General features: G+C 50.6%; 1 long non-coding RNA gene across 1 annotated transcript; it reads left to right on the top strand.

Annotated features, from left to right (window-relative positions):
• Window positions 1-22311: 22311 nt before the first annotated feature.
• LOC140397972 (uncharacterized) lies at window positions 22312-67987 on the top strand. The gene is made up of 3 exons (XR_011937363.1): window positions 22312-22445; window positions 22604-22795; window positions 66485-67987. It is a non-coding gene; the product is annotated as an uncharacterized lncRNA (long non-coding RNA).
• The last annotated feature ends 4102 nt before the right edge of the window (window positions 67988-72089 follow it).

Genomic DNA, 72089 nt, shown 5'->3' with positions numbered 1-72089 from the left:
TGCGGCTTAGCTCCGCATAGCCGCAACCGGAAGTCCCTGTCCTGCCCAGTTGACTGGAATCCCCGCCAATGCCAAATATCACTAACTAAAGGCGTTTAAGGAAAATAATAAACATTCTTTAATGTCTCTGTGGATTTTAATTCCAGGGTTTAGTCTTGGTGATTAATCCTTAATTCCTGGACACTCCAGGGCAATCCTGAAGGGTTGGTAAAATTCCCCGTTGAGGAGGAAGCTGTGAGTCAGTACGATCCCATTCCTAGCTGCAGCGTTCAGTACTAACCAGGGAGCAAAGCTTTCAAACAATAGTTGAACAATCAAGAGTATGTCTTGGGGAGTGAGGGGGGCCCCTCCACACGTGACAGTGTGAGGGAGCTGGATTAACATCAGCGGAGATACAGTCAGTATCACAGGGTGTTGGGACAGGGGTTACTGAGTGACAGTGTGAGGGAGCTGGATTAACATCAGTAGAGATACAGTCAGTAACACAAGATGCTGGGGGAGGGGTTACTGAGTGACATTGTGAGGGAGCTGGATTAAATTCAATTGAGATACAGTCAGTAACATGCTGTTGGGGGAAAATAATTACCGAGGGCAGTATTTTAACCATGACATGCCACTTGTGCTCTCTTGCGTTTTGCAGCTCCCATGCAAATCCAATGAAAACATAAAAGGCGGGATTATCCGTTGCCCGACGCCAATATCGTAAACGGCGATCGGGCGGAGAATCCCTGTTGCCCCCTCCAAAACGGCATCATCGAGTGTGGTGATGTGCATCAATGTAAATACATGTAGGCTAGTTAGACACTAGAGGGAGCACCGGAAACATCACACACACACACTCAACCAATAGATCAAGTAGATAGGACATGACCAATAGACATTCACGATACACAAGGAGGTTACACGCCCACAGGGGGGCATTACGCCAACCCATATATAAAGGACACCACACACATGATCTGCCTCTTTCCAGTGGAGACAGTCAGTGAGAACAGATACAGGGTTGATTCAATATTACACCCACCACGTGGATTGCAGCAACTGGTTAGTCAGTCTGGGTAGCTATAGTAGGATTAGCAGTAGTGTCGAACCTGAGTAATAGAAGTGTAAATAGTTTAATAAACGTGTTGAAGTTATCTCCACGTCTGAACCTTCCTTTGTCAAATGCACCACAAGGAGGCCGCTTATGTTACACCTACAACATAAATCATCGGGGAGTACGCTGCACGCCGTTGGGACCGCCTCAGAATGTTACCTGAAGGCCTTCCCCCGATGCTCGCGCCTGATGGGCCGAGGTCTTGAAGGTGCGGGACACGTTTGCTCTCAGTTTTCGTGAACTCGGCATGGCAGCTGCGGACTGTGTCCAGCGCCTCCACACTCGGGATGGGGGGGGTGGGGGGAGCCGTGCTGCTGGCCGGGGGAGCTTCGGAGAGGGCTGGGAAGACTGGGAGGGGGTGGCCTGGTGGTGTTCAGAGAGCATTATCTGGCAGGTAGGGTCCACCTGTGGCCGGCGCCATGTTGTACGCTGCGACCGCTGCAGGTCGTCGCCATGCGCATGCACTGCCACGGACTCGGCAATTCCCAGCCCATTTATTTTGTGAAGGCCGTGTGTTTTACCTGGCGCGGCTGCTAGCCCCTCACTGGTTGGAGAGTCGGTGCTGGGGGCTCGCCAATTTTTTCATTGTAAAACTAGACACTTCTTCCGGACATAGCCTCAAAATCGGAGAATCTAGCCCAAAGTGTTTTGGTGCCATGCATGGGAGACAATGCAGCAAGTACGATAGGGCAATGAAAGGGCCTCCTGGAAATACAGGATGGCTCTACATCGCAGCAGTATCTTTGCTGGCCAACCCCATTACCATTAATACAAGTCTGATTTAGAAGATGGAACACGGGTTTTTGAAATTTAGATTTCACTTCCAAATATTTCACATTTCATTAGTTTCACTTCATACATTTGTGCATCATCGTTATTTGTTGAGGGTAGCTCAGTCAGGAAGCTAAATGTACAGGCATGCCTCATGGTTGCCATGCATTGGTGGTTAAAGAGAGTTAGGGACATTTCTTTATTGTGAAAGAAACAATGCGTTTGCGTCCAATGTTGTACTGACCACTCTGTGGGACATGGCTGAACTTGCAGACTCTGTTGGCCCTCCCTTCTATGCATTGTAAAGGAGATTGTTAATTGAAAGAATTAACTCACAAAATTTAATGTTGGAAACAAAAACCTTTACTGCAGAAACGTTCACCAAAAACAATTGCTCCTAACTTAATATATTTCGTAAGCACAAATATTTTAAAGTGGAAATTTCAACAGGACACTCCCCATTCTACTTTTATTTTTTACCTCAGAGTTCCTCTATACTTTACAGGTTCTTGAGGGGTTCCTGAGTGACAGTGTGAGGGGAACTGGATTAACATCGGTAGAGATACAGTCAGCTCACTTGTCCTGGGACCAAACCAAGGTATGCCACAACTCTCCAGAATTCACTTTGATTATCCCCAGTGTTCCGTTATTCCCTGAGATATGAAATTTATTGGGGGTCTTCCCCGCTGCAGTCGGCTAGATCAGTGTTTTCTAAACTTATTTGCCCGGGACCCATTTTTACAAACCGGCCGACCTGCACGACCCACACCGTTCCACTTTTGTGACCCACCATTTTCTTTTTTTTTAAATAAATTTAGAGTGCCCAATTATTTATTTTTTCCAATTAAGGGGCCATTTAGCGTGGCCAATCCACCTAACCTGCACATCCTTTGGGTTGTGAAACCCACGCAGACACGGGGAGAATGTGCAAACTCCACATGGACAGTGACCCAGGGCCGGGATTCGAACCCGGGTCCTAGGCGCCGCAGTCCCAGTGCTAACCACTGCGCCACCGTGCTGCCCTCTCGGCCCAACATTTTCACTTACCTTTAATGTGACAGGTGAGCCTGCTTGGTCCTCATGATCTCACTTGCTTTGTTATTCAATGTTACATTTCTGATAATGACTTCAGCTGATGATTTAAGATCTCAGTGCATCTGTTGAAAAGAATAAAGAAGTTTGTCCTCGAACATGTCATGTTTAGCCTTCAAATGTCTTTGACGTTTTGATGGTTTTAAACATTATTTTGCCAGTGCTTCCCTGCATATAACACACATGCAGTGGCACAATTAATAACGCATATCTCAAGTAATCATCTTTAAGCTGCTTTGTTCCTGTTTTCAGCTTCTTCTTCAGGGGTTGTTCACCAGAGACCCTGGAGCTCACACCAGCACTGCTGACAATGACAAAGTGGGGGAATGTCTCTCGTGCACAGAATACGTGACATCAGTGTGACCTGCTCTCAGACGCCACTTCCAGTGGCAGGACTCTGTTGTTTCCTGAACAAAACTGGCCCTGGACAGCGTGCTGATGTTATGAGGAGGCTGTCTACCTTGCTTGGCTCTGGGCCTGTGCACTCTTTGGTCCGTAACGCATGCGCGGAATATCCAGCAATCTCAAAAGTCCGTCGCGGCCGACATTTTTAGAAGTTGGTCATGGCCATTGGCCGTTCCTCCCGCGATCGGAAATGCCGAAACCAGCCTGCGACCCACCTGCGGATCATAGTCCTGAGTTTGAAAACCCCTGGGCTAGATATCTTTCAAACTCCCTTTCAATACCTCACAACTTGTGGTCTCCCTCCGCTCAAGCATGGGTGTCACTTGCAATCCCTGTGCAGTGGCTTTAAATCAGAAAACACCTTTGATTTCGGATAGCCCTCTGCTACTGGTCCCAGTTCCTTTAACCTCTTAGCAGATCCCCTTTCTGCCTGTCACAAAACCTCTCCCAAATTAACTCAGGTTAAAACTAACCCGTTCTGTGAGAAATCACAAAGGTAGACCCCTCAAAAAATACCTCCCTGCAACCTTACCCCACGGCAACATGGCATCCCTGGAATGTCTCAGATAGAGATTTAAGGGGTGGGATTCTCCGTCCTGCTAGCCCCGATTTCCGGCGCTGGTTTGGGATTTCCCATTGTGGGCCACCCTGTGCCGTCAGGAAACGCACAGGCGTAGATGCGCTGCCGGTGGAGCAGAGGATGCCGCCAACGGAGAATCCCGCAGCAGGGCATTGACTTCAAAACACCCACATAAATAATTTAAAAGCCTTATGGAGAGAGCTTTAGACATCCAACAAGACTCAGAAAGGGGTCACCCATTGTTTAATGTTTTCCCTCTTCCAAGTCTGACCTTGTTAAATAAACATAGGCCACGCTTCGAATTGAATTATTTAGCTCTGTTTACCAGCTTCTGAAACCAGGTGCTATCATTCCTCCAACATTCATGCAATCCACAAACTAAAAATTATACCTGAAAAACAAACAAATCCAGATGTGAGCGGCTGGATTCTCTGTGCCTGAGACTAAGTGTTGACATCTGCACAGGATTCGTGGAGTTCCACGAGAGCAAAACTGGCGCCGCACCTGGACCGGTTCAGCGTTCGTTGAGGGGCTAGCAACCGGCGCCACGTGGAACACAATCGATTCCAATGAGAAACGGTGCAGGATTCGCTGGATTCACGATTGACTCTCAGGAGGCTGACAAGCTGCAGCCACATGTACACACTACACTCCCCACACACACCATCCCAGCCAACAAGGTGGCAGCAAGACACCCGACCCGACGTTTCACGGGTGCCGAGCTGGAGACCCTTCTGGATGCGGTGGAGGAGAGGCAGTTGACCCTGTACTCCGGCTCGGGAAGGAGGCTGCCAGCAGCTGCCATTCACCGTGCCTGGGCACAGGTGGCAAGGCGATGAGCGTCACGAGTAACACCATCCGGTGCGGCCAGCAGTGCCGGAGAAAACTGGACTCGGGGCCACCTTCACCCCCAGCCCTCGGACATTACGTCCGTGAACCCCTGCCAGAACCCCCTCAATTTTGGACACGCCCAGAACATGTGGACGTGATTCACGGGCCTCCTCGTGCACCGCACACCTATCCTGAGGCGGGGAGAAGGCCAAGAGAGGTGGCCATTTTGTCGCGGGGTGGCCCGTACCAGCCTCCCTGAACAGGCGCCGGAATGTGGCGACAAGGGGCTTTTCACAGTAACTTCATTTGAAGCCTACTTGTGACAATAAGCGATTTTCATTTCATTTCATTCATTTTGATGAGTAAAAAAGTAGGGTTTGTGAGTGCGAAGGAAGTGAGCGACCTGGGTGGCAGCTATATGATTATGAGTGGGGTGTTAGAAGGGATGCCGATTGTGTTTGTGAATGTATATGCACCGAATTGTGACAATGTAGATTTTATGAGGGGGTTGTTGGCAGCAATCCCGGACTTTGCCACACGCCAGTTGATTATGGGAGTAGATTTTAATTGTCTCCTAGAGCCGAGGGTGGATATATCGAGCCCCAGGTCGATGGGTAGGATACTAATGGCAAAGGAGCTGAGCGGGTTTGTGGAAAAAATGGGTCAGCTGGACTCGTGTTGCTTCAAGAACCCAGGGGTAAGGGAGTATTCCTTTTTCTCACATGTTTACAGGATGTATTCAAGAATGGACCTTCTTGTGGTGAGCCGGGAGATTTTGGTCGGGGTGGAGGGGGCAGAGTACGCGGGGAGATTCGGCTTAGATTGGGACGGGAGCAGAGGCTTGGGTGGAGGCTCGACTTGGGGATGTTGGCAGATAGAGGGTTTTGCGATAAAGTGCGGGCTGCGATTAAAGATTGTGTAGAATTGAACCAAAACGGGGAGGTGTCAGCGGCCACATATTGGGAAACACGAAAAGCGATGGTCCAGGGGGAGATGATCTCGTTCAAGGCACATGCGGATAGGGAAAGGAGGGAGGAATATGGACGGCTAATGAACGAGATAGTGGAGGTAGATAGGGAGTGCTCGAGAGCGTCCATCACAAAGGGTTTGGTGAAGAGGAAACAATTACAGGGGCAATTTGATAGGCTGATGACAGGGAGGGCGGTAGGACAGCTGCCTAGGACAAGAGGGGTGCAGTACGCATACGGGAAGAAGACGAGTCAAATTTTAGTGCATCAGCTACGAATACAGGCCGCGTCCAGGGAAATATTGAAGATACGGACTGAGGCAGGGGATGTGATGTCGGAGCCAGGGAAGATAAATGAGGCGTTTAGGGATTATTACAATGAGCTGTACAGGGCAGACCCGGGGTGGGGGGGGGGGGGGGGGAACATGGGATGATACTTAGATGAACTGGAGTTTCTACAGTTGGAGGAAGAGAAGAGGCAGGCACTAGAGGAGCCCTTGGGGCTTAGGGAGGTATTGGACAGTATAAGGGGTATGAAGTTGAGGAAGGCCCCGGGGCCTGATGGTTACCCGACGGAATTCTAGAAGGAGTCCATGACGGACCTAGTGCCACATCTCTTGGGGGCATTTAATGAGGCATTGGGGAAGAGGGAGGTGGGACACGCTGCACTTGACTTTGGCAGGGAGGATCCAAGTGGTGAAGAAGAACATTCTGCCAAGGTTCCTGTTCAGATTCCAGACACTCCCGATCTTTGTACAGAAGGCCTTCTTTCAAAAATTGGATATGATTATTTCGACTTTGTATGGGCAGGGAAGGTGCCAAGGGTTAAGAGGACCCTGTTACAGAGACAGAGGCAGAAGGGATGGTTGGCGTTGCTGAGCCTGCTACACTATTACTGGGCGGAGAACGTGGAGAAGGTGAGGCGGTGGTGGGAAGGAGAGGCAACAGAATGGGTTAGGACGGAGGAAGAATTCTGTGGGGGGTCCAACTTGAGGGCTATGGGGATGGCAGCATTGTCAATGGCGCCAAGGAATCACTCGGAGGGCCCGGTGGTGCAGTCCACGGTGAAGGTCTGGAACCAGCTGAGGAGACATTTCAGGATTGAAGGGATGTCAGCGTGGCCCGCTGTGCGAAAACCAGGGTTTCAAGCCGGGGGCGATAGATAGGATGTATAGGAAGTGGAGAGAAGTGGGGCTGGTTAAGGTGAGGGATCTGTACCTGGAAGAGGGCGTTACCAGTATAGAGGAACTGTAGGAGAGAGTAGAGCTCCCGAGAGGAAGTGAGTTTAGGGACCTGCAGGTAAGGGACTTCATATGGAAGGTTTGGAAAGTGGGGGAGGAGGTTGAGCCGGACCCATTGTGGCAATAGTCGGGATATCTGAGAAGCCAGAGCTGATGGGTGGAAGTGTCAATTACAAGGGGCACAGGTTCAAGGTGAGAGGGGGAAGTTTAAGGGCGATGTGCAGGGTAAGTTTTCCACACAGAGTGGTGGGTGCCTGGAACGCGCTGCCAGATGATGTAATGGAAGCAGGCACATTAGCAACATTTAAGGGGCATCTGGATGGATACATGAATAGGGAGGAAATGGAGGGATGCGGACCGAGTAAGGGCAGAAGGTTTTTTATAAGTTAGGGCATGATCGACACAGGCTTGGCAGGCCAAACTTCCTAATCCGTACTGTACTTTTCTTTGTTCTTTGACACCCACTCCTGGTCGCCCTGAACCTTTAATCCACGAGGTCCTTCCAGGTGCCGACTGGGGACCTGTCCGGGATTTCACAGAGCTCGGTGCACAGGTGCATCCATGTCATTATGGAGGTCCTGTATGCCCAGTCGGCACAATACTTCCTTTTCAATGTGTTCGGAGCCCACCATGATGCCTGGGCAGCAAGGTTCGCTGACACGCCCCGGGTCCAGGGGGCAATCGACAGATGTATGTAGCCTACGAGCGCTTGCAGATGACAGGCCTCTCTACACCAACCAAAAGGGATTCCACTCTATGAACATACAGATATGTGACCATCAGCTGCGCGTCATACACGTCTATGCCCAATACCAGGCAGTGTGCACAACGCCTTCATCCTGGCACACTCAATGATTTCCCGTCTCTTTGAGATGCTCCCCTCGCTGGGGGGATTGGTTCCTGGGTGACAGGGGTTATCCACTGTGGTCATGGCTGATGACGCCTATCCGGAGGCCATAGACAGGTGCAGGAACCCGCTACAACAAAACCCATGCAGTGACTGGAACATGATCGAGCGGTGCTTTGGCATCCTGAAGATTTTCTTTTATGAATTTAGAGTATCCAATTATTTTTTTCCAATTAAGAGGCAATTTAGCGTGGCCAATCCACCTACCCTGCACATCTTTGTGTTGTGGGAGTGAAACCCACGCAGACAGAGGGAGAACGTGTAAACTCCACACGGACAGTGACCCGGGACTGGGATTGAACCCGGGTCCTCAGCGCCATAGGCAGCAGTGCTAACCACTGTGCCGCTGTGCCGCCCGGCATCCTGAAGATGCGGTTCAAGTGCTGTGATTGCTCTGGGGGGGGGGGGGCCTCCAGTATGATGCTTGTCATGATATGCACTCAAGCACATAATGAGATACAGACAGGCAGTGACAGACACCCAGTACAGCCAATCAACACACAGGACAGAACACAACCAATCACCAGACAGAACACTAGAGGGGGGTTTCCCACTATAAAACACACGAGGCATCAACACTCTGCCTCTTTCCACTGCTGACAACTGTAGTGACAGTCAGGGTGTATATATCAGTTAGCACATTCTACACGTGGCTCAGAGCTAGTCTGGTCTAGTTAGTTATAGTTAGTACACTTAGAGTAGTAGAGTGTCAACCCACAGCAAGCTGTGTGCACTGCTACAGAAGTTCAATAAATCGTATTAAACCAACGTCTAAGTTTGGTGTCTGCTTTCCAGTACAACTGCATCCAGTTGCAGTCCGTGTTACCCCAGGGTGAATAACACGACATGGTACCAGTAGTCTACTTCATCTAAGTAATTTACCTTGCGTGATTCAGTGACAACCAGCAAGTGCCTTCCAGCTGCATGGAGAAGACCCAGGCCCCTCCACAGCTACGGATCTCCGGCAATCTTGGTGCCAACTGGTGGGTCTTCAAGCAGAGGTTCCTTCTCTACATTAAGGACTCGGGCCTCGAGGATGCGTCCGATGCCAGAAAAATCGCGTTGCTCCTATCGACTGCGGGGGACCAAGCCATCCAAATTTTCAACTCGCTCACTTTTGCCGACGGTGAGGACAAGGCCAAATTCAAGACCGTTTTAGCCAAATTCGACAGTCACTGTGAAGTCGAAACGAACGAGAGCTTTGAGCGCTATGTCTTCCAGCAACGCCTTCAGGGTGAGGATGAACCTTTCCAATCCTTTATAACTCATCTCCGTATATTAGCGCAGTCCTGCAGCTATGGTGACACTGCTGATTCCATCATCAGGGATCAGATCGTGTTTGGGGTCCACTCCGATGCCTTGCGGGAGCAGCTCCTTAAAATATAAAACATGACCCTGCCAGTCGCAATCGAGACGTGTAAAGTGCATGAACAGGCGAGAAATCGGTACTCCCGTCTTAAATCGGCAGAACAGGACCAGCTTGCCTCCCACGAGGCAGAGAGTGTACAGGCCATCGGCCAGATGCGGCGCCTCAGTATCGATGAAGGCGGCCATTTCGCGCGCTTTTCCCGGAGTCCCACGCATGCGCACCACGGACGGGAGAACCAAGCAGCCGAAGACCAAACTGTGCAGGTGCGAAAGGCAGCTGACCGCACTGCGCATGACGACACACGGAGCGTAACGATGTCAACGTCATGACGTGCCCGAACTGCGGCACCGCCCACTTAAAGTGGCAATGCCCTGCAAGAGTCAGGCGATGTTTAAATTGTGGGAAGCCTGGACATTATGCAGCCTTGTGCAGGTCTGCACCACCGGTCATGGGCCAGCGATCCCAGTTCCAACGCAAGCGCGTTCGATGTGTGCAGTAAGGGCTACTGGATTCTGATCCTGGTAGCACCATGGATCCAGAGGACGACTGCCTGGAGTCCCCATATTGTATGGGCATCATCACTACATGTGAACAGGCCTCCTCAAATTCAGCAAGACGCCTATCTCTCCTCAACGTGGATTCTGCGGATGAATGGAGTGCTGTCGTACACGTAAATCAATGCAGCATCCAGTTCAAGCTGGACACTGGTGCTTCAGCCAATCTCATCTCTCAGGCAGATTTTGACCGCATCAAAAGGCGACACAAACTTCTTCCGCCGGCCTGCCAGCTCCTCGATTATAATGGCAATGCCATAACTGCACTAGGATCTTGTCACCTATCCGTCTCCAACAAGACCATCAATGTCACACTGCGATTCGAAATCGTCAAGCCTGATAAGGCATCCCTGCTTGGTGCCCATGCATGCAAGCTACTCAACCTCGTACAGCGAGTCCATGCCATGTCCTCTGCCAATGTGGATCTTCAGGCTGACATTGATGACATCCTGACACAATATCCAGATGTGTTTGATGGAATGGGTACTCAGCCATACTGCTACAAGATCTCACTCAGGCCTGATGCCACGCCTGTAACCCATGCACCACGCCGGATGCCGGCTCCTCTGAAGGAAAGTTTAAAGGCGCAGCTACAGGAGCTTCAAGACCAGGGCATCATCTCCAAAGTGACGGAACCGACTGACTGGGTCAGCTCGATGGTCTGTGTGAAGAAGCCCTCAGGAGAGTTGCGGGTATGTATAGATCCCAAAGATCTTAACCGGAACATAATGCGGGAACACTACCCGATCCCGAAGCGGGAGGAACTAACCAGTGAGATGGCACATGCCAAATTCTTCACGAAGCTAGATGCATCGCGTGGTTTCTGGCAGATACAACTGGACGAGTCCAGCAGGAAGCTCTGCACGTTCAACACACCATTTGTCAGGTACTGTTATAACCGCATGCCGTTCGGCGTTGTCTCAGCCTCTGAAATCGTCCACAGGATCATGGAGCAGATGATGGAGGGCATTGAGGGTGTGCTTGTCTACGTAGATGATGTAATCGTATGGTCCACGACCCCCGAGGAACACATATCTCGGGCGGGATTCTCCGACCCCCCGCCGGGTCGGAGAATCGCCGGGGGCTGGCGTGAATCCCGTCCCCGCCGGTTGCCGAATTCTCCGGCACCGGATATTCGTCGGGGGTGGGAATCGCGCCGCGCCGGTTGGCAGCTCCCCCCCCGGCGATTCTCCGGCCCGGATGGGCCGAAGTCCCGCTGCTGGAATGCCTGTCCCGCCGGCGTGGATTAATCCACCTCTCTTACCGGCGGGACAAGGCGGCGTGGGGGGGCTCCGGGGTCCAGGGGGGGGCGCGGGGCGCTCTGGCCCCGGGGGGTGCCCTCCAGAAGGTCTCCACCATGGCGGAGGCGGAAGAGACCTCCTCCACTGCGCATGCGCGGGGATGCCGTGAGCGGCCGCTGACGCTCCCGCGCATGCGCCGCCCGGCAAAGTCAGTTTCGCGCCAGCTGGCGGGGCACCAAAGGCCTTTCCCGCCAGCTGGCGGGGCGGAAATCAGTCCGGCGCGGGCCTAGCCCCTCAAGGTTAGGGCTCAGCCCCTCAAGATGCGGAGGATTCCGTACCGTTGCGGTGGCGCGATGCCGGACTGTTTCACGCCGTTTTGGGCGCCAGTTGGCGGACATCGCGCCGATTGCAGAGAATTCCCCCCCTCGTCTCAAACAAGTCTTTCGACGTATCCATGCAAACGGCCTTAAGTTGAACAAGGCCAAGTGCTCCTTTGGCATGTCATCCATCACGTTTTTGGGCGATCAAATATCCCAGCAGGGTGTGCAATCAGATTTGGACATAGTCAAGGCCATCAACACCATGAAGACCCCGGAAGACAAAAAGACGGTACTACGCTTACTCGGTACAGTTAACTTCTTGGGAAAGTTCATTCCCAACCTCGCATCATACACCACGGCTCTCAGGCATCTGGTGAAGGAGTCCACTGCATTCCAATGGCTACTCATACACCAAGCAGAGTGGCTCGAGTTAAAGGCAAAGCTCACCACTGTTCCGGTACTAGCGTTCTTTGACCTGTGAAGGGAGACAAAAGTCTCCACGGACGCCAGCCAGGCGGCAATGGTGCGGTGCTCCTCCAGAAGGATGACTCCTCATCCTGGGGTCCAGTGGCCTATGCGTCAAGGGCCATGACTCCTACTGAACAGAGGTATGCTCAGATAGAAAAAGAGTGCCTGGGCCTCCTAACCGGCATTGTAAAGTTCCATGACTACATCTACGGTCTACCAACCTTCACAGTGGAGACTGATCACAGACCCTTGGTCCATATCATTCATAAGGACTTGAATGACATGACACCCAGGCTTCAGCGCATTCTCCTTCAACTCCGCAGGTATGATTTTGAGTTAGTATACACACCAGGCAAGGAGCTGATAATTGCGGATGCCCTGTCCCGCCCCATCACCTCGCCCTGTGTACAGGTAGACTTCATCCGCCAAACTGAGGCACAGGTGAAAATGTGTGCCAGCAACCTCCCGGCCTCAGGTGTAAGAGTGGTCAACATTCGAGAAGAGACCGCCAAGGACCCTCTTCTGCAGCGTGTAATGCATTGCCTTGCAAATGGTTGGCAGAAAGGGCAATGCCCAAAATTCTTTAATGTGAAGGACAACCTGACAGTCATCAAGGGGATCCTCCTCAAGCTAGATCGTATCGTTATTCCTCGCAGCCTCCAGAGCTTAGTGCTCAAACAAATCCACGAAGGACACCTAGGTGTCGAAAAGTGTAGGCGCAGGGCCCGGCAGGCTGTTTATTGGCCTGGAATCAGCCAGGACATATCCAACATGGTCCTCAATTGTGCGACCTGCCAGCGTTTCCAGCCTGCTCAAACAAAAGAAACACTCCAGCAACACGAGATCGTGACCTCTCCGTGGTCCAAGGTGGGAATCGACCTTTTTCACGCCAATGGGCGTGACTATGTGCTCATCATAGATTACTTCTCAAGTTACCCGGAAGTTGTGAAGCTGTCAGACCTCACATCAAGGACAGTCATCAAGGCCTGCAAGGAGACATTTGCCAGGCATGGCATTCCGCTCACTGTCATGAGCGACAACAGTCCCTGCTTCCACAGCCAAGAGTGGTCCAATTTCGCCAAGCTGTACCAATTCAAGCACATTACCTCCAGCCCGCATTACCCGCAATCTAACGGGAAGGTTGAGAAAGGGGTCCATATCGTGAAGCAACTGCTCTGCAAGGCTGCGGACTCGGCTTCTGACTTCAACCTTGCGCTGTTGACGTACAGGGCAACCCCTCTGTCCACCAGTATGTCTCCGGCACAACGCCTTATGAATCATGACCTGCGGACGACTGTTCCGGCCATTCAATTACCAGGCCTGGATCACCTCCCAGTGCTGCAAAAGGTGCAGCAACTCCGGAACCGGCGGAAGCTGACATATGATGCTCATGCTACTGATTTGCCTGTGCTATCTCCGGAAGATGCTGTTAGCATCAAGCTACCTGATGGCGGCTGGTCAGCCCCAGCTGTTGTGGTTCGGCAGGCTGCTCCCAGGTCGTTTGTGGTTCATATGGCTGATGGATCTATTGTCAGGCGCAACAGAAGGGCACTACGCAAACTTGCCTGCCCACCACCGAATTTCGCCTTTGCAGCTGTTGTTATGCCTCCTCCGGACACCTCGCTCCACGAGGCCACCAATCTGGCTGCAATCCCGCCTGTCAAGGTGCCGTCGTCCCCATCTCCACCTCTCAGGCGGTCGACAAGGATCCGACACCAGCCCCAAAAATTGGACTTTATCTTGTACATATTGTTCTGTATCTGCATGCTAGACACCTTTCATGTACATATTCATTCACTCGCCATTTACTGTACATAGTTATTGATGCACTATCAATTACGCGAGACAAGAGTAGAGTGTAATCGAGGCTTTATTACGCAGAGATGTGTAGCCTCCCGCAGCTGCTGCTGAAATGGCTGCAGCTCGGAGAGCCCACACATTTATACTCCGCCTACTGGGCGGAGCCAGCAGGCAGGGATCTAGCCCCGTACCTGTAGTACAGGGGCCTTACCATAATACCGCACGTATGCGGTATCTACAATACAACAGTGGTGACTACCACATTCACCCCCTGTTAAAAAAGAGTTCAGCAGGGGTGGTGGAAAACTATTTACATTCAGGTGTTTAACATTTTAAGGACAAGTTTACAAATTTAGTTGATCGGGCACCTTGATCCGTCATTGCGAGCGCCGCAGTTCTGGTGGCGATTTCGGCGTCGGTTCAGTCGTCGGTGACTCCGGGAGCGTGTCAACCTCATCTTGATCCCCGGGTGGGACCAAGGAGAGGATGGATCGTCCTGGAGCGGGGGCTGTGGTGGAGTGCACTGGGGGGAGGGAGGGTGGCGCCTGGGTAGAGGGGGGGATGTGTGGGGACCCAACTGGTGCCAGATCCCTGAGGTGGACTGTGTCTTGGCGGCCATCGGGGTCTGCTACGTAGGTGTAATGCGGGTTCGCGTGGAGTAGCTGTACCCTCTCAACCAATGGGTCCACCTTGTGTAGCCGCACGTGCTTGCGGAGGAGGACGGGTCCTGGAGCTGCCAGCCACGTTGGGAGCGAAACCGCGGAGGTGGACTTCCTGGGGAAGGCAAAGAGACGTTCATGGGGGGTTTCGTTAGTCGCAGTGCAAAGGAGCGACCGAATGGAGTGAAGGGCGTCGGGAAGGATCTCCTGCCAGCAGGAGTCCTGGAGATTTCTGGACCGTAGGGCCAGCTGGATGGCCTTCCAGACCGTCCCATTCTCCCTCTCCATCTCTCTGTTTCCCCGGGGGTTGTAGCTGGTCGTCCTGCACGAGGCAGTGCCCCTGTTGAGCAGGTACTGGCGCAGCTCATCGCTCATAAATGAGGATCCCCGGTCGCTGTGGACGTAGGCGGGGAAACCGAACAGAGCGAAGATGGTGTTGAGGGCTTTGATGACGGTGGCAGACGTCATATCGGGGCATGGGACGGCGAAGGGGAATCTGGAATATTTGTCAACCACATTAAGAAAGTACGTGTTGCGGTCGGTGGATGGGAGGGGCCCTTTGAAGTCCACGCTGAGGCGTTCAAAGGGGCGGGAGGCCTTCACCAGGTGCGCTCGGTCTGGCCGGTAGAAGTGCGGTTTACACTCCGTGCAGACCTGACAGTCTCTGGTGATAGCCCTGACTTCCATGATGGAGTAGGGCAGATTGCGGGCCTTAAATGAAGTGATAAAAGCGGGTGACCCCTGAGTGACAGAGATCGTTGTGCAGGGTCCGAAGTCGGACCACTTGTGCGCTGACACAGGTACCTCGGGATAGGGCATCGGGGGGCTCGTTGAGCTTACCAGGGCGATACATAATCTCGTAATTAAAGGTGGAGAGCCCGATCCTCCACCTCAAGATCTTATCATTTTTGATCTTACCCCGCTGTGTGTTGTTAAACATGAAGGCAACCGACCGTTGGTCAATGAGGAGAGTGAATCTCCTGCCGGCCAGGTAATACCTCCAATGCCGCACAGCTTCAACAATAGCTTGGGCCTCCTTTTCGACAGAGGAGGGGGAGCATCTCGTCGACCGCGTGCATCGCGGCCTTGGTGATGTCGGCCTTGATACGATTGAAGGCCTGCTGAGCCACGGCCGTCAGGGGGAAAACGGTGGAGTGAATGAGTGGGTGGGCCTTGTCCGCATAGTTAGGGACCCACTGGGCGTAGTACGCGAAGAAACCCAGGCATCGTTTGAGGGCCTTGGGGCAGTGGGGAAGGGGGAGTTCCATGAGGGGCGCATGCGATCGGGGTCGGGCCCTAGCACTCCGTTCTGGACCACATAGCTGAGGATGGCTAATCGGTTTGTGCTGAACACTTCTCCTTGTTGTAAGTTAGGTTGAGGAGTTTGGCGGTGTGGAGAAATTTGGAAAGGTTAGCGTCGTGGTCCTGCTGGTCGTGGCTGCAGATGGTGACGTTATCCAGGTACGGAAAGGTGGCCCGCAGCCCGTACCAGTCAACCATTCGGTCCATCTCCCGTTGGAAGACCAAGACCCCGTTAGTGACGCCAAAGGGAACCCTAAGGAAGTGGTAAAGGCAGCCGTCCGCTTCAAACGTGGTGTACGGGCGGTCCGCCTTGTGAATGGGGAGCTGGTGGTATGCAGATTTTAGGTCCACTGCCGGTACTGTGCAATCTGATTGACCATATCAGATATGCGTGGGAGGGGGTACGCGTTGAGCTGCGTGTACCGATTGATGGTCTGACTGTAGTCAACGACCATCCTGTTTTTCTCCCCAGTTTTCACAACTACCACTTGGGCTCTCCAGGGGCTGTTGCTGGCTCGATAATACCTTCCCGCAGCAGCCGCTGGACCTCAGACCTGCTGAAGGTCCTGTCCTGGGGCGCTGTACCATCTGCTCCTGGTGGCGACGGGTTTGCAACCCGGGGTGAGGTTTGCAAACAGAGAAGGCGGGTCGACCTTAAGGGTCGTGAGACCGCAGACAGTAAGGGGTGGTAGGGGCCCGCCGAATTTCAGGGTTAGGCTCTGGAGGTTGCACTGGACGTCCAGGCTGAGTTGCAAGGCAGCGCAGAGGTCGGGGAGGACGTAGAGCCGGAAGCCGCTGAACTCTATGCCCTGGATGGTGAGGGCGGCGGTGCAGTACCCCCGGATTGCCATGGAGTGGGATCCGGAGGCCTGGGAGATTTTCTAGTTAATGGGGCGTACCATGAGGGAGCAGCGCCTTACCGTATCGGGGTGGATGAAGCTCTCAGTGCTCCTCAAGTCCAGAAAGCTTGTGCCCATCGACCTTCACTGTCGTCGACGCGGTCGTGAGGTTGTGCGGTCGGGACTGGTCAATCATGATGGAGGCGAGATGCGGCTGGTCGGCGGCGCTTGCAGGCAATGAACGGCCCAATGAGGTGGCCGACGATCAGGGGTCCTGAGGCGGGGAAGATGGTGGCGCCCACGGGCCGCACGTGTCCTGAGGCAGGCAAGATGGTGGCACCCACGGGCCGCACGTGTTGTGAGGCGAGCAAGATGGCGGCGCACACGGGCCGCACGTGTTGTGAGGCGAGCAAGATGGCGGTGCCCACGGGCCGCACGTGTTGTGAGGCAAGCAAGATGGCGGCGCCCACGGGCCGCACGTGGTCTGAGGCGAGGAAGGTGGCGGCGTCCACGGGTCGCACATGGGGTGTGCAGGGACAATAGCGGCGATCGAGCGGGCCTGGCACACAGCAGTGAAATGTCCTTTCTTCCCGCAGGCCTTGCAGAGCGCGCTCCGTGCCGGGCAGCGCTGCCGGGGGTGTTTTGACTGTCCGCAGAAGTAGCACTTGGGTCCCCCGGGGTTGGTTGGCTGCCCCGCGGCGCAGGCCTGGGGTTGTTGGGGCAGTCGCTGATGGGGTCGCTGATGGGGTCCACGATGGGGTGTTCACTGGCGGGGTCCACGATGCCCAGAAGTGGGGGGCCGTGCGGTTGGGGGCATACGCCTGTACATTGCGTGAGGCGACTGTGAGCGGGATCGCTAGTTTCTTGGTCGGCGAGAGGTCGAGGGTAGCCCCTTCTAAGAGGCGCTGGTGGATGTAGGCCGACCCTATGCCCGTAACGAACGTGTCTCTAACTAGCAGGTCAGAATGTTCAATGGCCGAAACGGCCTGGCAATCACAGTCTCTCACCAGGACGTGCAGGGCACGCCAGAAATCTTCCACAGACTCACCGGGGAGTTGATGCCACTTGGACAGGAGGTGCCTGGTGTAGATTTTGTTGGTCTGCTGAGTGTAGTTCTCCTTCAGTAGCTCCATGGCCTCAGCGTAGGTCGGCGCGTCCCAGATGAGGGGAAAGATATCAGAGCTCAGCCGCGTGTAATGGATCTGGAGCTTCTGTGCCTCTGAGGGTGGTTCTGTCGCAGATCCGATGTCGGCTTCAAAGCAAGCTAGCCAGTGTGCGAAGGCCAACTTGCCATTGTCTGCTTGAGGATGCAGCTGCAGGTGATCAGGCTCGATGCGGAGATCCATCTTTGTAAAATCTCTGCGTAATAAATTGATGCACTATCAAATACGACGAGACGAGAGTAGAGAGTAATCGAGGCTTTATTAAGCAGAGATGTGTAGCCTCCCGCAGCTGCTGCCGAAATGGCTGCAGCTTGGAGAGCCCACACATTTATACTCCATCTACTGGGCGGAGCCAGCAGGCAGGGATCTACCCCCGTACCTTTAGTACAGGAGCCTTACCGTAATACCCTCGTATGCGGTATATACAATACAGCAGTGGTGACTACCACAGTTATATCTGTATATACTGTCGTATATGCTCTAAGCAACCAACAACATTTTTTTAAAAAGGGGGGATATCGTGATATGCACTCATGCACATAATGAGATACAGACAGGCAGTGACAGAAACCCAGTACAGCCAATCAACACACAGGACAGAACACAACCAATCACCAGGCAGAACACTAGAGGGGGGTTTCCCACTATAAAACACACGAGGCATCAGCACTCCGTCTCTTTCCACTGGTGGCAACTGTAGTGACAGTCAGGGTGTATATATCAGTTAGCACCTTCTACACGTGGCTCAGAGCTAGTCTGGTCTAGTTAGTTATAGTTAGTACGCTTAGTAGTAGAGTGTCAACCCACAGCAAGCTGTGTGCACTGCTACAGAAGTTCAATAAATCGTATTGAACCAACGTCTAAGTTTGATGTCTGCTTTCCAGTACAACTGCATCCAGTTGCAGTCCGTGTTACCCCAGGGTGAGTAACATGACAATGCTGAGAGGGTCACCCACATCGTGGCGGCCTGCTGGGTCCTGCACAACATCGCACAGCAGAGGGGCAACATGCTGGAGGAGGCGGATGAACGTCAGACCTTCTACAATGAAGAGGATGCGGAGGAGGGCGAGGATGGACAGGACATGGGGCCGAGGCAGGCACGGGAGGACGCAGGACATGTGCACCAGGACCAACGCGCATGGGATGCTCTGATCACCTCCAGGTCTACCAACTGGGGGGTGGGGGGGGGGGGGGGGGGGGGGACTGGCTAGGGGCTCGGACACTTCAAGACACATTGTAAACTATGCCAGAACCGGGCTTTCTTTAAGCAGCAGTTCAAAATCTTTATTTCACTTCCGCGCTAGAAAATGCATCAGACCAACATAAAATAGGTATCCTACTAAATTTGGCTGGACCACAAGCATTGGAGTTATTCAATTTGTTTGAATTCAGTGCAGATGGGGACAAAATTAAATACAGCATGGTGCTCCAGAAGTTTGACAATCACTGTAAGAAACAGGTGAATGAAACTACATGTTTTGGAAAAGACTGCAGCTTAGGGGAGAGTCAGGGGATTCCTTTGTCACAACTCTTAATCTCCAGGAGCAGTCCAGTAATTTTGCGACGCCTCCGAGTCTATGCTGCGGGACCAAGTTGTGTTCATTATTAACGATGAATGGCTCCCGGCTCTGGGTCACTGTCCGTGTGGAGTTTGCACATTCTCCCCTTGTTTCCGTGGGTTTCGGCCCCACAACCCAAATGATGTGCAGGATAGGTGGATTGGCCACGCTAAATTGCCTCTTAATTGGAAAAAATGAATTGGATACTCTAAATTTAAAAAGAAAACGATGAATGGCTGTGTGAGGAAATGTTGAGAAAACTGGTGTAGTTGATTGAAGACGCTATAAATATGTGTAAAGCCAGGGAGCAGGCATCCAGCGAATATGCTGAATTTGTGGCTAAGGAAAAGAGGGCGAAATCGATAAATGTTGCTGACGCCATTAATGCTGTGTCGCAGCAAAGGAAATTGCGTACAATGGCGGGCAGCCATTTTGATTGTGACATCGCGAGCGTGATGACGTGCACAGGCTGTGGACGCCCCCACAGTATAAAAAATTGTCCGGCGAGAGGGAAACATTGTTCCAATTGTGGTAGACTGAATCACTTTGCAGCACAGTGCCGTTTTGAACCAACTGTTCAAGTAACCAAATTTAAACAGCAATCTCGGGATGGCAGAAGGATCCAAAGTGCAATGCGTTGAGAACAAATCCCAAATCATAGAAGATACAGAGGATTGCTCACCTTATGCATTGTCATGATTGAAGCCATTACCAAGATTGATTTATTGGATCGGGAAGAAAGACCAATAAACACACTCTCAAAGATAATAAAGGAGTGGACAGCATCACTTGAAATAAATAGTGCAGTGATCCCATTCAAGATTGACACAGGAGCGCACGCAAATATTATCACATTCTGCTCTTTACATCAAGCAATCAGAAAGCCTCAGATAAAGCAGTGCAGCTGTGAGCTCAAAGATTACGAAGGTAACACGATAGCTACAAAGGGGTCATGCTGTCTTGTTGTGAAGAATGGGAAAACAGAGATACCCATCGGCTTCGAGGTCGTAGAGGGTCTGAAATTTTCATTGATTGGTGTTGCTGCTTGTGAAAGATTGCAGTGAGTGCAAAAGGATTCACTCAAAAGGTACTTCAGATAACACAGATGCAGAGTCCAGGGAAGACCTAGGTGATGTGAACGAGTTCTTAAGGCTGAAACATCAGAAAACATTGCTTCGACTGATGCTGAAAGATCAGAAAACAGGGCAACTACTGATGCTGAAACATTAGAACCTGAGTTCGTCCGAATAGAGGAATCGCAAGCTCATTTAATTTCTGAGATACTACCAGTAATTGATCGCAAACTACAGACCATAAAAGCTGAAATTGAAAAGGACTTTATGCTCCAGAAAGTAAAACAATACATCAGAGAAGCATGGCCTGCTGGTTGCAAATTACCCTTTAAAGACATAAGAGATGATAAGACTATAATTGATGGTGTCCTGCTAAAAGGAGACAGGATAGTGATACCTGTCAGTTTACGTCTAGGAATCCTGCAGCAGATTCACAGGGTCATCGAGGCGTCGAGGAGTGTCGTAGGTAACCAGACAATCGGTGTATTGGCCAGGAATAAACAAAGAGATCGATCAGTATGTGCAAGCGTGTCCTACTTGTCAGATGCATCAGCAGAGCCAGGAAACCATGCAACAAAGGGAAATTGGGACCAGTCCGGGTCTGTCACCACCACAAATGCAGCTGGGGAGAAGACTACAAAACCACATTACAGACCACATTCCCACATGGTTACCAGCCATGGAAATCTTTAAATAGCAAGGTACCACAGATCATCAGTCCAGAAACTGAAAACAAGAAGATAATTGAAAAACTGACTAAGGCAAAGAAGATGCAACAAGAGGTGTACAACAGACATACCAGGCCTTTACCTGAGCTTGACGAAGAGGACTTTGTGAGGATTCAAGATCCAGATGATGGTTGGCCAAATCTTGCCACAGTTCTGAAACAGGTAGCACCCAGATGCTACCTGGTGCGAACAGAACGAGGAGCACTGTTCAGAGGAACAGATGAGCATTACTTTGTGTCAAGCACAAGGTTCAAGCTCAACGGGAAAAGATTGTCCCACGAGACAACATATTTAAGGACATTGCCTTACCAGATCCAAGTTTAGCACTAACACAACCCGAGGATGGACTAGAGCAATCTCATGCCTTGAATATTTCACTGAGATATTCGACCAGAAGAAGGCGACCTCCAGAGAGACTGAACTTGTGATTGTAATTTAACCTATTCTCATCTAAGTGTTGTAACTGTAATAATGCAAACAAATACTGTATTGTATGAGAAGAAAGATAGTGATAATTACGAGTAATTTAGATAGCAATACTGTTAGGTTAGTTATAAAAGAAAATATCACAACCACTGTAATAATATTTTATTTCACAAAGGGAGGGGATGTGGTATTATCATAACTATCAGCATTACAAGAGTTAATGTAGTACCATGAATAGCCATGAGAGGGAGCTGCAGCTACTACTCTATAAAGCAGTGATGCTAGACCTTGGGGAATCAGTAAGCAGGAGATAGCTAGGGTAAGGTCATCAGAGCAGTTAATGTGAGAAGGTTAGATTAAAGTTATACCAGTGAGCGAGATTAGCAGTAGGTGAGTGTCGTTAGATGTTATTGATCAATTCTGTATTCTAATAAGGACTAAGTGTCGAAACCCAGTTTCGTAGTGGAAATAAAATCATAGCTTTGTTTCAGTAAAAGCTATAATGTGGTCTTTGTGGAACACTACGCCAACCATCCTGAATAAGCAACACAAAGAACACCACACGGGGGAGGGTCCAATGTCCCTACACCTGACTAGAAAATAAAGCTCATGAAACCAGTAACTACTCAATCCATCAAATCAAAATCTGCCTTTATGTCATTTCATCCTTGCACTCAAAGTGATCAGATGAGTGCACATCCAGTTTGAATTATAACAATCCCTCTTTACTTTAAGCCTAATTCCTTCTCACATTGGGCGTATTCAGCGCTGTTTTTATTATGTTCGGGATTTATTTTAGAGGCCGTAGGAGTTGGGCAGCATTCGCTAGCTTTCCAAGTTTTATGTATTTTTATATCAGGATGAAAAGTCAGCAGACCTTCTGACTGGAAGGGTTTTAACTCTGTGTTTGAAAACAATATGAAGGAGTGCCAAATGTTGCTTTGAAATGAAAGGAGAGCCTGTATGTAATACATGCATCTCATTGACCTTTGCCTAACCTCCACCTCAGGAATGTTTCCAGAAGACTGCTGGAACTGGATCCACTCTGCCATACGTGAGTCAAAATGTGAATTTCATTTTTCAAACAGATTTGCCAACAGTTAAAAAATACAAGGAGACGCAGACCATTATAAAATCTCAAACTAAGTGGTTGATCCACAGCAGTGGGAGGTTGCTCTGTTAACATTGTTTACTCTCTTTCCTGATTTGCAGAATATTATATGTAGCAGCCGGCTATTCAGCCTGCAGAGCGTTCTCTGCCATTCACTTCGATCATGGCTGACATGCATCTCAACTCCATTTACTCGCTTTTGCTCGATACTCTCGCCTAACAAAAAGTCAGCGGATGGGTTTTAGAAATTGTGGGTGATCAGCAGTTGAATCAATCAACATGTTTTCGTCCAGGTAATTAAGTAAACATCCCGAGTCCAGACATTTCAGTGCACATATTTCAGTTAAGGTACAATGGTACTGTTATTTAATAACATGTATTTCAGTTCAAATATCTTAGTCCAGGTATTCTAGTTCAGGTATTCTCATTCAGGTATTCTAGTTCAGGTATTCTCAAAAAGGTACTGTAGTTCTGGTATTCTTGTTCATGTGTTCCACATTAAGATATTCTAATTGCAGTACACTAATAATAATAAGAATCTTCATTAGTGTCACAAGTAGGCTTACATTAACACCGCAATGAAGTTTCTGTGAAAATACCCTAGTCGCCACATTCCGGCGCCTGTCCGGGTACACAGAGGGAGAATTCAGAATGTCCAATTCACCGAACCAGCACGTCTTTTGGGACTTGTGGGAGGAAACCGGAGCATCCGGAGGAAACCCACGCAGACACGGGGAGACGTGCAGACTTCGCACCGACAGTGATCAAAGCCGGCAATCGAACCTGGGACCCTGCGCTGTGAAGCAACAGTGCTAATCACTGTGCTACTCTATTTCAGATGTGCGAGTTCAGGTATTGTAATTCAGGTATTCCAGCTCAGGTATTCTAGTATATGTATACTAATCCTGGTATTCTAATTCAGTTATTCTCATGCAGGCATTCTAGTTCAGGTATTCTGGTTCACGTAGTCTAGTACATGTAGACATGTATTCTAATTCAGGAATTCTCATTCAGATGCACTAGTTTAGGTATTCTACTTGAGATATTCTAGTGCCGTTATTCTAGTTGAGCTATTGTAATGCAGGTATTCTAATTCAAGTATTCTAATACAAGTATGCAAATCCAGGTATTCTCTTCAGATGTGCTAGTTGAGATATTCTACTTGTAATAGCATAGTGTAGCTATTCTAGCCCAGGTATTCTGGGCAGGATTCTCCGATCCTGAGGCTGTGTTGACGCCGTCGTAAACGCCGTCGTGTTTTACGACGGTGTCAACAGGCCCCCAGGATCAGCGACCTTGAGCCCTATGAAAATGAAAAATGAAAAGAAAATCGCTTATTGTCACAAGTAGGCTTCAAATGAAGTTACTGTGAAAAGCCCCTAGTCGCCACATTCCGGCACCTGTTCGGGGAGGCTGTTACAGGAGGCCAGCACAGCACTGGAGCGACTCATGCTGCTCCAGCAGCCGATACTGGCGTCAAACGGGTGCCACGGGTCTGCGCATGCGCGCTGCGACCGGTGCGAACTCGCGCATGCGCGGTAGCTTCCTTCACCGCGCCGGCCCCCACGCAGCATGGCAGAGAGCTACAGGGGCTGGAGCGGAGTAAAAGAGGCCCCACCAGGAGAAGCCGGCCCGCCGATCGGTAGGCCCCGGACGCGGGTCAGGCTACAGTGGAGGCCCCCCACCCCCGGGGTCGGATCCCTCCTCCCCCCCCACCAGGCCGACCCCTGCAGGATGGACGCCGAGGTCCCGTCGGGTAAGACCACATGTGAACAGAGCCGGTGGGACTCGGGCTATCTCGGCGGCCTCTCGGAACGGTGTCGGGGCGTCATCGCGTGAATCGCGCCCGGCCCAGCGATGCTTAGACCCAGCCCCGCGGTCAGAGAATCCCGCCCTCTATCTCCGATATTCTACGTTAGATATTCAAGTTGAGATATTCTTGTGCAGGTATTCTAATTCAGGTATTCTGGTTGAGATATTCCAGTGAATACTTCAGGTATTCTAATTCAGGTATTCTAATTAAGGTATTCCAATTCAGATAATCTGGTTGAGATATTCCTGTTCAGGAATTCTAATTCAGGTATTCTAGTTGAGATATTCAAGTTCCTGTATTCTCATCCAGATATTCTAGTTCAGGTATTCCACTTCAAATGTTCTAGTTGACATATCCTAGTGCAGGTATTCTAAATCAGATATTCTAATCCAGGTATACTAATTAATTAATTTTAGTTCAAGTATGCTAATTCAGGTATTCTGTTGGAAGTATTCTAATTCAGAAATTCTCATTCTAATTCGGGTATTCTTATCGGGATTTTCGAATTCTGGTGTTCTAATTCAGGTATTCTCGTTGAGATATTCTAGGGCACATATTCAAGTTCTGGTATTCTAATTGAGGTATTCTAGATGAAGTATTCTAGTGCAGTTATTCTAATTCATGTATTCTAATGAAGTATTCTAGTTCAAGAATTCAAATTCAGGTACACTATTTCAGGTATTCTAATGCCGTTCTTCTAGTTGATGCACTGTAGTTCAGGTATTCTAGCTCAGGTATTCTAATTCAGATACTCTAGTTCAGTGTTCTTCAAACTTTTTTTCCAGGGACCCATTTTTTGAGAAAATCAAGATCTGACATTCTAGTGCAGGTATTCTGCCTGAAATATTCCAGTGCAGGTATTCTAGTTCAGGAATTCTAATTCAGCTATCCTAATTGAGATATTCAAGATCTGGGGCGAAATTCTCCGGAAACGGCGCGATGTCCGCCGACTGGCGCCCAAAACGGCGCCAATCAGACGGGCATCGCGCCACCCCAAAGGTGCGGAATGCTCCGCATCTTTGGGGGCCGAGCCCCAACATTGAGGGGCTAGGCCGACGCCGGAGGAATTTCCGCCCCGCCAGCTGGCGGAAACGGCCTTTGTTGCCCCGCCAGCTGGCGCGGAAATGACATCCCCGGGCGGCGCATGCGTGGGAGCGTCAGCGGCCGCTGACAGTTTCCCACGCATGCGCAGTGGAGGGAGTCTCTTCCACCTCCGCCATGGTGGAGACCGTGGCGGAGGTGGAAGGGAAAGAGTGCCCCCACGGCACAGGCCCGCCCGCGGATCGGTGGGCCCCGATCGCGGGCCAGGCCACCGTGGGGGCACCCCCCCGGAGTCAGATCGCCCCGCGCCCCTCTGGGTCTGTGCCACATCAACCAGTGACTGGACCACCTCCACTGGGTCTGGGCCACCTCCCTCTGGGTCTGGGACACCTCCCTCTGGGTCTGGGCCACCTCCCTCTGGGTCTGGGCCATCCCGTCCAGTGTCTGCGCTGCGCCACGCCAGCCAGTGCCTGGTGCTGCTCCATTTATTTATCTTGGTGAACCACAAGCCTTCCCTTATATCGATCAAATGACCACACAACCAGTTAGTTAGTTCAAAAGATGGTTTATTTACATACACAAGAGTTATCTCAACATGCAAACACAATATCGACTACAAGTTAAACTACACCTATCAGCTACAATAACCTATATTTAACTTCAGGGCGACCGGCACTGTGCAAATGGATAAGGCCTTTATCTGGATTTCACTTGGCTGATTTGAAGAAAGTGGCTCTGTCTCTGCTGGGCTCATCCGTCAGGTAGCAATCGTTGGTCTTGAACTTGGCTGGCTGTTCCTGCTGCAATTGGGTGGCACAGGCCGGATCCACAAGAGATAGAACCCATGGCTGTGTTCTCTTTTATCCCTCTGGGATTTCACGCTCTTTGGGGCGGTCCTTAACCTTGGACCCAGTAGTTCGACAGGGCTCTGATCACTGTCTACAATTTCGGCTAATAAAGGGGCTTGTGCCTTGGTGGCTGGGTGGGTCCTTAGCGGTCATTGACCTTGGCAGTTGTGCTTTCTGCGTAAAGGGAGTGGCGCCGATCAGTCTGTGGCTGTACCGGTTGCTTGATTGGAGTTCTATTGTCCTGGGAAAATGGGCCATTGAAATGTAAACGAGCGGGGGTTTTGGTCAGGTCTCGTTACCTGTGTTTTAGATACACATAGGCTATGTATCTGTCTGAGTCCTGGGTTGGCCATAATTCCCATGGTCCTTTGCAGGTGGCCATCATAGATGGCTACATTGGACGTTCCCAGTCATGGCCTGCTGTGACTGGGCCATGCTGAGGAGCGCCGCTGCAATGTCCAGGTGGCTCTGGCACATGGCTGCCTGTGAGAGGGCAGCCCTGTCCTGGGCCTCGGCCACCACCTGCACAGAATGCCCCAGGCTTTGGACGCGCTGATCCATAGTCAAAACCGTCGCCCCAAATGCCTCTACCACGGATGACACCCGTGCGTTGTCGGCCTGGGTGGCACGCATGAGCAGCATCACACCCTGCTCCTGCACGTGGTCATCATCCACCCTTGTGGTCCCTGGGTCTCTGGCTGCATCTGCACTGTGGCTAGGACTGGATGTTCCAGGAGCCCAGGACCCATCTGGATGGCAGCTGGTTGCTGGGGCCGGCCTGCCCTCCGACTGTCTGGCCCTCGGCTGCTCCTACCTCCACCTGCTGTACCGGACTGCAATGAGTGGTGTGCACCAGATACTGTCCCAGGAATCCTTTCACTAATGTGCCCATCCAAGGTGATAGTCTCTAGGATGGTGCAGGGTGTAGGGGTCAGTTGTTACAGAAAGTCCGCATCCTCCTCCGATCCAAGGTCTGGGGTGTCCTGAGTCTCGGGCAGAGGGCGGGTATTCAGGCTGCTCTCCCCGTCAGTGCTCGACTGTCTGGGGGGGCACCGGATCTGGCACAGGCTGGGGGCGGGGGGCACCGGATGGACCGGCCCCCATCTCTGGCAGGTCCTGCAGGACACAAGACGACATGTCGTATTTGGATTTGGATTTTGTTTATTGTCACGTGTACCGAGGTACAGTGAAAAATATTTTTCTGCGAGCAGCTCATCAGATCATTAAGTACATGAGAAGAAAAGGAAATAAAAGAAAATACATAATAGGGCAACACAAGGTACACAATGTAACTGCATAACACTGTCATCGGGTGAAACATACAGGGGTGTAGTGTTAATGAGGCTAGTACATAAGAGGGTCATTTAGGAGTCTGGTAACAGTGGGGAAGAAGCTGTTTTTGAGTCTGTTTCTGCGTGTTCTCAGACTTCTGTATCTCCTGCCCGATGGAAGAAGTTGGAAGAGTGAGTAAGTAGGTGGGAGGGGTCTTTGATTATGCTGCCCGCTTTCCCCAGGTAGCGGGAGGTGTAGATTGATTGATTGATTTGATTTATTGTCACATGTACCGAAGTACAGTGAAAAGTATTTTTCTGCAGCCGAGGGAACGTACACAGTACGTACATAGTAGACAAAAGAATAATCAACAGAGAACATTGACAATGGTACATCGACAAAACAGTGATTGGTTACAGTGCGGAACAAGGGGCCAAACAAAGCAAATACATGTGCAAGAGCAGCATAGGGCGTCGTGAACAGTGTTCTTACAGGGAACAGATCAGATGGAGTCAATGGATAGGAGGCAAGTTTGTGTGATGGACTGGGCGGTGTTCACGACTCTCTGAAGTTTTTTGCGGTCCTGGGCCGAGCAGTTGCCATACCAGGCTGTGATGCAGCCAGATAGGATGTTTTCTATGGTGCATCTGTAAAAGTTGCTAAGGGTTAATGTGGACATGCCGAATTTCCTTAGTTCCTGAGGAAGTATAGGCGCTGTTGTGCTTTCTTGGTGGTAGCATCGACGTGGGTGGACCTGGACAGAGTTTTGGAGATGTGCACCCCTAGGAATTTGAAACTGCTAACCATCTCCACCTCGGCCCCATTGATGCTGACAGGGGTGTGTACAGTACTTTGCTTCCTGAAGTCAATTTCCAGCTCTTTAGTTTTGCTGGCATTGAGATAGAGATTGTTGTCGCTGCACCACTCCACTAGTTTCTCTATCTCCCTCCTGTATTCTGACTCATCGTTATTTGAGATCTGGCCCACTATGGTCGTATTGTCAGCAAACTTGTCGATGGAGTTGGAACCAAATTTTGCCACACAGTCGTGTGTGTACAGGGAGTAGAGTAGGGGGCTAAGTACGCAGCCTTGCGGGGCGCCGGTGTTGAGGACTATTGTGGAGGAGGTGTTGTTGTTTATTCTCACTGATTGTGATCTGTGGGTCAGAAAGTCCAGTTACAGAGTGAGGAGCCAAGTCCTCGGTTTTGAAGCTTTGATATGAGCTTTGCTGGGATTATGGTGTTGAAGGCGGAGCTGTAGTCAATATATAGGAGTCTGATGTAGGAGTCCTTGTTGTCGAGATGTATGTTGTCGAGATGTATGATGAGACAGCGGGCCGGGGAGGCGGAGTTGAGGGGACGGGCTTGAGGGGGTGGGGGGGGTGGTGAAGGGGTGGAGGTGTGAGAGGGCACACATATGTCACGGGGATCCGCAACTAAGCAGGGTCTCACTTCCTCGCCCGCCGCCTAACTCCGCCTCGACGACTTCCCTTTCCTCCGGGCAGCCGACCACGTCCTGTTGTCTCTGCTCGGGCATGGTGAGGGGCCACAGTTCCGGTGGTCCCCCTCCAGTTTTCCCCCGCTCCCGGCGATTGTGCGCGGCCTTGTCCTCTGTCCTCGGTGGGGGGGGGGCACAAATAGCACAACCATTAGAGGTTCTGATGCATGCAGTCCAGGGGTTGGGTAGATGGTGGCTTCAGAGTCCAGGGTACCCGGCCAAGGCAGATGGCATGGGTGCTGGCATGTGGGGTTCAGCTGTTCCCTGAGGGGGGGAGGGGCCGTGTTGCGGGTGTTTGGGAAGAGGGCAGGGTTAGTTGCAGGGACACGGCAATGCCTACTCACCCTGGCCGCCCTGAGGAGGTCGTGGAGTTTCTTCCAGCACTGCATGCGCGGCGTTGCACATGGCCACCTGCCCCAAGCAAGGCAAACAGCGGCGCCTGGTGGCCTTCCTCCCGGGCCGGGGTACATGGTCATCCCTCTCTCCTCCATGGCGTCCATGAGGGTGTCGAGCTCAGCGTCCCTGAACCGTTTCGCTGCTCCCCTTCCAGCCACCTTGTTGGCTGGGACGGTGTGTGTGGAGGCATGGATTGTTTAAGTGCGGCTGCGGCGTGTGAGCCTCGTGCGCAAATCACGGACCCAGCGAATCTGCCGCCGTTTTGCATGGAATTGATTGTGTTCCACGTATTGATGGTGCTAGCTCATTTAAAGTAGCTTAATCGGTGCAGCTGTTGAGCCTTTTTTTCTGTCGTAAAACGCCATGGTTCCCCTGCTGATGTCGGCACTTAGTCTGAAGATCGGAGAATCCAGCCCTCTAATCTGGATATTTTAGTTCAAGTATTCCAATCCAAATGTTTTTGTTCAGTTATTCCAGTTCAGCTATTCTAACTCCAGTGTTCTAGTTTGGGTTTTCTAATTCAGGTATTCCAGTTCAACTGTTCATTTCAGGTTTGCTACTTCAACTGCTCAGTTCGAATACTCCAGTTCATGTCTCTGCAGATTTGAAGTTTGCAAATCTAACATTGCTTTTCTAGAAATGAGGGCTAGAGAAAACAGGAAACTAGAGGCCAGTCATCAGAAAATGTTGCAATTCATAATTGGGGAAATCTCAACAATCCACTTTGAAAATCACAGCATGACCAAAGTCAACCTGGTTTTACAAAATAGAATTCCAGGTTTGACAAATCTATTAGAGAATTTTTTAAAGATGTAACTGGTAGTATAAATAAAGGGGAACCGGTAAAAGTAGCATATTTGGATTTTCAAAAGACATTTGACAAGGTGACCATGTAAAAGGTTCATATGCGAGAGAAGGATTCATGGAATTGGGGATACTATATTGACATGGATAGAGCATTGATTAACGGACTGGAAGCAGATGGAATTTTCGGAGGTGGGACGTGCTCCCGTTGTCACTAGCTGGGAGGTTACAGACAATGAAAATGACGGTTCTCCCGAGATTCTCCGCCGGTGGAATGCTCAATTTTGCTGGCAGCCCGGAGGTTACCCGATGGCATGGGGGTGCCCCACAATGGGCTAACCATTTTTTAAAGAAACATTTTATTGAGATATTTATGGTTTTATAACTGTGGCAAAAAAAAACAATGTACATACAAATATAAACATAGTGCAAAAGCCGTTTTCCTCTCTCACCGTCCCACCTTTTCTAGCCTCCTAAACTACCCCCATGCCCCCCCCCCCCTCCCCCCCTTCTGCTGACGGGACGGTTAATTCTCCCTAAAGAAGTCGACGAACGGTTGCCACCTCCGGGCGAACCCTAACATTGACCCTCTCAGGGCGAACTTGATTTTCTCCAGACAGAGAAAGCTAGCCATGTCAGATCACCAGGTCTCCTACTTCAGAGGCTTTGAGTCCCTCCAAGCTAATAATATCCGTCTCCAGGCTACCAGGGAAGCAAAGGCCAGAACGTCTGCCTGTTTTTCCTCCTGGATTCCCGGGTCTTCGACTTCGATGGACCAGGACAGATTTTTGGTGATGTGCACCCCCTGGAATTTGATACTGCTAACCACCTCAGCCCCGTTGATGCTGACAGGGGGGTGTACAGTACTTTGCTTCCTGAAGTCAGTGACCAGCTCTTTAGTTTTGCTGGCATTAAGGGATAGATTGTTGTCGCTGCACCACTCCACTAGGGTCTCTATCTCCCTCCTGTATTCTGACTCGTCGTTATTCGAGTCATGTGAGCCCAGTGAACGATCTTGAATTGTATCAGGCTGAGCCTGGCACATGTTGCGGATGCATTGATCCTACTCAACGCATCCGCCCAGAGACTATCCTCTAACTCTCCACCTAACTCCTCTTCCAATTTGTGTTTCAGCTCCTCAGTCTGCGTTTCCTCTGACCCCATTAGCTCCTTCTAAATGTCCGAAACGCTCCCTTCTCCCACCCACGCTCTGGAAACTACCCTGTCCTGTATCCCCCTTGGTGGTATGAGCGGGAATGTTGAGACTTGCCTGCGTAGGAGGTTTCGCGTCTGCAGGTACCTAAATTCATTCCCTCCCGTCAGTTCAAATTTCAACTCTAGCTCCCTCAAGCTGAGAAAGCTCCCCTCTATAAACATATCACCCATCCTCTCGATCTCTGCTCTCTGCCACCTCCGGAACCCTCCATCTAACCTCCCCGGGGCAAATTGCAAATTGGGGACCAGACCGATGCTCCCTCTGCTCCCACATGTCTCCTCCATTGCCCCCAGACTCTCAGGACCGCCACCACCACGGGGCTGGTGGAGTAGCGTGCTGGCGGGAACGGCAGAGGCGCCGTTACCAATGCCCCCAGACAAGTGCCCTTACAAGATGTTGCCTTGACTCGCTCCCACATCGAACCCCCCCCCCCTCCCCCTCCCATCCACTTCCTAATCATGGCTATATTTGCCGCCCAGTAATAATTACTAAAGTTCGGAAGTGCCACCCCGCCAAAATCCCCTTTTTAACTCGCGGGGTCTTACCCGCCCATACAAATCCCTAGATCACCTTGTAGGAATAAAGATGGGAGACACTGAAACACAAACAGAAATCTCGGGAGAACCGTCATTTTCATTGTCTGTAACCTCCCAGCCAGTGACAATGGGAGCACGTCCCACCTCCGAAAATCCTCCTTCGTTTGGTCTACTAGTCGGGCCAGATTAAGTTTGTGCAGCCGTTCCCATTTCCGTGCCACCTGGATGCCTAGGTACCGGAAGCTTCCCCCTACCACTCTAAACGCCAGCTCCCCCAATCGCCTCTCCTGCCCCCTTGCCTGGATCGCAAACATCTCGCTTTTCCCCATGTTCAATTTATACCCCGAAAACCTGCCAAAATCCCCCAGAATCCCCATAATTTCTTCCATCCCTTCCAATGGGTCCGACACATATAAGAGCAGATCGTCCGCGTGTAGCGAGACTCTGTGTTCCACCCTCCCCCCCACCCCCCCTCAGACCAGTCCCTTCCAGCCTCTTGAGGCTCTCAACGTAATCGCCAGCGGTTCTATGGCCAGTGCGAACAACAGCGGGGAGAGGGAGCATCCCTGCCTTGTCCCCCGGTGCAGCCCAAAATAGCCCGAAGTGAGACTGTTCATCCGAACACTTGCCACGGGCGCCTGATACAGCAGCCTGGCCCAGTCAATGAAGCCCCGCCCAAATCCAAACCGCCCCAGTAACGCCCACAGATAATCCCATTACACCTGGTCAAATGCCTTCTCTGTGTCCATTTCGACCACTACCTCTAGGTCCCTACCCTCAGGGGGCATTATAATTACATTCAACCGCCTTTTTACATTGGCCGCCAACTGCCTCCCCTTAACAATTCCCGTCTGGTCCTCCTCAATCACGTCCAGAACGCAGTCTTCAAACCTTGAGGACAAGATCTTAGCCAACAGTTTGGCGTCTACATTTAGTAGGGAGATCGGTCTGTAGGACCCGCATAGCTCCGGGTCCTTATTCCGCTTCAGGATCAATGAGATCGTGGCCTATGACATCGTCGGGAGAAGCCCCCCTCTCTCCCTTGCCTCATTGAATGTCCTCATCGGCAGTGGCCCCAGTATCCCAGAGAACTTTTTGTAAAACTCCACGGGGTACCCATCCGGTCCCGAGGCTTTACCTGATTACATGGCCTTCAGCCTGTCTGCTATCTCTCCCAACTCAATCGGGGCCCCCAGCCCTTCTACCAAGTCTTCATCAACCTTCGGGAACTTCAGCCTCCCTAAGAATTGCCTCATCCCCTCCGGCCCAGCTAGGGGTTCCGACTCGTACAGTCTGCTGTAGAATTCCTTGAACGCCTTATTGACCCCAGCTAAATCTACGACCAGGGGCGAAATTCTCCGGAAACGGCACGATGTCCGCCGACTGGCGCCCAAAACAGCGCAAATCAGACGGGCATGGCGCCGCCCCAAAGGGCGCAATTTTCCCAAAAGAGAACAAAGTCCCCGAGCGAGTGTGTTTAGCCGTGTGTTTCCCGGCACTCGCAGTGACTCGCTTTGAGTAAGGGGCCGAAACGGGGAACACGCGGCCGAGGCCGCACAGAGCTCCGTTATTTACACTGGGGAGCTCCACTTGCTGGAACTCCCCATTGTAGCAAGAGATTGGGATTCCGTTTTTAAATGGCATCCTGGGGCGAAATTCTCCGGTATCGGCGCGATGTCCGCTGACTGGCGCCCAAAACGGAGCAAATCAGTCGGGCATCACGCCGCCCCAAAGGTGCGGAATGCTCCGCATCTTGGGGGGCCGAGCCCCAACCTTGAGGGGCTAGGCCCTCGCCGGACGAATTTCCGCACCCCCAGCTGGCAGAAAAGGCCTTTGGTGCCCCGCCAGCTGGCGCGGAAATGACATCTCCGGGCGGCGCATGCGTGGGAGCGTTAGCGGCCGCTGACGGCATTCCCGCGCATGCGCAGTGGAGGGAGTCTCTTCCGCTTCCGCCATGGTGGAGACCGGCTGAAGGAAAAGAGTGCCCCCACAGCACAGGCCCGCCCGTGGATCGGTGGGCCCCGATCGCAGGCCAGGCCACCGTGGGGGAACTCCCCAAGGCCAGATCGCCCCGCGCCCTCCCCCCCAGGACCCTGGAGCCCACCCGCGCCGCCTTGTCCCGCCGGTAAGGTAGGTGGTTTAATCTACACCGGCAGGACAGGCATTTTAGCAGTGGGACTTCGGCACATCCGGGCCGGAGAATCACGCGGGGGGGCCCGCCAACCGGCGCGACGCGATTCCCTCCGAATATCTGGTGCCGGAGAATTCGGCAACAGGTGGGGGCAGGATTCACGCCAGCCCCCGGCGATTCTCCGACCCGGCAGGGGGTCGGAGAATCTCACCCCTGATCTCCAAGTCCCGTAAAAAATCCCCAACCTCCCCCCAGCCTCCCCCAATACCCACACCAGGCAACCCATGCCTGATCACACAGGCACAAAAAATGCCAGCTGGGCATCTTAGCAGTGCCAGGGCACCACCCTGCCCAAAGGGTATGCAGCTGGAGGACTCTGACACCTTCGAGACCCTCCCAACGAGTGCCATTCAGCTGGTCCTCATTTGTGGGGACCAGCAGCAAACAGCGCTCACCCGAGGCCCCCAAGGCGAAGGGATTGAATCCCAAAACCTCAGGTACCTCGGGAATCTGCACATTAGAGTGAGGCTTACTGCCTCGCTCTAATATGCAGATTTCCCAAACCTGATCCCGCCCATTGTGGGTCGGGTTCGCAATGTCTCGCAAGATTGCGTTGAATCTCATGAGGTGGTAGATCCCAGGGAGTGGGGTCTCTCGTCTTTCACCGGCCACGCTGCGCCATGGAGAGCTGCTTTTCCAGTGCAGTGTGGCCGGAAGATCGCGACCATTGAATGATATAGTTGGAAAGCAGGCGGAGGAGGTGGGGCAGAATAGAAGGACAGGGATAGATTGAAGCAAAGGAGAGATTGACAAAGGTGTCATGGACATAAGACAAAGAAGGTGTTCATGGTGCCATTAGGATTGAAGAAGTGCTAATTGTGGCAAAAAGGTAGGATAGCAGAAAGTGTTAACAGGAAAACAAAGGTTCCTGCTCAATAGAAGTAAGACTGAAAACCAAGGGACACGTTGCCTCGTGGGAGAGAAGTGGGATTGTATTGGGTCAAACTAAGGAAACAAAAAAACAAAACAAAAAGGGGGTCAAGATGGAAGGGAAAGTTCCCAGTCTAAAGTTGTTGAACCCATTATTGAGGCTGTAACATCAGCATTGGAAGTTGAGGTGTTCCAGTGTGTGTTGGGCATCACTAGGACATTACAGCAGACCCAGGATGGACACGTGGGAATGAGAGCAAGATTTTGAGCTAAATGGCAAGTGACTGGAAGGTTGGAGTCATGCTTGCAGATGGACCTGATGCTGACTGAATAAATATCCCAGGGATATCACCCCTCCTCTTCATAGAATCTTAGAAGCATAGAATCTCTACAATGCACAAGGAGGTCACTGGGCTGTTTGAATCCATGCCAACCCTATGAAAGAGCACCTTACCTAGAGTCACGCCCGCATTCCCATAACCCCACCTAACCTGCACATCTTTGGACACTAAGGGACAATTTTAGCATAGCCAATCCATCTAACCCGCACATCTTTGGACTGTAGGAGGAAATCGGAGCACCCGGAGGAAACCTACGCAGACACGGGACGATTGTACAAACTCCACACAGTCACCCAAGGCCTGTGTCCCTGGCTCTGTGACGCAACAGTGCTAACCACTGTGTCACTGTGCTATCCTCTTCTTCAATATAATATCATGGGATCTTTTATGTTCACCAAAATGGGCAGACTGGATCTTGATTAATACTTATTCAAAAGTTGGCACATCCAAAAGTGTAGTACTTATTCAGTACTGCACTGGAGTGTCAGCCTTGATTTTTGTACGAAGGCTCTGGAGTGGGACTGGATTTTCTGACTGAGTCAGGGGCGCTATCTTCTAAGCCACAGTGGGAGAAACACTGGATCTATTAAGGACGATGGGACTGAAAAAAATAATTATCTACATCATCAAATTGGGGAGAACCTTCTGAAGACGACCCTTTGCTCCAGGGCCATTTGGAGGCCTATTAACTCCAAGTGTTATGGGAGTGTTGATTAGAGAAGTAGGCCTGGTATGGCATATTGGTGACCCACGATGTAGATTCAGTACACTGCATTTTATGGCCGGGAGATGGGAGAAGACCGCATTGGAGTTTGGCACTAAGCCAAAATTGTTCCATTTTGGAAGCCCAGGCCCCTGAATGGAAGAAATGCGGCCGGTTTTATTCTGACAGGATGGCATTCCTCCACATCATCAATAAAGGCTGCCTAACCTCTTCTGGTAAAACATGGAGCACTTGTGGGACTGGGGCCTGATCCTCGGAGAGATTGCATCTTTCCTCCAGCAACCAGGCAGAACTGTGAGCAAAGTCTTCAGTGGCTGTTTCCCTGACAACCACAGCTGCAGGCCATAAATTAAATTACATTTCTGTGTAGGACCAACACAGGAGCTGGCATTGCAGAATTGCACTCTCTTATGTTTTGTATTGCTTGTGCCCAGCTGTAGATTTTTGCCTGTTTTAAATAGTTCCTTTGTTCCAGTTTCTCATTGCCCTCTCCCACCCTACTCAAACAAACGATAAAACATCAGGCTACAACTTGGAGGCATCATTCATATTGACAAACAACGTCTTGCCTTGTTCATTCTGAGCAATGCATGGATAATGAGGATGGGTGTGTTTATGGCGCTTAGCGCATCAGTGTTAAAGAACTTCTGATTAAGCCCCTCTGCCCTTCACAATTCATTATCTTTTACTTTGCTGTCAGCCTCTGGGCCCTGCTACAGATTTGTGATTGATTCTTTTCACAGAGAGCTTATTGAAGCCTTGATTCAAAGACTGCCAGTAATCACAGTTCTGCAAGGCACACATGGCCAGAGACAGAAACATGTGAGATGCTTGCAGTTGGAATGATGTGGTGTTTTCCAGGCTTCCAGTTGAGGAATGTTTCCTGTTCGGATCCATTGGAATCCTGCACATATCTCTCGGGAGTGAAACAGGCAGATAGAACCCAATAGAAGTAGAGAAATGCTCAGTGCATCAGATCCACTGCCAAGTGCGTACCCCAAGACAGCTTGGGGCGCAATTCCCTCATAAAAGTGTCATTTTGGGCGGGTTTGGCAGGGTGTATTGGGCCGGCTGTAATGGCGGGATTGCGACCTGTATTCACCCACACTTAGTGAAAAAAACAAACCCCCACGTGAATCTAGGCCAGGACTGACTCCCTTGCCGTCTGATTCGCCCAACTCACGCCTCAGCTGCTCTTCGCTAGCAAGGGGGAGCTGCTTTTAAACTCTCCCTCAGCACTCACTCCCAGTCAAGACACAAGGTTGGCTCCTCACTTTGGGGATGCCAACCTGGCCAGGCTTCTCAACACAGTGGATGAGAGGTGGGGCACCCTGTTCCCCTGAGGGGGTTGGAGAACCAGCAGCAGGGTCAGCAATGCCTGGGAAGCAGAGGCAGCTACAGTGAGTGCGGGCAGCATGACCAGGAGGACCACCGCCCAATGTAGGAGGAAGATGAATGACCTCCTACGAGCTGCAAGGTAAGGTTACCACCTCCTGGCATCAGTCCCGACCCATAATAAGAGGGAAAGGGTGAACACATGGGGTGGGATACCAATGATCAGGGTCCTCAACCCCTATGAGGAACAGGCCCTGGAAACCACCGGGTTGCCGAGGAGAGCAGTGACCAACAGTAACGTCAGCCTGTACCAGTGAGATGAGGATCCACTGTCCCTTCATCCAGATAATCTGTCTCAAGAGTTGTTGATGTCCCACAAAATATCCTTCCCTTTCACTTACCGCATGTCCATTGTCTTGCAAGATCACCATCTGATGAGGCCAGGCCATCCGGAGTTGTACCCCACTGCCACCTAAGAGAACATCTTGGAGGAGAGCTCCGCGGAGAACAACGGCGATGCATCACAGCTATCACTCGCACCTTCCACCAATGCAGAAACACACATCTTGGGACAGGCCAACATTAGAGGATAGGCTTCGGGGCAATATCTGGTGAGCATCACACAGCCGCTGATGCACATGAGGTGGAGGCAGGAACATCCAAGGGAGCAGCAGTTGGAGGTCTGCTGGATCAAAGGACCCAGCTGGGTCCCAGCCCGATGTGGAGCCTAAGGACAAGGTTCTCCCAGAGCTGATGCAGATGATAGAAAAGAGCCGTGACATTCAGGAGGAGGTGTCAGCGACATTCCAGTGACTGTATGACCGATTGGAGGAGTCCCAAAGCCTTCGGGCGCATGAGGTGGTGCTAGCAATGCGTGGCACCGAGGTCAACACTGATAGGGTGGCGATCAAAGTGGAAAACCTGGAGCATGGCTTCCGTGCCTTGAATGGTGGTGTCTGTAGTGATCTTTACATGGGTATGTACATAAGGGGTTAATGGGAAATTGAAAGATCACTAGGGGGCAGCACAGGCTCAAGCGGCTCTCTGCCTCTCTTGGTGATTAGACTGTGACGAGAGCAGGAGCATAGATCTAGCTCAGGGCTACTAGTGTGGTCAGACATAGCTACTGTATATAAACGTTATAACCTTTCTACTGGTATTGATCTTAAAGTAAGAACTCACGCAGTTGCTAAATTCTGTTACTCAATAAACCTTTCAATACCTCTGGACGACTTCGAGCCTTCTTCATCAAGCTGCAGAAAGCCTCTGCCGCAACTGGATTGAGTAATGCATGTTACATACAGTAGTGCTACCAAACACACTACAGTAAGATAACAAAAGATGGTACCAGGCTGGCTTTAAACGAACAATCCTAGCTAGATTAGGTTGGAGAAAAGAAAGAAAAAGAACAGAAATTAAAGTACCGACCGCTCGACTGTGGAAGACTTCGCAGCATTTGGATCCTAGATGCAATGGAACACGTGCAAGCTCCACGGCAGCTGAAAACTACCGGTAACTTAAATAGTAACTGGAAAATGTTTAAACAGCAGTTCCAAATATACATGGCAGCTACTGACTTAAACACAGCCTCCGACGAGAGAAAGATTGCGCTGCTACTAGCAAGGGCAGGCCAGCAAGCTATAGACTTTTATAACTCTTTCACTTACGTTGAAAATTAAGACAAAACTAAATTTCAAGTGATACTCGCAAAATTTGAAGAACACTGTAAAACACAGTCTAATGAAATCCTGGAAAGATTTAACCTACGCAACAGGTTCCAAAGAAAATGGCGAAACAATCTCTAATTTTGTCACAGAGCTCAGATTAATAGCACAAGGCTGTAACTATGCTGATTTAACAGATTCCATCATCAGAAATCAATGAATCTATGGCATCTCCAATGAAAAGTTAAGGGAATCACTAATGCAACAAAATTATCTAACTCTAAAAACCACAATAGCAAAGTGCACAGCGCAAGAACAAAAGAAACAGCAGTACCTTGAGTTTCTTCAGAAAAAAAACGGGGAGAAATTCCTCCTCGAGGCGGAAGAAGTTAAAATGGTGTCCTCTCCTCACTGGCATCTTCTTCCGGCCACCGGCTCCAATTCAAATATGTACGCGCATGTGCACAGTCAAGAGAGACGCGACCCGACGAGATCCTGTTCTGCGTATGCGCAAGAAGCTGCGCATGTGCACTACGCAAAATACCGAACTCAGCCAGAGGAGCGATTCGCACATGCGCAATTGCTTCCTACGCATGACGTCACGAACGTCCATGACGTGCTACCGCAGTGGCAACGCCCACTTAAAAGGGAAATGTCCTGCACAAGGGAAAAGATGTTTAAAGTATCCAAACTGAATCAATTCACCTCCCAGTGTAAGACAACAGCAAAATATCACTCTCCAACACAGAAACATGCAAACTTCAAGGTTCGCAAAGTGGATACTACGGAAAACCAAACACCAAAAGAAAGTTTTTCCGACCACGAAGATTTCCACTCCTGGGAGAACATATACTTCATCGGAATAATAGATTCGGCAGAGGAACTTCAAACGCCGACCACGAATCTAAAATACGTTAATGTCATTGGCTCCAAAAGTGAATGGAACGCCATGGTGCAAGTGAACAACTTCCCAATTACGTTCAAGCTTGTCGCAAACTTGATGACAAGCAAAGATCTCGCATTCATCCCAGGGACACATGAGATGATACCTGCTGCATGCAAGTTAAAAGACTACAATGGCAACCAGATCACCTCAAGAGGAACATGCCACCTACAAGTAGTCAATAAGAGGGTCACGAAAGGCCTACGCTTCGAGATCGTGGACGACAAAAGGACATCGCTGTTCGGTGCTGAAGCCTGCAAGGACTTGCGGCTGGTCCAGAGAATATTCATGCACACGAATGACTCATCACGACTAGACGATGGCATCCAGCTGCTGCTCAGCGAGTATCCTGACGTCTTTCGTGGCATGGGTACGTTACCTTACAAATACAAAATCCTGCTCTAGGAACATGCAAAACCTGTCATTCATCCACCTAGGAGGGTACCAGCTCCCTTGTGGGACAGGCTAAAATCAGAGCTCCTGCGCCTACAATCTCAAGGTATCATATCAAAGGTCACACAGCCGACTGACTGGGTCAGCTCGCTGGTATGTGTCAGGAAGCCATCAGGTGACCTCAGAATCTGTTTACATCCCAAAGATCTAAATAACAACATTCGCAGAGAGCACTACCCTATCCCCAAGCGAGAGGAGATAACATGTGAAATGGCAAACGCTCGTATCTTCACCAAACTTGATGCTTCCCGAGGCTTCTGGCAGAAGCAGCTTGACGATTCCAGCAGACTGCTGCGTACGTTCAACACGCCGTTTGGACGATACTGCTATAATCGCATGCCTTTCGGGATCATCTCCGCATCCGAAATTTTTCACAGAGTCATGGAGCAGATGACGGAGGGCATTGAAGGTGTCAGAGTATATGTCGATGACATCATATGGTCAACGACAGAGGAAGACCACATTGCTCGATTAAGACAAGTCTTCAAAAGAATTCACCAATTTGGGTTGAAACTCAACCAATCCAAGTGCACCTTTGCACGCTCATCTCTGACCTTCCTGGGTGACAGTATATCAGCGCAAGGGTTGAGGCCAGATAATGAAAAGATCGCGGCTATCCAGAACATGCAGCAGCCAAGAAGCAAGAAAGCTGTGCTCGGGTTTCTTGGATTCATTAACTTCCTAGGCAAGTTTATACCGAACTTATCATCAGGGGCAAGATTCTCTGACCGCCCGCAGGGTCGGAGAATCGCCGGGGGCTGGCGTGAATCCCGCCCCCGCCGGTTGCCAAATTCTCCACCACCGGATATTCGGCGGGGGCGGAAATCGCGCCGCGCTGGTTGGCGGCCCCCCCCCGCGATTCTCCGGCCCGGATGGGCCGAAGTCCCGCCACTAAAATGCCTGTCCCGCCGGCGTAGATTAAACCACCAATCTTACCGGCGGGACAAGGCGGTACGGGCGGGCTCCGGGGTCCTGGGGGGGGCGCGGGGCGATTTGGCCCCGGGGGGTGCCTCCACGGTGGCCTGGCCCACGATCGGGGCCCATCGATCCGCGGGCGGGCCTGTGCCGTGGGGGCATTCTTTCCCTTCCGCCTTTGCTACGGTCTCCACCATGGCTGAGGCGGAAGTGACTCCCTCCACTGCGCATGCGCAGGAATGCCGTCAGCGGCCGCTAACGCTCCTGCGCATGCACCGCCCGGAGATGTCATTTCCGCGCCAGCTGGCGGGGCACTAAAGGCCTTTTCCGCCAGCTGGCGGGGCGGAAATTCGTCCGGCGTGGGCCTAGCCCCTTAAGGTTGGGGCTCGGCCCCCAAAGATGCGGAGCATTCCGCACCTTTGGGGCGGCGTGATGCCCGACTAATTTGCGCCATTTTGGGTGCCAGTCGGCGGACATCGCGCCAATACCGGAAAATTTCGCCCTATGTTCTTATCATTGACTATTACTCCAACTTTCCGGAAGTAATGAAACTCCCGGATCTCACGTCCGAATCAGTTATCAAAGCCTGCAAGGAAACATTCTCGAGGCATGGTATTCCACAAACAGTCATGTCCAATAATGGTCCTTGCTTTGCGAGCTGGGAGTGGATGGAATTCTCCAAGAAATACAACTTTAAACACGTGACATCGAGCCCACACTTTCCCCAATCCAACGGCAGGGTAGAGAAAGGTGTACACATTATTAAGCAACTCATAAGCAAGGCCACTGACTCGAATTCCGACATACACTTGGCTCTACTATCATATAGATCATCACCGTTGAGCTCAGGGCTATCACCAGCTCAAATGCTCTTCAATCGAGACATGAGAACAACCGAGCAGCATTACACTTTAGCAATCCGGATCACTCACAAGTGCTTGATAAGATACAACACCAATGTCACAAACAAAAGCAGCACTATGACCGGCATGCAAAATCGCTGCAACCATTAGCGGTCAATGACATGGTTCGACTGCGACACCCAGGTGGAGGATGGCCCAACGTGGCAACAGTGCTACGACAAGCAGCGCCACGATCATACATTGTAAAGTCCGACGAAGGTGTGCTGTTCAGACGCAATCGACGAGGCCTGCTAAAGGTTCCACTTCCTGAACCTGTCTTTCCGACGTTAAATCTACAGGGCTCACTCACTCAACAACACTTGACACCATCAGCCGGTGAACTGACGGACAGTAAAACCTCAGTGTCTCCATGCCCACTTAGGACATCAGCTCGAATCAGATGTACACCCAACCGTCTGAACCTGTGAACATTGGACTGATGCAATCATTGATTTCTGTAATGCACTTGCACACGATACCAACTATGTTTGTTCCATTCTAGTAACAACACTGAAACTATGTTAAAAAAAAGAAAAAAAAGGGGGGGATGTAGTGATCTTTACATTGGTATATACATAAGTGGTTAATGGGAAATCGAAAGATCACTAGGGGGCAGCACTGGTGGGTATAAAAGCAGGCGCAAGCAGCTCTCTGCCTCTCTTGGTGATTAGACTGTGACGCGAGCAGGAGCATAGATCTAGCTCAGGGCTACTAGTGTGGTCAGACATAGCTACTGTATATAAACGTTATAACCTTTCTACTGGTATTGATCTTAAAGTAAGAACTCACACAGTTGTTAAATTCTGTTACTCAATAAACCTTTCAATACCTCTGGACGACTTTGAGCTTTCTTCACCAAGCTGCAGAAAGCCTCTGCAGCAACTGGATTGAGTAACGCATGTTACATACAGTAGTGCTACCAAACACACTACAGTAAGGTAACAAAAGAGTGTCTAAGGCATGGCTCAGTCTGTGACGTTCATGGCTGAGGGTCTCAACATCATGTCCCAGTTACTGAGGGACGTGTCCCAGATACAGGAAGACATTCTGAGTCACTCCAGATCATGGTCCAGTCACTGAGGAGCATCGCTGATGGCGTTAACACCATGGTTCAGACAATAGTAGGCCTCCAGGACTGGCAGACCCAAATGACTGAGTGGCTTCTGGAACTCACTCCAGCTGCCCCTGTGTCCCATGGAGTCCCCCAGGGCTCTACGGGCACCCTCAGGGAGGAGGAAGCGCTGGGGGCCAACCTGGGGTCTGCCACCAAGGAGACTACGGCGGTCTCCAGTTCTCCTGAATCCCCCTCCCTCATGACACCGGCGGATTTCAAGGACAGCGGGTAGAACAGGGTGGCACGGTGATGCCAGGGACACTGGTAAGTTGGCCAGGCCACTCGGCACCAGGCCTTCCAGACGACGTCTGCCAAGGGCTCAAAGGCCACAGGGCACAGAAAGCAGCAGGCTGCCATCATCTCTGATGAACGTCTTCGGGACACACCCAGATGTAGCACAGGGCCAGAGAAAATCAAGAAGAGTGAGGAGAACTGAGTGGGCACTGGTGAGGTCACTATGTGTAGCTAGGGGGAATGAAAATCTGTCATATTAAAATGTTCACCATTAAACCATTTCATGCTCGATACATGTGAAGCCTCTGTGACTTTAGTCTTCACAGCGGACCTCCCTGCACCCAATCCCTGTTCCCCCCACCACCGCTCACTCTCCTCCAAACCCCCCTCCAGCCTACCCACCCTTGCGCCACTCCAAGATCAAAGATCCCTGCTGCAGACTCCGTCATGAGGATGAGTGTGACATGCTGTGGGCAGAAAGATAGGAGTCAGATTATATCAGATCCTGAGGAGCACCAGAGCTTTCCTCACAGAGTTATCATCACTCTCCTGCCTTGTATAGGGACCTGCTGACAGTGCTGACACAGGCCCATCACTCTGGAGGGATGTTACACAGATCCTTGGAGGGGGGAACAGGGTGATCGGGGAAGGGGCAGTGCGATGGGGGAGAGGAGAGGTGAAGGCGGGGTGTTGAGCTAATGGACACAGCCTCATTGCATGAGAATCTGGAGATGATGAGGGCCTCCCTGGTCCTCCTTGTATGCTGGACCCGTGCCGCCGCCCGTCCTCTACCTTCCGGCTCCTCGTCGGTCTCATCCTCTAGCCCCACCTGGCCTTCCTCCTCATTCGCCCCGCTGCTGTGCCAGATTGTGGAGGGCACACCAGACCAGCAGAAAGCTGGAGACCCTCTGGGGGATGTACTGTAGAGCCCCGCCAGAGCATTCCAGGCAATGGAACCGCATCTTGAGCAACCCGATGCACAGGTTCATTTTTACTGATTGTGGTCTGTTGGTCAGAAAATCGAGGAACCAGTTACAGAGTGGGGAGCCAAGCCCTAGGTTTTGGAGCTTTGATATGAGCTTGGCTGTGATTACGGTGTTGAATGCGGAGCTGTAGTCAATCATTCTGGTATTTGCAGGTGCGGGATTTTATGAGGAAGATCTTTCCAGCATTTCCAGTAATGCCGCCCTCCTCGCTGTTAGACGGAGTGCTGTCGGTGGCGGGCATAGAGGAGGGGGTACCTCGAGGATTTACGGGAGGATCCTGGAAGAAGATATCGCTGGAGGGGTTAAGGCTACGTGAAAGCAGGAGTTGGGAATGGCACTAGAGGGGCGGGGGGTGGTGGTGTGAAGTGTTGCGCAGGGTGAACGCCACGACTTTGTGTGTGAGATTAGGATTGATTCAATTAAACGTGGTGCACAGAACACATTTAACAAGGCCGAGGATGAGCCGGTTGTTTGAGGGAGTGGAGGACAATGTGAATGGTGTGGGAAGGGCCCCGCTAATCATGTTCACATGTTCTGATCTTGCCCGGAGCTGGGGAGGTTTTGGGGCTCGTTCTTCAGCACCATGTCGGTAATCTTGCAAATGGATTTGGAGCCCAATCCCTGAGGGGCCATATTTTGGGGTGTCCATATTTTGAGCTGCAAATGAGGGTGGATGTTTTAGCCTTTGCCTTGGTTTCACTCACAGGCGGGGCCTGTTGGGATGGAGGTCAGCTTCTCCACCCTGTGCCTCAGTATGGCAGGTGGAAAAAGGTAAGTTCACCTTGAGCGGAGCGATTGAGGAGTTCTATAAAAGATGGCGCCTGTTCATTCTGTATTTCAAAGAGTTGGTCACTGTCAGCTGCTGGGGGGCGGGGGGGGGGGGGGGAGTAGAGTTTGGGGGGGGCTTGGGGTTTGGAGGGCTGTTGTGGGTGTTTCTTTTTGGAGTGGGATGGGGTATGTTTTCTTTTTTATGTATCAGATGTTAAAAACTTAATAAAAATATGGCACAACTTAAGACATTTTATGCTGCAGTGAACGTCACGGCCACCAGATGCTGGTGTCCTCCTCTTCACGGTGTGCCATGTCCGCGAGGACGTGACACAGGTGCCGCACTGTCTCTGCTGAGACGCAGTCTTCTATGGTATATAGAAACAGAGTCAATAGGTACAGGAGGAGACCATTCGGCCCTTCAAGCCTGCCATTCAATATGATCATGGCTGATCATGCAAATTCAGTATCCCACTTTCTCTCCATACCCCTTAATCCCTTTAGCCGCAAGGGCCACGTCCAGCTCCCTCCATGGAACTGGCCCCAGCAGCTTTGTGTGGGAGAGAATTCCACAAGGTCACAACTCTCTGAGAGAAGAAGTTCTTCCTCATCTCAGTCTTGAATGGCTTACCCCTTATTCTTAGGCTGTGGGCCTTAGTTCTGGACATCCCCAAAATCGGGAAAATTCTTCCCGCATCTAGCCTGTCCAGTCCCATCAGGATTTTATATGTTTTTCTAAACCCCAGTGAGTACAAGCCCAGTCGATCCAGTCTTTCTTCATATGTCAGTACTGCCATCTCGGGAATTAGTCTGGTGAACCTTTGCTGGACACCCTCAATAGCAAGAATGTTCTTCCTCAAATGACAAGAACCAAAACTGCACACAATACTCAAGGTGTGGCCTCACCAAGGCCCTGAATAACTGCAGCGAGACATCCCTACTCCTATACTCAAATCCTCTCGCTATGAAGGCCACCTGCTGTACCTGCATGCCAACCTTCAGCGACTGTTCCACCATCACACCCAGGTCTCGCTGCACTTCCCCTTTTCCTAAACGACCATTCAGATAATAATCTGCCTTCCTGTTTTTGCCACCAAAGTGGATAACTTCACATTTACCCACATTATATTGCATTTGCTGCCCACCAACTCATTGAAGGACCAACGACTCCTGTGCACCCTTGCATGTCGCTGGCCTCCCCTTCTGGCCCCCTCCTCAGCTTGATGGGTGACCAGGTCTTCGGGGTGTGCGGCTGCTCCCCCCACCCCGCACATGTGGTGCTGACTCTAGCCTGCGTTGGTCTGCTCACCTCAGCTGTAACAAGCACAGCGAAGGCAGCCTCTTGGGGAGCGAATCCAGCGTACATTTTTGTATATAAATGGAATTGGAGAAGGAGAGAGACCGACAATCAATTAGGGCTTCCATCCCGGGACCCTCAAATCCCCCAGGCCTCCCCCACCCTTACCATGACTGTCCCTGCTTTTGTGAGAGTACCATCTAGCAAGCCAGTTGTGCTGGCAAACTTCCTCTGCACACTTCCTCCCACCTAGATTAGGAAGCCCTAGACCCCAGACTTCAGCCAGTAACATTAGGGAGGCCGTGCTCAGTTGTCCTCCCTTTGTCCGTGAGAGGATCCTCAGTGGTGAAGCCTTGCACTTTACTGTTTGATTGTTGGCAGCTGCCTCTATGGTTCTGATGCTCCTTGAGTACAGGCACACTGTTCAGGCATCAAAGGTTGCAGGTCATCCAACCACTAATCATCCTCTCAGACATGGCACCTGTTCCTTCAAGGAGCTACTTTGAGACTTCAGGGGCGAAATTCTCCCCCAACGTCGCGATGTCCGCAGACTGGCGCCAAAGACGGCGCCAATCAGACGGGCATCGCGCCGGCCCAAAGGTGCGGAATGCTCCGCATCTTTGGCGGCCTAGCCCCAACATTGAGGGGCTAGGCCGACGCCGGAGGGATTTCCGCCCCGCCAGCTGGCGGAAATGGCGTTTGTTGCCCCGCCAGCTGGCGCGGAAATGCGGCGCATGCGTGGGAGCGTCAGCGGCCGCTGTCAGTTTCCCGTGCATGCGCAGTGGGGAGAGTCTCTTCCGCCTTCGCCATGGTGGAGACCGTGGCGGAGGCGGAAGGGAAAGAGTGCCCCCACGGCACAGGCCCGTGCTGGCAGATCGGTGGGCCCCGATCGCGGGCCAGGCCACCGTGGGGGCACCCCCCGGGGTCAGATCGCCCCACGCCCCCCCCCCCAGGACCCCGGAGCCCACCCACGCCGCCTGGTGCCGCCGGTAAATACCAGGTTTGATTTACGCCGGCGGGACAGGCAATTTCTGGGCGGGACTTCGGCCCATCTGGGCCGGAGAATCCAGCGGGGGGTCCCGCCAACCGGCGCGGCCCGATTCCCGCCCCAGCCCAATCTCCAGTGCCGGAGACTTCGGCGGGGGCGGGATTCACGGCAGCCAACGGCCATTCTCCGACCCGGCGGGGGGTCGGAGAATGACGCCCCAGGAGTGTGAAGTGCTCTCACAACTGACAAGGTTAATTCCTCATTTGAAATAGCCTTTAGCTGTGAAGCTAGAGGCTGCTCACAGTCAAAGGAGGTGAACTTGACTTTCAGGAGAGAAGCTACAGCATAGCTCTGTCCTGGGTGAGTTTCGTAGGACAGACAGGCTGCAACTGTGGATCCCCCTATTATGGGTCTCCACAATATTTAAAGATGACTTGAAGGTCTCACACATGCAAAGCCCCTAACCCCGCCTGGCCCAGAGCCTTTCCTGCGATGCACCCGCGTGCCCAGATTGACATCTGGTGCAATGCGCCTGGGAGTATTGAATTGGGGCCTGCACTAATTTCAGGTGACCAAAATAGGCATCCTTCCATTTTATCAGTGACAGGTGAGGGGAGGAGGGTGGAGGACCTTTGCCCTGCTAGGTTGGTTATTATTGTGCCTCTTTGAGGACCATAAACTGGTGCAGTAATGTACACTTTATACCCCAAAACATCTTGCCTAGCTGAATCTCCTTCACATTGATATAACTGGAGTGCAAGTGAAAGAGTTAGACAGCCATTATATGTAACACAAGAGACTCAGCAATTAATTTATATATAAAATAATGGATACCCGGGAGTGAGTTACAGACTGGAATCTAATCGAGGGGTTTGTCATAATATACACCAGTATATCATGGTGCAGACACACACACTGATGGACACACAGCAAGACCAATCAACACACACAACACCGCAGCCAATCACCAGTTAGAGCACACTCACTATATAGACAGAGGACATCAGAGTTCCCGCTCATTCGGGATGCAGCTTCTGAGAAGGACAGAGCTTACAGCTTACAGCACAGATCTTCACCATGTGCTGAGTGCATAGACTGGTTAGGACAGGCATAGGTCTTTAGTTTAATCTGACATTGTGTTAACCCACAGTGAAAGTATGTTCAACGGTTTCTAACTTAATAAAATAGTATTGTACTATTTTAAGTGTTGGTGGCCTGTATGTCTTCCACGGATCCAGAGCACCCAGCATAACATGATACCAGGAGTTGAGGGATGTTAGAACTTCCTAAACCTACCTGCAAGTGATCTGCCTTCCACCAGCATTCAGCCATCCTGCAAAATGGACAGCGTCCGCCCGCCGCCGCCGCTCCGCATCACTGGTAACCTAGGGGCCAACTGGAAGATATTCAAACAAAGCTTCCAGCTCTACCTTGAAGCCACAGACCGGGAAGCTGCCTCAGACACCAGGAAGATCGCTCTCTTCCTATCCACGGCCGGGGAACATGCCATCCACATTTTCAATTCTCTCACCTTTGCTGATGATGAAGATAAATCAAAATTCAAGATGGTCCTCAAGTTTGACAGTCACTGCGACATCGAGGTGAATTAAGTTTCGAGCGCTATGTATTCCAACAGCGTTTGAAGGGTAAGGATGAACCTTTCCGGTCCTTTCTCACCCACCTCTGCAACCTTGCGCAGTCCTGTAATTATGGGCCCACCTCCGACTCCATGATACGCGACCAGATAGTTTTCGGTGTTCAGTCGGACCCCCAACGCCAGCAGCTACTCAAGGTAAAGCAGCTCACCCTAGCGATTGCCATCGAGACCTGCGTGATACACGAACACGCCACCAGTCGGTATTCCCACATTCAAGCGGCTGAAACGGCGCGGCAAGGTCCCCATGAGGCACAACGGGTCCAACCAATCGAGCAACTCCAGGGCCTCAGCCTGGATGAGGGCGGCCATTTTGCACGCTTTTCGCAGACTCCTGTGCTTGTGCGCACCGAACGAGGGGACGGCGACGTCGACGAACGTACTGCGCAGGCGCGCACCATGTACGACCGCACCGCGCATGCGTGGTGGCACAGCGAACGTACTGACGCTACAACGTGTGGCAACTGTGGCTCCGCCTACTTAAAGCGGCAATGCCCTGCCAAATCCCGACGATGCATGAGATGTGGAAAAGTTGGCCACTATGCTGCTTTATGCAGATCAGCTCAGCCTGCCAACTCTTGTCGCTCCAGCCAGCCTCACAGGAATGTCCGGGTCATTCAACCCACGGTCACCGAGTCCGATTCGGACCTGCTACCCGATATTGACACCGAGGACCCGAAGGCGCCTTTTCGAGTCGGTATCGTTACAAAAAACAGGGTGTCCCCGAAGCAAAGAATCCAGCCTCTATCGGTATACAGCATCGATCCAGACGATGAGTGGTGTGCCACCCCTACGGTCAACCGGTCCCAAATACGATTCCGCCTGGACACTGGTGTCTCCGCCAATCTCATTGCGCGGTCTGACCTCCAAAGCCTTCGTGTCAAACCAGCCATCCTGCCATCAGCCTGCCAGCTATTGGATTACAATGGCAATGCCATTGCTGCCAGCGGCTCATGCCAACTTGAAGTGACGCACAGGTCACGCAAAGCCACCCTTCCCTTTGAAATTGTGGGCTCCTCGAAAGCCTCCCTGCTTGGCGCGCAGGCATGCAAGCTGTTGAACCTAGTTCAGAGAGTTCACTCTCTCTCTCCTGCTGACGCGTCTGCCTTTCAGGACACCGACTTCAGGGTGCAGCTCGACGCCATTATCAACTAGTACCACAACGTCTTCGAGGGCATGGGCACGCTCCCGTACACCTTCAAGATTTTATTAACACCGAATGCCACGCCTGTGGTGCACACACCTCGCAGGGTCCCAGCACCCCTTAAGGACTGCTTCAAGCAGCAGCGGCAGGAACTCCAGAACCAAGGAGAGATTTCAAAAGTTATGGAACCGAACGACTGGGTCAGCTCCATGGTATATGTAAAAAAGTCTTCCGGCGAATTGAGAATTTGCATTGATCCCAAGGATCTAAATCGCAATATCATGAGAGAGCACTATCCAATTCCCAAGCGCGAAGAGCTCACATGTGAGATGGCTCGCGCCAAGCTCTTTACCAAACTCGACGCCTCAAAAGGATTCTGGCAAATCCAGCTCGATAAATCCAGCAGGAAACTCTGCACATTTAACACCCCCTTTGGCAGATATTGTTACAACAGGATGCTGTTTGGGATCATCTCTGCATCAGAAGTGTTCCATAGGATTATGGAACAAATGATGGAAGGTATTGAAAGTGTCGCGTCTATGTCGATGACATAATCATTTGGTCCAATGTTAGTCGCCTCCAGCGCGTATTCAGACGTATACATGAGCATGGCCTCCGTCTCAATAGGGCCAAATGCTCTTTTGGTCAGACGGAACTCAAGTTCCTCGGGGACCACATCTCCCAATTGGGTGTGCAGCCGGATGCGGACAAGGTGGCTGCTATTACAGCTATGAAAACACCAGAGGACAAGAAGCCGGTCCTCCGATTTCTGGGCATGGTCAATTTTTTAGGGAAATTCATCCCTAACCTCGCCTCTCATACCACGGCTCTCAGGAACCTGGTCAGGAAGACGACAGACTTCCAATGGCTCCCTGCCCACGAGCGCGAATGGAGAGAACTCAAGACAAAACTGACCATGGCCCCGGTCTTAGCTTTCTTTGATCCAGCAAAGGAGACCAAAATTTTGACCGATGCCAGTCAATTCGGCATTGGGCAGTGCTCCTTCAACGTGATGAGGCCTCTTCATGGGCCCCCGTTGCATATGCGTCACGTGCGATGACCCCCACGGAGCAGCGCTACGCGCAGATAGAAAAGGAGTGCCTGGGCCTTCTGACCGGTGTGGTTACGTTTCACGATTATGTCTACGGACGTCCTCAATTCACCGTCGAGACCGACCATCGCCCGCTGGTCAATGTAATACAGAAAGACTTGAACGACATGACGCCTCGTCTCCAGCGTATTCTTCTCAAGCTCCGGTGCTACGACTTCCAGCTGGTATACACCCCAGGCAAGGACCTCATCATTGCTGACGCTCTCTCCAGGGCAGTCAACATTCCATGTGACCCAGCGGGATTTGTCTGCCAGGTTGACGCCCATGTGGCATTCGCGGCCTCCAATCTACCTGCCTCGGATGAACGCCTCGTCCAAATTTGCCGCGAGACGGCGGCTGACCCCTTGCTGCAGCGTGTCATGCACCACCTAACGGACGGGTGGCTCAAGGGCCAATGCCCTCAATTCTATAATGTCAGAGATGATCTGGCGGTAGTACACGGGGTTCTTCTAAAACTGGACCGCATTGTCATCCCGCATAGCATGCGCCAGCTTGTCCTGGAACAACTACACGAGGGCCACCTTGGCGTGGAAAAGTGCTGCCGACGGGCCCGAGAGGCAGTGTACTGGCCCGGCATTAATGAGGACATAGCTAACACAGTGCTCAACTGCCCCACTTGTCAGCGCTTCCAGCCGGCCCAACCACGTGAGACCCTGCAGCCCCATGAGTTGGTCACGTCACCATGGACCAAGGTGGGCATCGACCTGTTCCACGCGCTGGGTAGAGACTATGTCCTGATCGTGGACTACTTTTCGAATTACCCGGAGGTGATACGGTTGCACGACATCACATCGTCTGCAGTCATTCGTGCATGTAAAGAAACGGCATCCCGCTCACGGTTATGTCGGACAATGGCCCCTGCTTTGCCAGCCAAGAATGGTCCAACTTTGCCAGGTGGTACAATTTTGCCCATGTAATGTCCAGTCCCCTGTACCCCCAATCCAACGGCAAAGCGGAGAAGCGAGTACATATCGTCAAACGGCTCCTATGCAAGGCTGCCGATGCTGGGTCCGATTTCTACCTTGCCTTGCTGGCCTACCGCTCCGCCCCACTGTCCACTGGCCTGTCGCCAGCCCAGTTACTCATGGGTTGCACCCTGAGGACGACGGTGCCGTCCATCCATGTCCCAGACCTCGACCACGTTCTGGTCCTTCGCCGGATGTAGCTGTCTCGTGCACAGCACAAGGTGGCTCCTGACTCCCGTGCAGCTGATCTCCCTGCTCTGGCTCCAGGTGACAACGTCCCCATCCATCTTCCGGATGGTGGCAGGCCTGCAACTGCTGTTGTCCTTTGGCAGGTAGCCCCCCGAGCGATCCTGGTTCGTCTACCAGATGGTTCTATTCTGCGCCGCAATCGACGCACCCTTCGTCTCGTGATCGCCACGTGATCCTCCAGTGTCGCCTCGCCTTCCTTCTGACCCTGCCATGGACTATGCAGAGCTCCCTGTCACTCTGCCTCCCCCTGACTTTGACGCAGTCCAGCCCGCTCCTGAACCGGCGGCTCTCGACCCACCCTTGAGGCGGTCAACCAGAACTCGTTGCCCACCTCAGAGACTAAATTTATGAATTTTTCGAACTTATCGACTCTCTGAATTGTTTTGTTGCTTTGTTTGATCGTTTCCCTGGTTTGTATATAGTGTTGATCTCGTTATTCTTGTTGCATACTGTTTCTCTGCACCAGGCACCTTCCCATGTAAATAGCTTAGTTCTCATGTACGTAGACCTGTAAATATGTCTTCGCACCCCACGCGTAGTTGGGAACATTCTCACCACGCATTATTTATTGCCACACACATACATTTCTTTATAAAAGGGGGGATGTCATAATATACACCAGTATATCATGGTGCAGACACACACACTGATGGACACACAGCAAGACCAATCAACACACACAACACCGCAGCCAATCACCAGTTAGAGCACACTCACTATAAAGACAGAGGGCATCAGAGTTCGCGCTCATTCGGGATGCAGCTTCTTAGAAGGACAGAGCTTACAGCTTACAGCACAGATCTTCACCATGTGCTGTGCATAGACTGGTTTGGACAGGCATAGGTCTTTGGTTTAATCTAACATCGTGTTAACCCACAGTGAAAGTATGTTCAACACTGTGGCACCATCGATAACACACAAGGCGGGACGTAGTGAACTCAATCGAGGCTTTATTGAGCAGACTTGCTCCCCAGCAGCTCAGTTACAGAATGCGGCTCCTGGGAGAATCTGGGGTTCTTATACCCCGCCTTTCTGGGTGGAGCCCAGTAGGCAGCAGATCCAATCAGGACCCAGTATCTATCCACCAATAGCCTCTCGGCATCATGGTGCACCGTATTACCCCTAATACATACCACCGGTTTGGACAGGCATAGGTCTTTAGTTTAACCTAACATCGTGTTAACCCACAGTGAAAGTATGTCCAACAGTTTCTAGCTTAATAAAATAGTGTTGCACTATTTTAAGTGTTGGTGGCCTGTATGTGTTCCACGGATCCAGAGCACCCAACACACCAGGGTTCAGATGGTTTATATATAGAATAAAGGATACCCGGGAGTGAGTTACAGACTGCAATCTAATCGAGGAGTTCAGATGGTTTATATACAGAATAATGGATACCCGGGAGTGAGTTACAGACTGGAATCTAATCGAGGAGTTCAGATGGTTTATATACAGAATAATGGATACCCGGGGGTGAGTTACAGACTGGAATCTAATCGAGGGGTTAAGATGGTTTATATACAGAATAATGGATACCCGGGAGTGAGTTACAGACTGGAATCTAATCGAGGAGTTCAGATGGTTTATATACAGAATAATGGATACCCGGGAGTGAGTTACAGACTGGAATCTAATCGAGGAGTTCAGATGGTTTATATACAGAATAATGGATACCCGGGGGTGAGTTACAGACTGGAATCTAATCGAGGGGTTAAGATGGTTTATATACAGAATAATGGATACCCGGGAGTGAGTTACAGACTGGAATCTAATCGAGGGGTTCAGATGGTTTATATACAGAATAATGGATACCTGGGAGTGAGTTACAGACTGGAATCTAATCGAGGGGTTAAGATGGTTTATATACAGAATAATGGATACCCAGGAGTGAGTTATAGACTGGAATCTAATCGAGGGGTTCAGATGGTTTATATATAGAATAATGGATACCCAGGAGTGAGTTATAGACTGGAATCTAATCGAGGGGTTCAGATGGTTTATATACAGAATAATGGATACCCGGGAGTGAGTTACAGGCTGGAATCTAATCGAGGGGTTCAGATGGTTTATATATAGAATAATGGATACCCGGGAATGAGTTACAGGCTGGAATCTAATCGAGGGGTTCAGATGGTTTATATATAGAATAATGGACACCCGAGAGTGAGTTACAGACGGGAATCTAATCGAGGGGTTCAGATGGTTTATATATAGAATAATGGATACCCGGGAATGAGTTACAGGCTGGAATCTAATCGAGGGGTTCAGATGGTTTATATATAGAATAATGGATACCCGGGAGTGAGTTACAGACTGGAATCTAATCGAGGGGTTCAGATGGTTTATATATAGAATAATGGATACCCGGGAGTGAGTTACAGACTGGAATCTAATCGAGGGGTTCAGATGGTTTATATATAGAATAATGGATACCCGGGAGTGAGTTACAGACTGGAATCTAATCGAGGGGTTCAGATGGTTTATATATAGAATAATGGATACCCGGGAGTGAGTTACAGACTGGAATCTAATCGAGGAGTTCAGATGGTTTATATATAGAATAATGGACACCCGGGAGTGAGTTACAGACTGGAATCTAATCGAGGAGTTCAGATGGTTTATATATAGAATAATGGATACCCGGGAGTGAGTTACAGACTGGAATCTAATCGAGGAGTTCAGATGGTTTATATATAGAATAATGGATACCCGGGAGTGAGTTACAGACTGGAATCTAATCGAGGGGTTCAGATGGTTTATATACAGAATAATGGATACCCGGGAGTGAGTTACAGACTGGAATCTAATCGAGGGGTTCAGATGGTTTATATATAGAATAATGGATACCCGGGAGTGAGTTACAGACTGGAATCTAATCGGGTGGTTCAGATGGTTTATATATAGAATAATGGATACCCGGGAGTGAGTTACAGACTGGAATCTAATCGAGGGGTTCAGATGGTTTATATACAGAATAATGGATACCCGGGAGTGAGTTACAGACTGGAATCTAATCGAGGGGTTCAGATGGTTTATATACAGAATAATGGACACCCAGGTGTCAGTTATTGGTTAGAATGTTGGAGTATTTTAAAGTGATGTCACAGCTACAATATAGGAAACAATGCAGTCAATTTGAGTACAGCAATGTCCAACAAACAGATAATAACCAGAAACTCTGCTTTTTGTGTTATTGGGTTAAGGATAACCAAGACCCTAAGGAGAGGTGTTTAGTTGAATTAAATCTGATTGAATGACGGAAGAAGCCTGGGGGTGGGCTGAAAAGCCTCTTCCTATTACTATAAGTGACAGCAGAGAAATGAAAGGCACCTACAGGGCCAAAGGTGTGCCATGGCTCAGAAAGTGTCATCATGCACAATTCACAATGCGCTATTTAGGGAAAGGAAGTGGGGCTAGAAGGGGGTTTCCCAGTCCTGCCAGGTTCGCGTGTAACAGCATGAAACTCAGAAAGGGATTTGTCCTGTGTCCTTGTAGATTGTGTTGGTGTGTTGGATTTTCTCAGAATGGGAAGGAACGTTTTACTGGAGTGGACTGTGCAGGTCAGTCAGCCTTAGATTAATGTTCAGCACATGATGTTAACTTCAGGATATCTTTTGCTGCTGTTTCATCATTATATATTACAGCAGCTTGGCCTTCTTCACAGAGGGGGGGTCAACAAACAGCATTGATGAATATGATACAAGACGAAGCATTGTAACTCAAAGCTGACTTTGAATTATATAATGGTGTTAGTGCAGCCCCATTAAGGGGGCAGGCTCTGTGGTCCACGTGTCCGGCTTGGGCCCATTACATGGAAGTGCACGAACCTCGACCATTGGAGAGAAAGTGGCGAGTGTCCTGGGAGCAGGGGCCCAGGCAGTGTCGACCCCAGAGCTGGAGAGTCAAGACCTATCCAGCATTGCTCTGGCCCTGTAGACAGCTGCCTTTGCCTACTGCTAATAAACCCCCTGTGATGTCACTGGAGGTCTCCTGTGTATTGTCTCGAACAACCACATTGGCGACGAGGTAAGCTGTTCAATTGCCAATTTTCATTCCAGGATTATTAATAATAATCTTTATTGTCACAAGTAAGCTTATATTAACACTGCAATGAAGTTACTGTGAAAATCCCCTAGTTGCCACACTCCGGCACCTGTTCGGGAACACTGAGGTAGAATTCAGAATGTCCAAATTACCTAACAGTCTTTCGGGACTTGTGGGTGGAAACCGGAGCACCCGGAGGAAACCCATGCAGACACGGGGAGAACGTGCAGACTCCACACAGACAATGACCCAAGCCGGGAATCGAACCTGGGACCCTGGAGCTGTGAAGCAACAGTACTAACCAATGTGCTACCGTACTGCCCTACTGCCTGAAGGGGGGAAGGGAAAAACCTCCAAAGATAGAAGAGAATTGGAAACCTCCAACAGTAGCACCCAAAAGGTGAGAAAGATGCCAATGCGTGGAAAGTTAGAACCGTTCGACCAGGGGGGGGCGAAGACAGGAGCCAGTATATCGAACGGCTCCGCTATTTCTTCACAGCAAATGAGATAGCAGGGGAAGACAAGTAGGACGTTTATTGTCTTGGTAGGTGCTCATTCCAAATTGCTGTCCATTCAAGAGATGGGAGCTGCACCTTCAGTGGCTTCTGTGGACACCTTACGCTGGGAATTCGCCATACATGGAGACGTAGAAACATAGAAAATAGGAGCAGGAGTCGGCCATTCGGCCCATTTGAGCCTGCTCCACCATTCATTATGATCATGGTTGATCATCCAACTCAATAGCCTGATCCTGTCTCCCCCCCCCATATCCTTTGATCCCCTTCGTCCCAAATGCTATATCTAACTGCTTCTTGAAAACAATGTTTTGGCCTCAACTGCTTTCTGTGGTAGCGAATTCGATAGGCCGTTCACTCGCTGGGTGAAAACATGTACCCTGCCTGCCTGCCAGAAACCATTGTTTTGGATAAAGGTGCCCCTTTTACTGGGAACAATTTCCAATGCTTTGTTCAGATTAACCAGATCCGGCACACCAGGATGTCCCGGTATCACCCTGCATCCAATGGATTGGTAATCGGTCGCACAGATTTTTAAGAATGCCATGAGGAAGCAATCAGACTGCCCATTGTGCCATCGGTTGGCTAACCTCCTAATGTCCTACAACCCTCTGTGTAAAAAAACTTGCCTCGCACATCTGTTCTAAATTTTTCCCCACGCACTTTAAACCTATCTCCCCTAGTACTTGACTCTCCTATCCTAGCATCTGACTATCCACTCCGTTCATGTCACTCATAATCTTGTAGACCTCCAAAGATAGAAGAGAATTGGAAACCTCCAACAGTAGCACCCAAACAGCTTCTGTACCCTCTCCAAAGCATCCAGATCCTCTGGTAGTGTGGCGACCAGAATTGTACGCAATATTCCAAATGAGGCCGAAGAGGCGTTCATACAATCTCAGATGGAGAACTACAAAGCCCAAGCAAACACTCTGCTGATGTCACTACATATCATGTGACGCTTTAACAACAGGGATTATTCTCTGATACTTAACACACATGTATATATCTTACTTGTAAAATGTATTAAGGGGGAGGTATGCAATAGCACGGCCCCTTTAAGTGGACAGGCTTTGCAGCCCATGTGACCGGTTCAGGACCAATTGCATGGGAGCGCGTGAACCCCAACCAATTGAGAATGAGCGCGGGGCCCTGGGAGCAAAGGCCCGTGTAGCCCGGAGCTGGAGAGTCAAGACCTACCCAGCATTGCTGTGTGCCTGTATATAGCTGCCTTTGCACACTGTTAAGAAACCCCTTTTAGCTGTTGCTGGAAGTCTTCAGTGTTTTGTCTCGAGCTGCCACAATAATCAAGCTTGTGTTTAGCTACAGAGACATGCATATGGGGAGACATAGGCAATGTTCCCAGTAAGCTACACTGCCACACTGCAGTGCAAATGTTCTAATGGAGACAGCTCAAAGGTCTGCCCCTTTAAGTTACCACGTGTGCCTGACCACACAAAAATATTGTGGTGAATGTATTTCACCTAATGCATGAGCTGTCTGTACTGTCTGTATAATGATGTGACCCATGACCTGGAAGTGATGACATGGACTACTTCCAAGTACTGTACTGGAACCCCGGTGGGCTCCGCCTCTGGCTCCGCCCTCACCGGGGCTATATATAGTCTGGCCACCTGTGGGTGGCACTCATTTGTACAGCCGACTCTGGCAGGCAAGCTCATGGATATTAAAGCCTAATGTTCGCTCGTTCTCACAGTGAATTGACGGTATAACAATTTCACCCCCTGTTAAAAAAATCAAGTCCAGCGGGGGTGACGTGGGGTCATTAGAGATTCAGTCTGTCTGGAGGCTGGATCGTTCTTTTAGACCGCCTCAGCTCTGGCGATGCGGCGGGCACGGTCGTTGCCGATGGTGACTCCAGGGGCGTCGTGTCTGGAGCTTGAGCCTCAGTCCGGCGTGTCAGAGACGGTTGGGAGGTGGGGGTAGGCAAGGGGGTGGCAGGTGGCGGCAGTGCCGGCGCGGGCCAAGACTGGAGACCCAGGGGGGGTAAGGGGCGCAGGGGGTGGCTGTAGGCAGCGGGGAGGGGGGCGCTTTGGCAGGGGAACCAGCTGGCGCAAGATCTCGTAGGGAGACCGTATCGTATCGTCCGTCCTGGTGCGCGATGTAGGCGTACTGGGGGTTGGCGTGCAGCAGCTGGACCATCTCGACCAGGGGGTCGGTCTTATGGCTCCACATGTGTCTCCGGAGAAGGACAGGCCCCGGAGTTGTCATCCAAGGTGGAAGCGAGACCCCGGAGATGGACTTCCTAGGGAAGAGAAACAAGCGATCGTGAGTGGTCTCGTTCGTGGCTGTGCAGAGGTGCGATCTAATGGAGTGGAGGGCGTCGGGGAGGAGCTCCTGCCAGCGGGGGGTCGGGAGACTTCTAGACCGGAGGGCCAGAAGGACGGCCTTCTACACCGTCGTGTTCTCCCCCTCCATCTGCCCGTTTCCCTGCGGGTTAGAGCTCGTAGTCCTGCTCGAGGCAATGTCTTTGCTGAGCAGGTACTGACGCAGCTCATCGCTCATGAACGATGTGCCCCGGTCGCTGTGGACGTACGCAGGGAAACCAAACAGTGTGAAGATGCTGTGCAGTGCCTTTATCACAGTGGCTGAAGTCATGTTGGGGAAGGGGACAGTGAAGGGGAAGCGGGAGTACTCGTCGACGACGGTTAGAAAGTATATATTAGGGTTGGTGGAGGGGAGGGGCCCTTTGAAGTTGATACTGAGGCGTTCAAAGGGCTGGGAGGCCTTTACCAGGGGGGCCTTGTCTGGCCGGTAGAAGTGCGGTTTGCACTCCGCGCAGACCTGGCAGTCCCTGGTCATGGCCTTGAACTCCTCAGTGGAGTAGGGCAGATTGCGGGCCTTAATAAACTGGGTAAGCCGGGTGACCCCCGGGTGGCAGAGGTCATCGTAAATAGCCCGAAGTCGGTCATCTTGCGCGCTGCCGCATGTGCCGCGAGACAGGGCATCTGGGAGCTCATTGAGCTTCCCAGGGCGATACTTGATATCGTAATTGTAGGTGGAGAGTTCGATCCTCCACCTCAGGATTTTGTCATTTTTTATTTTGCCCCATTGTGCGTTGTCAAACATGAAGGCGACCGACCGCTGGTCGTTGACGAGGGTGAAACTCCTACTGACTAGGTAGTGCCTCCAGTGCCGCACAGCTTCCACTATGGCTTGTGCTTCCTTCTCGACCGAGGAGTGTCGGATTTCGGAAGCGTGGAGAGTTCTAGAGAAGAATGTTACTGGCCTGCCCGTCTGGTTGAGAGTGGCGGCCAGTGCAACGTCTGATGTATCGCTCTCTACCTGAAAGGGGACGGACTCGACCACCGCATGCATAGCGGCCTTGGTGATGTCGGCCTTGATGCGGCTGAAGGCCGAGCGGGCCTCAGCCGTCAGCGGAAAAGTGGTGGTTTGGATAAGTGGGCGGGCATTGTCTGCATAGTTGGGGACTATAGCCATCTGGGATGGCCACGTCTCGATTACAAAATGGACACTTTGCAAAGAATACAGGGAAAATTGGACAATACCGAGAAAGCAAGCAGAGCAAGGTCTGTCTGTTGATTAGAGCTGTAGCTCTCAGACAAGACCGATACTGCAGAACCATCTACATACTAATGAGCCATCCCGGGAACAAAAGGCAACATTTAGGTAAACAATGCTAAGACAGACACCCCGGTGCCAGAGGAGACTAAAACAAAGCAAACCAACGGCCACCTAGGACACGCCCAGCAACTTAGGTGTGCCACCTCTCTATTGGAGGAACCCACCCCTCTATTGGAGGAAAATCGATAAGAACGATTGGGAAACGGCCCAATTAATTGGGGCCAAGTTCAAGGCCTGCCCAAAAGCGCGCAAAGCCCTTTTGGGTATAAAAAGGATTCCCCAAGAGAGAATCTCTCTCTTGGCCTTGGCTCTCAGCGAGGAGAGACCCGCCAAAGCTGCTCCAGACCAAGTAAGTTCCAAGTCAACGCACGCTACGAGATAGGCGCTCCTAGTTGCTACCCTGTAAACAGCTCAACCCAGCAGCCTCAGAACCGAGCAACGGCCATTGTTCCTCTGACTGAGTGGGCACCCGAAGCTAAGTATAGGCTTTTAGTAATAGTGATAGTTTAGGTTGTAGAGTTTTATGCATGAGTATATTTAACTGTGTGTAAATAAATAAGCATTGATTCTGAACTTACTATCTGGTGTATCGAGTCTTTGATCAGTATTCGGTTTTGAACCTTGTGGCGGTATCAAAAGATACCTGGCGACTCTTGAGCAAATGTAATTAAACAGAGCCAAATTAAGAGACAATCAGCAATGAGAAACATTTACTGGCGACATCTGACGGGACTCGACTTAGAAGTGGCCGAGTCACTCCGAGAGAACCCAAATTTGACTTGAGAGTCCAATTGGAAATGGAAAAACCACAAGCGTAAGAACAGTACTGATCAAGCCTCCGAGATTCGGAAGTGTGTTGATGCATGCGTACTAACAGGAATATAAGGTAAACCTGAGAGATTTTGTTGCGTAAAACTGTCGGGAGTTTTGTAGGCTGGAAATTAGCGTAAGCCGTACCCGTGTTTACATCACCACTTTATCGCCCCCTGTTCCAAATTTAGTAGCGAACTTAGATAGAGAAAATGGCAATGAAGGCAATGGAACGCCTTATGAACCCCCAGGAATTTGAGGTCACAGCGACCAGTAGAGTAGGACAGTGTCCCGTTTGGGACGACGAGATCAGGAAATATCTCAAAGGGAAAGGATGGCCCATTTGGAGTGAATTCTGCGCCAATGATGAAACAGGTCCCGGGAGTATAGGACATACTTGGTGGGAGAACCTGTCAGAGATACACAAGAAGAGCTTGGGGAAAGCTCGCAAGCCAATGGCAATCGTGTCCTGTTTGGCACAATTGCAAGGCACAGAGGAGGTCGTTAGGACCCTCCGTAGAGAGATAGAGGAGAGAGACAGAAGTAGTGAGGTAGACGCGAGCGAAGTAGAGAAGGAGAATAGAGATTTAAAAGAGCAGTTAGCAGCAAGGGACAGAGAGGTGGATGATGCCAAGTGGGCACACCAGTCTTGTCTTGCGCATTTGAGTAGTTTCCAAACGCAATACGATAATGCCTACCAGGACACGCAACGTGCGGTCTTGGTAAGACAAGAGACCGAGCAACAAGTTGAGAAATTGCAGAAACAGTGCAATGATTTGAAAGCAGCCCTACGAGCACTCCATACATCCACAACGGAACAAAGGCAGAGCTCTGTAGATCACGCAAAGTGCCGGAAGCAAATTGCAGAATTGCAATCTTTGCTTTCTGTTCAAAATGGGTTTCAAAGCACATTCGGACCCCAGTTAAATCAGGAAAACAGGCCCGACTGGCAGGAATTGAACGAGACTGCCCATAGATGCGTACATGTCCCAGGAAAAACCCCAGAAAAGGAAAGCGCCCCAACCCCCAACCGAAGTGGCAGAACACCCCCCCCCCCCCCATGAATCCTGTAACCACACACCGCAGGGCCGCAGCAGAAGGAGACACAGATTTCCTTTATACAACCCCATTAACCGTGACCCAATTACGGGACTCTTGTGGAAAGATTACACCGTTCCTTCCCACATCAGACCCCCACCAATTTTTCGCAAAAGTCAAACAGCAGGCTACCATGTACGGCCTGGACGAAAAGGAGCAAGTGAAGCTCACAGTTTTAAGCCTCGACTCTTCAGTCGTGGCAGCCCTTCCCGACCTTGAATGTAGGAGGAGGCACACTCCAAGAGATGCACACAGCGATCCTTGATGCAATCGGCTATAACAGAGGAGAACCCGTAGAAGGCCTGAGCAAGTGTAGGCAAAAGAAAACAGAGCACCCCACAGCATTTGCTGGACACTTGTGGATACAGTTCACAGCAGTTTTCGGAGAGTTATCCGCGCCCATTTGTCCCCAGATAACATGGCCAAATGGACTCAAACACTTGTCTCTCACACAACAGATGCAGGACAGAAAGCTTGCGCAAATTATGACCCCTCAGACGAGGCCCACAATGAAAAATGGGTTTTGAAAAGGTTGTCCCGCACTTGGGAGCAATCAGTCCAAGGCAAAACCGCATTTATAAAACCTGATGAAGAGCAGGCAGACATGAATCCAGTTAAAGCACACCAGAACCCCGCATGGGTAAATGAGGGCAGGAACACCCCACGCCAGCCCAAAGCTCAAGAATGCTACAATTGTGGACAGTTAGGACACTTTGTACGAGAGTGCAACGTGCCCCAAAAGCAGCAGAGAAGCCAACAGACAGGCACCCGAAACAGGAATAGGGCAAAGCCGATCCATAGCGTTGCGCCCGTTCAGAGAACGCAGACATGAACGGCACCGACTGACGGTGTTCGGGCTCCCCAACTTGAGTCTGCGACACCCTTTGGGACAAGTCCGGTAGACCAGTAGTAGCAGGTAAAGTTCGGGGACACCCCGTAGAATTTCTTTGGGACACAGGAGCGTCCCACACCACACTCAGTTCCTCCACGATGTTTCAGTGAGAGACGTAGCCCACAACAGGCACCATCACACTCAACGGTTTTACAGGTCATTTACAACAGGGACACATCACAGCCCCTGTAGCGATACAAATAGGTAACATTACAACTAAGCACCCCGTAGTTTTGGTTGATCTGCCCCAGACAGCAGAACATATCCTTGGGTTCGATTTTATGAGCTCCCACAACCTTTCTTTTGACCCAGTTAACAAGTGTGTTTGGAAAATGGCAAAGGCAGCACGAGCCCCCGCCATGCTGACAGTCGGAGAGTATGTAAACAGGGTTAGCTCAGTAGGAGACTTCTGGTCCGACCCTCGAGCCATTAGTGCAGACAAACAGGTTAGGGCAGTCCTGCAGGAACACAAAGCGGCATTTGCACAGCACAAGCACGACTGTGGCAAATTGGCTGGCTTTGTGAACATTACAGGTCCCGACCCTAAACCCCAAAAGCAGTGGTTTTCCCCAAGAGGCAGAGGGAGAAATCTCCAAAGTAATAGAGAGTTTGTTGAATCAAGGCGTACTCAGATCAGTAGCCTCCACAAACAACGCACCGATTTGGCCCGTCAGGAAACCCGATGTATCATGGCGACTGACCATTGATTACCAGGAACCGAACAAAGTAACCCCAGCAGCAGCCCCCACTGTAGCCACGTGTATGCAATAGTTTGACGGAATTCCTACCCCTGTGGAAAACAAGAGGATTTGTTTCCGCGGACGGTAAACCCCTACCCTCAGCCCCATTACTCCGCCATATCTTAGAGACCGCGAAGGATAGAAAATATGGAATAGTTAAGGTTCGCAGTCATCACCGTTCTTCCCCCTGGTAACGTTAAAGCAGACGCCCTAGCGAAGGCAGGCTCCCGGCATGGTCATTTTTAGAACCCCCCCCCCCCCCCCCGAAAGCACCCCGAACGCAGTTCAGGTCTCACAGACCAATATTCAGGATCTAGCGAAGGCCCAGAAAGAGGACGAGAAACTCAGGGAAGTTTTAAAAGGTACCTTCCCAGCCCCGTATGATAAATACAAGAATGCAATAACCACACATGACGGTGTGATTTTAAAGTATGGCAGTTATACAGTTCCCAGCCAGGACAGGAACCAGATCATTTGTCAGTTCCATGACAATCATGGACACCCTAGCCCACCTCAGACCGCTCTGCTGGTGGCCTGATTTAAAAGCCGATGTTACCCACTACAATGAGAATTGCTTGATCTGTGCCCAGAACAATCCGGACAGATATGCAAAAAAGGCTCAACTTAGTCATACCCACCCCGTTAATGGACCCTGGACAAATCTACAGATAGACTATATAGGACCCCTCCCCTCTTGCAGAAATGGTTATAAGTATGTGTTGGTGGTCATCGACAGCTTCACAAAATGGGTGGAAGCATTTCCATCGAGAACTAATATGGCCAAGACAACAGCTAATATACTAACACAGCATATCTTTACAAGATGGGGCCTCCCCCGCAGTATAGAATCCGATCAAGGCTCTCATTTCACAGGACATGAAATGAAAAATGTCCTCATGATTTTCGGCATTCGACAAAGGTTTCATATCGCATACCACCCCCAGTCAAGTGGTATTGTAGAGAGGATGAACAGGACATTAAAATCCACCCTCAGGAAAATGGTACAGCAGAATAACAGCACCTGGGATTCAGTTCTCCCATTGGCTTTAATGTTTGTACGGAATACGGTATCCACGTCCACAGGATACACCCCCCACACCCTCATGACCAGACGCCCCACGAAAGGGACAGAGTATTTATTAGGACTGGATTTGGCCAGCCCCGCAGTCACAGCCCTCATGCATGAAAATGCTGTCCAACAATTGATAGAGAACATAAAGGCAGCCCAACTTGCAGCAGCTGTGAGACTTGGAACCAGGAAGAAACAGAGCAAGGCTTGTTTCGACAAAACAGTACACACCACTGAGTTTGCAGTAGGGCAGCAAGTGGTGCTTTCCCTATACAACCCCAGTTTATTCCTTTCCCCTAAATTCTCCGGACCGTACTCCATTTCGGACAAAGTCAGCCCCTCGGTATACAAGATTACATATCCCAATGACAGGTCTGCGTGGTTTCACATAAACCAGCTCAAGGCTTATGGCTCGCAGAATAGCCACACACACTACATCCTGCTCGCAGCAGCAGATGAGTATGCCCTGCCCACAGATGACGTTTTCCTACCCTCCCCCAACCAGTCCACCCCGTCCTCAGACACAACTTCATCTCCACCCCCAGAGGCACGACTCCGCCTCTCCCTTCCTTCAGCCAGCAGTGACAGCGACAGTGATAGCGATCACGATGGTGATTACCCGCCACGGCCCATACGCACCCCATTTTGGCACTTTCAGTTCGAAATTCTTTTGTTTGCTTTTGGCAACCCTTAGGTTGCTTCCGTATGCTATTTCCATCCTAAAACACTAGGATGATAGATTGCACAGGCTGCGAGACAGCTCGCACTATGTCAGTATTTTTCTCGGATGTCTTGTCCCAAATAATTGGTTTTTTTAAAAAATGAGGGAGTCACATATGATGACCAATTATAAAAGGAAATTGGCAACAAAGGACAGACAGACAGGCATATGAGATCTTAAGCAAGATAATAACAGATATTATGCTTGTGTCCACAGAACTCCGGAACCTCAGGAACCACAGAGGAAGACAAAGAAGAAGACAGAAAGACGGAAAGATGAAGACGACCTCCATCTTTTTCACCTGGATCTTAGCGGGATCCCTTCAGTTGCGCGTGGACGCTACCCCCCTGACCCCTACCACACAAGCCGGGAATGATTCCCACCCCTGCAATACACAGAACCCCGAGATAGCTAGCCCCGCGACAGGTAACAATACCCCGACCTGGTGTGATAGGTTTATCGCCTGGTACTCATTATCGTATGTAGTAGAAACCCTCTTAGTACTGGCGATACTTTGCAGTGTCGTGCAGACACTTAGAGTTCAGGAAATGGCAAAAGAGAGCCTACCGCTCGCGCACCCCGGTATACAGGATTAGGTCCCCTATTTTCGGATTTCACCAGACCCCCGAACCCCTTGACATGGATTAAAGTGCATCCATTTTCTTTATGTATTCTGTTAAATAAAGAAATGTAAACCTCTGTGCCTGACTGCCAGGCCAGAGAAATTTGTGTGCTGCTATTTTGTACATTTAAAATGTTGTAGATTTTTCGGATTGTTTGAGTGAGGATAGTTTATTAAGGATAGTTAGAGGTTCCAGTTTTTAAATTTTTCTGTAATGCATGCATTAATGTCATAGCACCCCGTAGAGTTTTGTAATAATGTATGTATTTAAAAATGATTTAGGTAAAATTGTGTTTCATAGGATAGGGCAGAGTAGAGCCTGATTATGGGTGCCCCGTTTGATCAGAGAACGAAGACGACGCAGTAATGTGATCCTTCACGCTTCGTGTTGAGGATCACAAGGAGGGTGTGTAGCCATCTGGGATGGCCACGTCCTGATTACAAAATGCAAAGAATACAGGGAAAATTGGACAATATCGAGAAAGCAAGCAGAGCAAGGTCTGTCTGTTGATTAGAGCTGTAGCTCTCAGACAAGACCGATACTGCAGAACCATCTACATACTAATGAGGCATCCCCAGGAACAAAAGGCAACATTTAGGTAAACAATGCTAAGACAGACACCCCGGCGCCAGAGGAGACTAAAACAAGGGAAACCAACGACCACCTAGGACATGCCCAGCAACCACGGAACCCACCCCTCTATTGGAGGAAAATTGTAAGAACGATTGGGAAACGGCCGAATTAATTGTGGCCAAGTTCAAGGCCTGCCCAAAAGCATGCGAAGCCCTTTTGGGTATAAAAAGGATTCCCCAATAGAGAATCGCTCTCTTGGCCTTGGCTCTCAGCGAGGAGAGACCCGCCAAAGCTGCTCCAGACCAAGTAAGTTCCAAGTCAACACACGCTACGAGATAGGCGCTCCTAGTTGCTATCCTGTAAACAGCTCAACCCAGCAGCTTCAGAACCGAGCAACGGCTATTGTTCCTCTGACTGAGTGGGCTAAATATAGGCTTTCAGTAATAGTGATAGTTTAGTTTGTAGAGTTTTACGCATGAGTATATTTGACTGTGTAAATAAATGAGCATTGCTTTTGAACTTACTAACTGGTGTATCGAGTCTTTGATCAGTATTCAGTGTCGGTCGGTGTTGGAGCCGGCGGGCAAGATGGGGGCCCCCACGAGTCGCACGAGGCTGATGATGCGTCTGAAGGGGGTGTTCTAGGCAGGCACGCAGCCACGTTGCGGCTCTGCGGGCCTGTGAGTCCATGGGTCGGGCCTGATGAGTTTTCAATTTCTGGGCTTTAGGTCAGCCCAGATAGACTCTGGCGAAGTGTCCCTTTTTCCCACAGTCGCTGCACGTCGCTGTGCGGGCTGGGCAACGCTGCCGGGGGTGTTGACCCTGACCGCAGAAGTAGCACTGCAGTTCCCCGGGTTGGACTGGCAGCCGTGCAGCACAGGCCATCGACGTAGTCAGGTCCGACAGGGGGCGCGACGATGGCGCCCACGAGGCGTTCGCCTGGTCCGCAGGGAACGCACTGAGGTTCTGGTAGGCCACCTCTAACGAGGTAGCTAGCTTTACTGTGTCCCCAGGCCAGTGGTCCCGTTTTCCAGCAAGCGCTGCCTAATGTAGTTTGATCGGACCCCAGCTACGTAGGTGTCCCGGATCTGTAGATTCATGTGTTCCTCCGCCGTCACATCCTGGAAGCTGCAGTTCCTCGCGAGTAGGGTCAGTTTTTCCAGGTACTCATCTAGCGATTCCCCAGCGCGTTGACGGCGAGTAGTGAGGAGATGTCGGGCATACACCTCGTTTACGGGCTTCACGAAATGCGCCTTGAGGGTTGCGACCTCCGCCTCGTACGTGGCCGCTTTCTCGATCATCACGGAGATTCGATGGCTCACCCGAGAGTGGAGGAGTCGCAGCTTGAGGATTTCAGTGGGAGGCGTTGTGAAGGAGTCGAGGTAGGCCTCGAAGCAGCGAAGACAATGTTCGAAGATCTCCTTGGCTTCCGATGCGCGTCGAGTTCAAGCTTATCTGGCTTTAGAGCGGCTTCCATGATGCTGTCGATGGATATTAAATTGTCATTCCGTCAATTCACTGTGAGACCGTGAGAACGAGCCGACATTAGGCTTTAATATCCATGAACTCGCCTGCCAGAGTCGGCAGTACAAATGAGTGCCACCCACAGGTGGCTGGACTATATATGGCCCCGGTGAGGGTGGAGCCAGAGGCAGAGCCCACCGGGGTTCCAGTACAGTACCTGGAAGTAGTCCGTATCATCACTTCCAGGTCATGGGTCACATCATTATACAGACAGCTCATGCATTAGGTGAAATACATTCACCACACTGGGGTATATTGCTCACAGACAGACACAGATATACAGTCACTGACATATGCATGTACCCACAGATAAACATAGACACGTATACATGGACAGAGTGACACAGGACACACACACACTAACTAACATACACACCAGGATCAGCAGAGGTATGTACATGCTCACACATACACACTGACAAATCAACACACAGACATGGGGAGGAACCTTACCAAAAAATGGCAACATGTCAGGTCTGGTGTCAGTGGGATTTTTCACTGAATTTTGAGCCTCTTTGCAGAATAAAATGAGTTGGCGTAGTTTATGGCATCGTGCAGGGTCGGGCTCCAGACAGATCGGGGCACCATTTTAAAGCGTTGCGGACTAATGTCCCCTAGCCACATCATGGAGGTCTTGGGGTCTCCCCCCCGCCCAAGCATTCATCACTGGCATCCTCCCTCAATGTCCACTCTCCCCCCCAACCTCCCGCCCGCCCACCACTTATATGCCCCCCTCCCGTGGGCCTCCCATTAGGATTCGCCCCTGGGAGTGCCAACCTGTGCCAAGGGGCAGTGCCAGGGCATGTCCCTCCAGGGGCTATACTTATCTCCATGACCTCCTACTGGTATCTCATGTGTAACTCGCAACACCTCCTTTCTATACCGTACCAGCAATACTACTTGATGAACTTCTGCCCACTTTTCATCTGCCTGCTTATGTAAAGGTCTCCATTTTCTCATCAAGCCATCATTTTTATGGTAATAACACTCTGGTATACACTCAGATTCCTCTTCTGTGTATGCTTTCTGATACACCAGTTTTATTTCTATATCTTTCTGTTGTAACTCTGTCAATTTTCCTGAACTAAAAATATCCGCCTCATCCTCCACCTGTCCTTTTCCAACCATCTGATCAAAAATCGTTTCTGATAATTGCTCTTCACCTTCACCAGGGGCTGGTTTAGCACACTGGGCTAAATAGCTGGCTTTTAAAGCAGACGAAGGCAGGCCAGCAGCACGGTTCAATTCCTGTACCAGCCTCCCCAAACAGGCGCCAGAATGTGGCGACGAGGGCCTTTTCACAGTAGCTTCATTGAAGCCTACTTGTGACAATAAGCGATTTTCATTTCATTTCATCTTCACTCTCTGATTTCTCCTCTTGTCTGAACCTGTGACTTTGTGACCTTGTTACTACACAATCCGGAAAAATCCCAGGATATTCGTCCTTCAACACTTCAGTTGGCTGATTTTCCATTGGCTTATCAACCACAGTAGGCATCACTCCCACCTGCGATCCAGCTATAACATTACCCAAGATAAACTGTATTCCTGGATAAGATAGTTTCTCTATTACTCCTACTACCACTTCACCACTCTTCACTGGACTTTCCAACCTTACCTTATATAATGGAACTCTACTCTTCTCACCCTGGATTCCACATATTACCACCTTTTCTGGCAACATTCTTTCCAAACTACATAACTCCTCATCTGTTACCATCAAAGATTGACTAGCTCCCGTATCTCTTAAAATTGTGACTTCTTTACCTGCTCTTCCTGATACACATGAGTAAATTTTAGCGACACAAGTAAGTTCTTTAAAGAGATCTGGCACCTTCTTATCAATCACCTCTTGATCAGATTGTACAATCTTTTGCACCTCCTTCGTTTCACTTGGACTTTCCTTTACCACTTTAACAAACCCCACTGTCTTATCCTGTTTTACCATATCAGCCTTCCCAGTGCTTTTCTTCCACCACCAACACTGTGACTTTACATGGCCTAGTTTATTACAGTGAAAACATTTGAAACTTTTCCTGTCTCTTCCATCCTCCTGGATTTCCTTTTTAATCTGAGGCACATTCTCCTTATTATCTCCCATCAGATCACCTTTGCCTCTGCCACTTGAGTATTTCTCATGTCCCCAGTTTCTATCCCTCACCGGCTGAAACTGGTGTCAGAAACCAAACTTGATTTATGAACTAATTCATAATCATCTGCCATTTCTGCTGCTAATCTCGCAGTTTTAACCCTCTGCTCATCCACATGAGTTCTCACTACATCAGGAATTGAGCTTTTAAACTCCTCCAAAAGTATAATTTCTCTGAGAGCTTCATACGTTTGGTCTATTTTCAAAGCCTTTATCCACCTATCAAAATTACTCTGTTTGATCCTTTCAAAATCCATGTATGTTTGATCAGGTTCTTTCCTTAAATTTCTAAACCTTTGTCTGTAGGCTTCAGGTTCATATGCGCCCAAGATGGATTTTTTCACCTCCTCATACGACTCAGATAACTCCTCTGATAGTGATGCAAACACTTCACCTGCCCTACCTACCAGCTTTGTTTGAATCAGTAATACCCACATGTCCCGTGGCCATTTCATTTGTTTAGCTATCTTCTCAAATGAAATGAAAAAGGCTTCTACCTCCTTCTCATCAAACCTTGGCAATGCTTGGACATATTTAAATAGATCCCCCCAAGCCTTCGACTATGACGCTCTTTCTCACTATCCTCATCATTATCATCCAACTGTACATTTCCCTTTACGTCCACCAATTGTAACTGACTATCATGTTTCATGGCCATTTTCTGAAGTTCAAACTCTCTCTCTTTTTCCCTTTCCCTGATCTGTATTTCCCTTTCTCTCTCTTTTTGTTCTGCTCGGGCTATTCTTTCTTTTTCTCTCATTTCATATTCAAGCTGCTTTAATTTTTTTCAGGTTCAAGTTGCTTGATTTGGAAGTGACGTTTTGCCATTTCTGATGCATCAGACTGTATCTCAGGCAATTTTAAATGCTCAGCTACCACAGTAAGTACCTCATATTTTCGTACCATGGCAGGTAATGTTAACTGCAATGTTTTTGCCTAATCTAAAAGTCTG

Source organism: Scyliorhinus torazame, chromosome 2, assembly GCF_047496885.1.
Source record: "Scyliorhinus torazame isolate Kashiwa2021f chromosome 2, sScyTor2.1, whole genome shotgun sequence".
Lineage (NCBI taxonomy): Eukaryota > Metazoa > Chordata > Chondrichthyes > Carcharhiniformes > Scyliorhinidae > Scyliorhinus > Scyliorhinus torazame.
This window is presented reverse-complemented; position numbering and strand designations above follow the sequence as displayed.